Source organism: Triplophysa rosa, linkage group LG6, assembly GCF_024868665.1.
Source record: "Triplophysa rosa linkage group LG6, Trosa_1v2, whole genome shotgun sequence".
Lineage (NCBI taxonomy): Eukaryota > Metazoa > Chordata > Actinopteri > Cypriniformes > Nemacheilidae > Triplophysa > Triplophysa rosa.
The window spans coordinates 3658380-3730012 of NC_079895.1; the positions used below are offsets into that span (position 1 = coordinate 3658380).

The 71633-nt window shown below is 38.5% G+C and overlaps 5 protein-coding genes across 28 annotated transcripts in view; 1 reads left to right on the forward strand and 4 right to left on the reverse strand.

Moving 5' to 3' along the window:
* Positions 1 to 966: 966 nt before the first annotated feature.
* LOC130555216 (transcription factor 21) lies at positions 967 to 18260 on the reverse strand. 3 transcript variants are annotated; one of them, XM_057335239.1, is made up of 7 exons: positions 18148 to 18260; positions 17884 to 18047; positions 17297 to 17650; positions 16101 to 17212; positions 10784 to 10924; positions 2670 to 3403; positions 967 to 1536 (listed from the first exon to the last, which is right to left on the reverse strand). In XM_057335239.1, exons 6-7 carry the CDS (start codon positions 3253 to 3255, stop codon positions 1499 to 1501), a joined length of 624 nt encoding a protein of 207 aa, XP_057191222.1. In that variant the 5' UTR covers positions 3256 to 3403; positions 10784 to 10924; positions 16101 to 17212; positions 17297 to 17650; positions 17884 to 18047; positions 18148 to 18260; the 3' UTR covers positions 967 to 1498. The 3 variants fall into 3 exon arrangements, with proteins under 3 accessions (XP_057191222.1, XP_057191224.1, XP_057191223.1); XM_057335241.1 differs by lacking the exons at positions 16101 to 17212; positions 17297 to 17650; positions 17884 to 18047; positions 18148 to 18260 and adding an exon at positions 11905 to 12846; XM_057335240.1 differs by lacking the exons at positions 16101 to 17212; positions 17297 to 17650; positions 17884 to 18047; positions 18148 to 18260 and having other exon boundaries at positions 10784 to 11100.
* Positions 18261 to 26172: 7912 nt separating this feature from the next.
* Positions 26173 to 32684, reverse strand: asb1 (ankyrin repeat and SOCS box containing 1). The gene is made up of 5 exons (XM_057335982.1): positions 32443 to 32684; positions 31763 to 31904; positions 30433 to 30735; positions 29855 to 30237; positions 26173 to 29556 (listed from the first exon to the last, which is right to left on the reverse strand). The coding sequence occupies exons 1-5, from the start codon at positions 32543 to 32545 to the stop codon at positions 29426 to 29428; spliced, it is 1062 nt and encodes a 353-aa protein (XP_057191965.1). The 5' UTR covers positions 32546 to 32684; the 3' UTR covers positions 26173 to 29425.
* Positions 32685 to 34844: 2160 nt separating this feature from the next.
* On the reverse strand, positions 34845 to 51527 carry traf3ip1 (TNF receptor-associated factor 3 interacting protein 1). 5 transcript variants are annotated; one of them, XM_057336327.1, is made up of 17 exons: positions 51274 to 51527; positions 50084 to 50152; positions 48375 to 48536; positions 47682 to 47810; positions 46797 to 47180; positions 46173 to 46253; positions 45979 to 45999; positions 44783 to 44806; positions 44541 to 44616; positions 44418 to 44438; positions 43953 to 44028; positions 43439 to 43525; positions 43168 to 43300; positions 43040 to 43076; positions 42534 to 42601; positions 36376 to 36599; positions 34845 to 36291 (listed from the first exon to the last, which is right to left on the reverse strand). In XM_057336327.1, the coding sequence occupies exons 1-17, from the start codon at positions 51394 to 51396 to the stop codon at positions 36126 to 36128; spliced, it is 1881 nt and encodes a 626-aa protein (XP_057192310.1). In that variant the 5' UTR covers positions 51397 to 51527; the 3' UTR covers positions 34845 to 36125. The 5 variants fall into 5 exon arrangements, with proteins under 5 accessions (XP_057192310.1, XP_057192309.1, XP_057192311.1 ...); XM_057336326.1 differs by having other exon boundaries at positions 43439 to 43528; XM_057336328.1 differs by lacking the exon at positions 45979 to 45999 and having other exon boundaries at positions 43439 to 43528.
* Positions 51528 to 52378: 851 nt separating this feature from the next.
* Positions 52379 to 55056, forward strand: agr1 (anterior gradient 1). Its single transcript, XM_057336332.1, has 8 exons — positions 52379 to 52477; positions 53153 to 53275; positions 53415 to 53478; positions 53559 to 53611; positions 53882 to 53958; positions 54072 to 54135; positions 54426 to 54509; positions 54737 to 55056. Exons 2-8 carry the CDS (start codon positions 53176 to 53178, stop codon positions 54802 to 54804), a joined length of 510 nt encoding a protein of 169 aa, XP_057192315.1. The 5' UTR covers positions 52379 to 52477; positions 53153 to 53175; the 3' UTR covers positions 54805 to 55056.
* Positions 55057 to 63803: 8747 nt separating this feature from the next.
* Positions 63804 to 71633, reverse strand: part of adarb1b (adenosine deaminase RNA specific B1b) — a 199845-nt gene continuing 192015 nt past the window's right edge. For all 18 annotated transcript variants that reach the window (XM_057335688.1, XM_057335684.1, XM_057335677.1 and 15 more), the window contains 3 exons: positions 69614 to 69795; positions 67452 to 67630; positions 63804 to 67180 (listed from right to left, as the gene is read on the reverse strand). In XM_057335688.1, the coding sequence (XP_057191671.1) occupies positions 67004 to 67180; positions 67452 to 67630; positions 69614 to 69795 (538 nt within the window). In that variant the 3' untranslated portion in view covers positions 63804 to 67003. The remainder of the gene's footprint in view (positions 67181 to 67451; positions 67631 to 69613; positions 69796 to 71633) is intronic.

A 71633-nucleotide genomic window follows, 5' to 3' on the forward strand; every position in this document is an offset into this window, starting at 1 on the left:
TGCGTACGCACACTCCACGATCAAATCTGTGCGTACGCACGTTTTATAAACGAAGCCCTTGAACTCAACATTGGTCTGACAGCAAGGAGCATTAAAACACAGGTCTTCTGGGGCACACAACATTTCATAAAAAGGGAAACTCTGACTGTATGCGCTGTAATTGAAGCCGCTGGTATTGCGTTGTGTTATGGAGATGGATGGCCGGAGCTCATACAGGGAGTCGTCACACACACCTGTTGCATCCTCCAGAGATGAAGCTCGGGCTCTGGTATGAACATCGCCCTGGATGAAGTCAGCCAAATGCATAAATGAAGTCAGTACCAATCTCCAAAGACTCTTACTGCAACACTCATGCTTTAAAAATGTATTGAACTTAAGGCTGTGAAGTCAAATAGTGACGTAGCTCTGGCTGTATAAAGTGGTATAGAGGATTTGTGTTATATCAGAATTCAGTTTATAAATTACAACTGCACAGGACCACCCCTTAGCAACTGTAACCAGCTGGTCAGATTGTCCATAAGTGTATTGGGGCTGAAATCTGTCAGATAGATTATGATTATAATTAGCATTGCCATAGCACACAATGTTCTACTTTAATTATATCCACCGGGAGACATTAGCAGTCGATAAATTGCACTCGCACATGACAGAGAGACTTATTTCACACACCTTACCTGAAAAGTAACTGCGTTCTGGATAGGTTACCCCTGCTAGATTTTTCTCATACTTAAAGAATCTGTTGTGCTCGTCTTGCATGCGTTCTCTTGCTTCTACAGCTTGAATATCCAACCCGGTCTCATGAATTGCATATAAATAACACGCTGTTGCATTATCGTGAAATGCGTATACGCCAAAGTTCGATTTTGCTTGCATATGATACGCCAATGTTCGCAAAGAGAAATGTACACACGCTTGCATTTGAACATGAAAATGTAGCCCTTGAACAATATACACTTTAAAACACGTTTTATTTTATTTCTTTCAAAACAGTAAAAAGGTCAGGAGTAATCTTTTTAAAATATGCATTAAATAAGCATACACTTCGATCACGCATACAACGTAAAAACAAATAAATTAAATGAGTTAGTCAAAGTTATACCTAAGTTTAACAGCGACATAAATAAAGGTTAAGTAAAACTTGAATGCGCGCCTGCCAGGCACTTTGCCAGTCTCCACCCTTTCGATTTGCTCTCAAGAGCGAAACACATGGAAAAAATCCGAGCTTTTGCCATTCTCTCATGGCGCACACAGGGACAAGTGCATGTCATTGTCCTGATGAGGCTTCATTCACCACACACAACAAGCGTCTGGATGAGCAAAAGACGGCCTGATTCTACAAGCCACAACAAATTAGAATATAAAAAGTGTCATGAGTGCCAGGAGAGCAAGACACGGTGAGAAGTCTGCAGATGCTGAAGAGCCGTGTGCCATGGTACCATTGAAGAGGAGCGTGAGAAAGACGAGAGCGCAGCATCTCTCCTCCAGCTTCAGAGCGCAGTTAATCCCACTTTATCCAAGAGAGCCGAGCTGTCAGATCTGGAGTTATACGACACAAAAGCAGAGCAAACATGAGTCTTTAGATACATTTTAATGACCGTTTAAGAAGTCGCTGGTTTAAGGCTAATAAAGGCACACTTATTCATTAAAACACTCCCCCTTGAGAAGAGGGAATCCTGGGACGTGGTTAACTTAAGTACAGCTCCCTTTCACCTCGGTGAAAATACTTGTGTCTTACAAAACGAAGTGTTTGAAAACGCGATCGGACAGCTGGGAAAAACCTGCACAGTAAATGTAAACAATAGGAACTGTTTATGTAAAACAACGCCTGTTTGAGCGACACAAGCCTTGTTGAGAATGTATTTGCTAGGTCCTCCTAATAACAACTCGTTTACCTCATATACCCCACAAACGATGCGAAGAAACTGTTTTACGCCACATTTTATTGTCCATTCCTGAACCTAAAAACCATGACTGAAATATTTTTACAAGTAAAATAATTTTCTGTCATGTATTTAAAAGGTGTGGTTACATTTACATTTTTTTAAATAAAGAAAATGGATCGAATGATGTATCGAATAAAGTGATTAAATATATATTGCATTATTCGGTTATACGATTTTTTAAAATCATTTTTGTCATTTAACGGAGGCTCTTTGCGAATGTCATTCCCAAGGTGTATCTCGATGAAATACACAAATAATTATGTTAATTCAATTCAGTTTTATTGATATAGCGCTTTTCACAAAGTTTCATTGTTTCAAAGCTTTACATCAAGAAAGACAAAAATAAACTAAAGTTAGTATTAATATTAAAATAACAAGGGTCCATATTAAAATTCAAATCAATCATTTATTTAGGTCTAAAAGTAAAATTGAGTTTTTCCAAATTCTAAAACAGTTAGAATCGTATTGCGACACTGGCCGTTGTACAAAAGGTCATATTTTCTTGCTATCACTGGAGCACAAGATGTTCATTCCTAAATTAATGTTGAGATAACATCAATCCTGCCAACTTCTTGTAGGCCACCACGGGTGCATGCTGTCATTAAAAGGGCATACTTTAAATTCTCACATTTGATCTTAAATTGTACTGATTTAACTAGTATGCATTATCACTTGTAACGAAAAAGTGTGTGTAAAGTGTACAGATATGACCGACTGTTATCTTACCACTTGTATTCCAGATTGCATTGGTGTGATTCTTATATCCATTTTTCATACATTCATCGACGTATGATTTGGGGTCACAGCCCGACATGAGGATTTCTCTGAGCAGGGCGATGTAAGCGATGGCCAGTCTTAACGTGTCTATTTTAGAGAGCCGTTTCTCGTAAGGAAACGTGGGCACGTGGCAGCGCAGTTCCTCAAATCCCGAGTTGATGCTGAGCATCCTCTTTCTCTCCCGGATGTTGGCGGCGTATCGCTGCACCTTGTACGGGTGATGAGACGTCAAGCGACGATGCTGCTGTCTGCGCTTGTTGATCTCGTGGGGCTCGTCCACCAAGGAGCTGTCCACTTCAGCACCGGCCTCCAACTGCGGCGACTGCGAGTCCAAATCCGCGAAGGTCAGCTGCGCCTCGGGGAACTCAGACTGACACCCGAAAGAGGACCAGGGCGACAACTGGCCGGTCATGGCGCCGCAGTCAAAAAGCAGCGTGTCCAGCTGGGTCTGGAATTGGAAGTTGGGGTCCATTTGGCCCCAGAAGGCAAAGTCTGTGGCAGCATCTTGGTCGAAATCAACAAACAGGTCCTCCATGTTAAGAAGTCACTAGAGCAATGAGCGTGTATAGAAGTTAGAGGACTCGGCTGTAACTGTCCGTAAAACTGGTCAGCCTTATATTTCTTTGCTTTGGAGTGCGTCCGGGGATTAAATAGCTCCGGGTCTCGCCGCAGGGTGCTTGTTTCTATTCAACAGGTTTGAAAAGGAGCTCATTAGGACGCGTGCCTCCTCCTAATGATTCTCTCATTGTCATTTGAAAAGCACTAAACAACATCAGTTGATGCTCAGAAAACGTGTCCAATCATAAAGTTATCTTAAGCCGTTTCCTATTCAGTTCAAGCAGCCTACTAATATTTACTGCTCTAACACTCAAGTATTTGCTTGCATTACATTGTGAGTTTAGGAACATATGGGTGGTCAAAGTTTAACCACCTGTCTCCCTCTTGGTCTTGCACAACACTAACGCATGAATTATCAAATCACGAAAAAAAACAATATCTTTGTTTTTCTAGAACTAAAGTTGTTTGAGAGCTGCCTGTGCGCCGCAAGTACTTCAGTCAGACATGTTGAATTTAGCCTATTTTCTCAGGGTCAAAGTTCAATGTGTCAAACCCATGATGATTTGGACATATATGTCAACCGCAGAATGTTAAAATTATTGCATGAAATGCATCGCGGGGCAATTACCCGATTTTTTACTCTTTTATTTTTTGTTGTTTGTTTTCACACGTTCACAGGTAATGCCACCTACATATCAATTATTATTATTATTTTATTAAAGCAAACCACTTTATTCTCTTTACTTTTTTTTAATTGAGCAAGCCCTATAGCTTATTAAAGGTAGGCTTTTATCTATTTAAAAATGGGACATATTTTCTTTTCTGTTTTTAATTTAAGTGCAAATCATATAACAAATATTTCGAACAAAAACGTAACACTTAAATTATTTTTAAAAGCAACAACAAATGCATTATTATTATTATTATTATTAACTGTATTTAACTTGTCTGTAATTGACATTGACCCTTCAGCATTCAGGAAAAATGACGGTGACCAGGTAGAAAGGTAGAAAGCCTTTTGAAAATCAAATTTCAATAATTACATATATTTATCATTTTCGTTTTATCTCATAAATAATTGAAAAGGCATACACATATTTTTCCTTATAGAAAAATTCATTATTTTTCATTATACAAAGCCTATAGTTTTCAGTATCTGTTTATCTTTTGAAAAGAAACGGTCCGTAATAGGCTACAGTCTTATAAAACATTGGATCAAATATTGGATGTAAAGTGGCTAGTGAAGAATGGCTAGTGAAGAATGGCTAGTGAAGAAAGGCTTGTCAGAACCTTCTGCTCTGCAGACAGCACACAGCCTTACGCTAAAGAATACTGCTGTCAAATGCAGAGACCCTGCACATCAGAACAATACACTCAACTACTTATTTATACTTGGAAAGACCATAGAGACCTTTAGAGAGCCTGTAAATCTACAAGCATTCGCACAAAATTGAAAATCTGTACTGATTTAATATACAGGATGATTAAGAGTCAGAGCACTTCCGCCAGGACTGGACGGAGAACCAAATGCACGAAACCATCTGCTTACCATTAGTTTCTGTTTTTTGAAGTCGTCTCATCGTTTTTTTCTTCTCAGTATATATATATATATATTATTTTAAATTAAATGCATAATCTGAAATGTTATTACTTTGTATTTTAAATTCACAACGAAAAGCGTAACTCACGATCAATCAAGCTACACATAAAACGACATAATCATCACGGTGCATATAACTGTCAAATATTATAAAACGAGTTTACTATAAAGTCTTGCATAAAAATATGAAATCCGTTAGGCGCACAACAACTAAAAGGCCTATTAAAGATCACTGAAAAGACAACTTTAAAAAATAGACACCACCATATAACGCTACAATGTTTCTACAGCTCATTTGGTATAAAGCATTGTGTGGAAAGCCAAGCGCAAAATTTAGCTTCGATTCCCAGGAAACACACATTTGATGGAACAATGAGCTTGAATGTACTGATATTCAAAAGCGTCTGACAGATGCATAAATGTATTTCACGAGTCCAGTCTACAACGGTAAACAAAAAGATTGTCTGGAACCCGAGACTCGACTGGAACGCGAAGACCCCCATCCCTATCCGGACTACAGGACTGGATAAAATGAGCCAAGGGTAAAGGTGCAGGGAAAGGTGTCCATCAAATCTATATGCACTGTAGTAAATGTTATTTTACTACATATACATATGCTATAGGCCTATTGAGTATGATTAGTTATTGTATTTGGGAACATTTATTGTTTAGAAATTATTATAAAGCGGCAACGTTACAGGCAACAAAAACAATAAAATAGATTAAAATACATGCACATATTGTAGATAAACTTAAAACCAAAACCCTTGCATCTTTTTTGAAACTGTCATTTTAGAGGCCCATCAAATCAGTATGCCCTACTTGTGCCATTGAATCCCATCAATTTTATTTTTGTATGTATAGTGAAAATATGCCATGATACATTAAGAATGCAGTCAGAGGTTGTGTTTGCGTTATTGTGTTTCATTACTTTACTCTTGTGTTGAAATAATGGTGTTCCACTGCAGTACCCCAAAAGGCAATCCTTTAAATCTGATAACACCGCTTCAATCACATGTCAGACATGCTCTGCTGTGTTTAAAGGGCATTATATAGTGATGTCTGGTGATCGTTCCACGCTGTTTACCTCTACACAATTTACTACAATTAGTTTTATCAAACCGGGTGGTTTAATGCGTTTGAACTCCGCTCAAGGGATAACCAAGGCCACAGTCAGCTTGGACTAGTGCAATGTTTTTGTTTAATCTTTACATTTACAGTTTTTGCATAGCTTGGCAAAGGTTGCAACATTATGCTATTCATAGCATGCTTTGTAAATATTTGAGATACAGTCATTTTAAAATCTCAGTTATCTCTCTTGCTAATAAGCCATACTGTTTGGATATTGCAGCAAATTAGACAGACCATTACAAGTTATTCTGAATTTGTCTACAAAGTTCTCTGGTCTGGTGAACATGTATGCCAGAGGTTTATAGAGTGGTGTTGTGCAAGAGTAAAATGCAAATGATTCTGTTATTTCAATCACTGTTGATTGTGGTGGGCGTACAGCGTCACGTCACGCCGGTCATCATTGTGTCCTTCCAAAATGGATTGTTGGGTTCCACATAGAATGACATCAATGTGTTGGTAATGCTCACAGATTCAACATGACTGCTCCAGGACATTACAGAATTGTGCCTAAACAGCCAGGAAGAAAGGAAACTGAAGGAAATTGTGCAGATTGAATTTGTGAAGGCATCCTTGAAGTCAGTTTGTGCATTTTAAACATAAGGCCTTAAGAATAAAATAGTTTTTAAATGAACAGTTAACCCAAAAATGAACAATGTTCCTTTAAGAGCATATGAAAATAAATTCAGTCTAGTGAGTTCAAACTCTATGGGACGGTTTCCCGGACAGGGTTTAAGCCTAGTCCAAGACTAACTTCAATGTTAGAGGTGTCTTAATCGAAAACAACTTGCACTGACAAATCTTGAAATATATAAATGTGATTGTTTTGTCTCAAAATGCTCACCAGTAATGTTTTTTTGTAAAGTATGTTTTTAAAAACTAATTAAATATCCTAATTTAACCAAGGCCTAGTCCTGGTTTAAGATAATCCCTGTCCGGGAAACCACCCCTTTGTGTTTTCATTTAGTACTGTTTGCTTTTTAAATTGCATTTGTTAGAGAATCCGGTATAAGAATTTAATTCATTCTGTCTCATCGTCTCGGATCGCATTAGCAATGTTAACTAGTTGATTGTCCAAGTCATTTGTTTGTGCTACATGTGTGTGTTTGGACGGCTGGATCAGTGCCTCGTTCTGCGCAAATAAACAAAATGTCTAAACAATCAGAGCACCCAACACCCCCCCCCCACATTCCAGGTGCGCATTTCAGTCTGTAATTGGGTTCAGAGTGAGAGAAGAAACCAGAAGTGTGTAGAGCGAGCCTTCATATCCAAAGCATCAAGGGAGGCCTGTGGGACTTTTGGTAAATGCACAAAAACCTAACTAAGAAACTGCTTTGATGTAACAGTCAGAAATTTAAAAATTTTCAATACATACAGTAATGAATGCAATTCATAGACATCAAAAACGATCTGTAAATAAAATAATTTTAGACAGACATAGTGCTCTAGCGTCAAAAACAGAAACAGGTGTCCATCAACACAACCACTTCTTTCACTGTAGACAGAGCCAGAGATTATTTTTGGAGCAATGTACTGTTGCACTGCATGCATCCAGCATACATTCACACAATTCTCTCCGTCTCGTCTTTTTTTTGTTAAATGCCTGTAAATCAGAAATGAATTGGACACCAATGATAAAACAATAATACCAATGTGGGAGAAACCTGTACAACTATCTTCTGGAAACACGAAAGAAGATATTTTGAGAAATATAAACAAAAATATTGTTTAGTTACCAGCATTCTTTAAAATATCTTCTTTGGTGTTCTGCAGAAGAATAGTCATACAGGTTTGCAATAACATGAGGGTGAATAAATGATGCAAAGATTTCCACTTTTAGGTGAGCTATACCTATTATTGTAACGTGGTAAAGGGAATAGACATTCATTTTCATGCCTGTGACTCCAAAACTTCTCTCATTAAAACTATGGGACTCTTTTCCGGCCTTTTCCCTCACTCAGCTCTGTCTGGAAAAAGCATCAGGCTCATAAAATGTTCTTGGATAAACAGTCCTCCTGTGCGCTGGACAAGGACAGCAGAGATGGCAAAGCGTCTGTCACCGCCTTAACAATCCACATTTCAATCTGACAACCTTTCGGGTATTCACTTTTTTCCAAAACCTAGCGAGTTGCCTGCGTAGACAGCATTTAAAGTCATCACATTAACCCTAAACTCGTTTTTATAGTATTCTCTACCTAAATTTACTTCCTTTTAAATGTATTCATTTGAATTTTATCCAAAGAGACGACAAATAAGTAAACATCATAAGCCAATTCCTCTCCGTGTCTCTTTATCTCTCGCCCCTCTCTCTAATTGTTCCAGCAGATCTCCAATTCTTGCAAGCCGAGCTGCTGAATGTCCTCACGGTTCAGGGGGTCAAAGCTCTCTGTTTCTTGAGTATGTGTCACTGAAGAAAGAAACTGATGAGATATTGAGCTCTGTGACCCTGTGCTAAAGAGCTGAGATGCTGTTGACAGTTCATATGTGAATGGTTAGATACCTCTATTTTTATCACTCAAAAGGATAAAGACCAAAGGGGTTCTGGCCACAGGTGCAGCCAATGCTCTGGTTGGATCTCCAGCAGTCCTGGGGTCTCAGAGGTCACCGGATTTAATAATAAAGGGAACGTGTTGTGGCTATAAAGACTGTGCTGAGTTTTTGTTTCTGATTTAAAAAAGGCTGTCTGTGGTGCCATTTGCAGCTTTCTGGGAAGACAAAGAAAAAGTGAAAAGCGAGCGAACATAAGTGAGAAACGAAAATGTATGTTTTTTGCCAACTATAGCGCAAACGTAAGTGCATTGCATTATGTATTGCACTTTGGTACGTTTCAAAAAGCAATGACATGTGAAATCAAATTTATGTATCAGTTCTTAGAATTTATCCAAGTGGACAAATGATGCTTGGCAGGCGTGTAAAAGCCACAAAAGATGACAGCAAAATAATTCTACCTCATTCCCAGAGCCTTATTGACCGATTCACTAGAAGTAACATTAATAAGATGACTAAGACCACGAAGAACTGCTTATTTGATCCCAAACACAGTGATTAAATGACTCATTTCAGTGTTTAAAATGTTTGCTTCTTTCTCAAGAATAATCTTTGAATGAGTAAAACCCTGAATGAGTCATTCAGCTACGTATGGTAAATCATGGCTTGAAAGCGGCCATTATTATTATCTGTTATTTGTTTTAAGTATTAAAACATAAGCAAAAGTTTGGGGCACTAAAACATACTGTTTCCTTCAAAATATTGATAAATGATACACCATAAAATGTAGGTCTGTTGGGCATTTATTTAGACAATGCACTTTTTTATTTGTATGTTTATTTGCAATTTATTTGTTTCATTTTATATATAAATTAAAAGTTTATAAAATAGTCATATAAAACTATGCAAGATAAAGTGACTTTAGGCAAGATCATTCAATGAGTAATAAAACAAATCAAACCCCCGGGGTTAACTTTAAAAACTCTAAAGTTAGAGTTATGTACCTATCAGTTGAGATTTACAAAATCGTTTTGGATGAGTTTTCTAAAGTCAAAAGAGGACATGGGATCATTCATTTAAAAGCCTTCTCATGATGTATTCCAATACACAGATGCCAACTATTGCATTTAGAAATAGCATGTCTTAAATTAGTTTGCTGAATGTAAGGTCAGCCTTTATTTTTAGATATTTTTAGTCACCTACTCCCTACTTAATGAAAAAAGAACAAGAACCATAGCATTTAAACAAACAAATACATTGTAAGAACACACCTGTTGTTGCACATTTTTTTCTATAGGCCTAGAAACAATGTCCTTAAACCATATCTATACTGAAGACGATTCCTAAAGCATTTCGTGAATGGTAATGAACAATTCAGCTCAAAGGAAAAGAAGCCACTCTATTTAATGTGCGCCAAGCTGACATCTGAGAGCAATTTGGAGGTCTGCATGGTTTCAGTGGAAAGGATAACTGGAGGAAGTGGCAGATCTTAGAGTGGGGTCTAGAGCACACAAGGAACCATGCCAACGTGTTTACACTCGCATGCCTAAGATATGGCATTTGCATCAAGGGTACAGTAAAGCAAAAACTAACAAACATCAGCGACTTGGAGTGTAAGCTTCAGTTAGTTGCGGTCAAAACAAATTGCACACAGGGGGAAAATGGGTTTAGCTGTGCAACTTTTAAGTTAAAGGATGATATGACAGGGTTAAAACGAATAATATAGTTTGTTTTAGATGTAATGAAATGTGTCTACACGATTTAAGGTTCAAAAACGCTGTATTTTCCACATACCGTGCATGTTTGTATCTCCTCTTTGCACCGCATCTCTGAAACACGCAGATTTTTAACAAAGCTCATCGCTCTGAAAGCGAGGTGAGCTATGATTGGCCAGTTAACCAGTGCGTAGTGATTGGTCGAATACTGCAAGCGTGTGACGGAAATGTAACGCCTCTTACCATATTTGGAACATCGGGTTCCAAAGCAATTGTACTGACAGGTAAACCCATCTTACATTTGGGCGGTCTTAGTCAAATCATACCACGAACTGACGTAGATTTGTGGGGGTGTGGTTACACGAGGTGTTTCAGACAGGTCTGGGTGAGCATTCGCTTTTAGATAGAAAGCATCTGTTGTTCCGATACTTTCATTTTTGCAATTTTACGTGTCTAATACATGCATGGGCAACTTATAACACCCCAAAGACACAGAAAAACACGTATTCGCGCCATATGACCCCTTTAAAGGAAAAGTTCATCTCAAAATCAAAATTGTGTTATTTTTTACTCACCCACATGACGTTTTAAGACCTCCCAGCGTCTTCGGAACACAAATAAATATATTTAGGTGACATCCGAGAGATTTCCAGGCCTCCTCATAGACATCATGGTTATACTTGTTGTCAAGGTCCAGAAAGACACCTTTAAGTTTTCTTTTGGGCAAAAAGAAATGAGATTTAAAACTAATATGTCTAACTATAATTTAAACAGTGTCATCTCAACTAAAATTATAAGGCAAACATTTTGAGCAAAAGAGGTTTTCATGTCATGCATGCATATTGTATTTGCACACTGCAATTTGTACATTCAAATTGGCTTTACAAGTCATTTAAACTTACTATATTTAATTTTCAAGAGTGGTGAGTTGCTGTAACAAAAACAATATTATAAAAAAGACGAAATAGCTTAACTTATTTAGAGTTTAAGTTATGTAAAAATGTTATATAATAAGTTGAAATTACTTGTAAAGCCTGTTTGAGGGTACTTAAAAAATTATACTTTTTTTTACAGTGCATGTACAAAACATATCAAATATGCAATTATTATTTAAATACCACACAGCTAATGCCACTCTACCCAAAACAATATACTATATAAATTAAACTAAATAAAATACATCATCATCATATACTCATTAAAAATGGCGTATGTGCCCTCAATGGTAAACCAGACTAAATTTGCCTTGTCATATGCATCCTTGTTAAGGTAGTAATTTTGCTTCAAATGTGGCAGTCACCACACAGACATTTTTTTTCTGCTAGACCAAAACTAAGATAAGTCTCTAAAAGAAGCTAAACAACCATAATTACTCATCACTGCAACCCTCAAAGTCCAGACAAAGGTCATGTTTATTGTGGTAACGCTTTCATTTAACTTTGTGAGGGGTTGTTGTGTGACCAAATACAAGCATGACAAAAAAAAGCTTCCCTAAATTTCGTTTCAAGGCAAATTGGCGCTGCGTCAGTAATGTTATGTTCGAACTTCAGGTAACTTTCTGCCCTCACCAATATGGCGACATTATTGACAGATGCGCCACGCATGTTAGCAGCTGCTAACTCAGAGTTGCACAGAATACTTTTTAGAATTTAACATATTTAATTCAATTTTACACATAAAACAAACAAAACAATACATGTCACTGTGTTCTTCCGTCTGAGGCTGATCATTAGCGACACAGTAGGCCTCTCTCTCTGAAGTGAGTCTCGCAGTCTGTGCCGAAAGGTGTTTCTTTTCCTGCTGCGTTTCAACTGTTGCCAACATTCTCAAGCTTTTATCCCAAGAGGTCAATTGAACGGGAACAAGTCAAACCAATAGATTATCAGAAACAGACCGCTAAAACTAAACATTAATCAAAAAGAGTGAGTCATCCCGTTTCATATGACGCTTCGGGTGCGAGCGCGTCCTCGACCTGCCGCGTGCTGTCGGAAGCGCGATTCCGGAGGATCTGCAGGTCTGGATCTTCAGGATTTGAATCGCGAAAAAAGCCATTTCCGTTCTGTCAAACAACATGAAGTCACCAGACAATCCTGCCAGCACACACCAAGACTGTTTGTACATCTGTGGGTGATTTTGCGTTGCATTACATTTTATATAGCCTAGTGTCGTCTTAGAAGTGTTCCTGCTCGAGCATTGTGTTAAATACTGATTACTAAATAAATAAAAATGTACAGCTTATGCACTGTAAATCACTTTGGATGAAGAATTTGGCAAATGCAAAAATGTAAATGTAAAAGCTGCATTCATTTCAGAGGAGATTGTAGGTTTGTGTGTTGGTGCGTGATGAGGTTTCATAATAAAATGCTCATCCTGTGCTGGCTGTAGACTCATCAGAGTCATGAGTTTTTCCACTGCATGACAAGCTCTGCTGACTGGTCGATGAAGAATGCATGTGGGTAACCTGCCATTTACTTTAATGGTCACAGTTATGTCAAGTCTATAATAATTACATTTTAAGAAAAGAGAAAGAAACAAACTCTTCAAAAGAAGCCACAGGAGCAAAGACTGTTGCCGAAATGACACTTTGAAAGTATTTGCAGTTAAATTACTTTAGAAGTGAGGACATACATGGACACAATAGACAAAAAACAATAACAAATGGACATTGATTTAAAATAATATTGCACTTTGCATCCTTACAAATTTTCTAAAATGTTCCCAGTACAAAATTGAAAATGATGAACTGCACTTTTGGGTATGATATGGATATTTTGAGTGGTGTAAGTTGATATGAATAATTTATAAAAAATACAAGATTTATATTAAATGTAGTAACTTCAACAGTTTTTAGGGCAGGGTTAAAAGAAAGCCTTCCTAAAGGAGCTTACGGAGAGATCTTGGCATCACACCGGCAGAGCATGCAGCAATGCCGCTTGGCAATGTATTGCTCTTTCGGGGGCTATGAAAAATAATTTCCTCCTGAAAGAGCAGAACGAGGGAAGACTCCTTGAACTGGACAGGGGGAATATGAGCCATGCTGAAAGAATGCACGCATGACTGTGACCGCCAAAATAAAATGTCAAAGACAGACAGCTATACTGCACGTGCATGCCATGAAATGTTTACTCAACCTTGATTAGAATAGGAATGCATTCCTCCACACCAACCGGAACAGAGATTCTGTGTTTTTTGAATGTCAAAGCATTAAAATGTCTGAACTATTGCATTATATATATAGGCTACTACAAATGGAAGAAAATGGATGTGAATGTTATAGGCAGATTTTGGGTCCTTCCTTACTTAGCATATGACTAGTTTTGTGTGCACTGTTATTTATATGTGTTTTGTGGTTTCTCTTATTAACTTTGGTGTCATGAACCTACCTAATAGCAGTGTGCATGTACACCTATGAGTCATAATAATAAAAGTAATATTTTGAAGTACACTATAATGCATACTATTAATAAATGTAATAAACACAACATCTTTAGGTTGTTTTTTTCTGGAGTCTTTTTGTTCAATAACTTCACTTTGGTTTTCCGTTTTGTATTAGAACATACAACTGTCACCCAAGACTAACAGTTTTTGATATGAAACATAAATTTCATACTATTATCTCTCTCTCTCTCTCTCTCTCTCTCTCTCTCTCTACACACACCACCTGAAATTGTAGTTTTAGATTCTTCTGGGAGCTTGGCTGCCCTCATCCATATACAGGAGAACATTAAAAGCATTGACCTCTGTCTGCCTTCCCCTTCCCCTAAACCTTTAGCAAACGTAACTCTCTCATCTCCTGGGCTGGTTTGAGGGCTATATTTCTAACCGAAATGATCTTGAATGGAAATATGTCTGTCTTCAGTAACAAACCTGCCTCTGACGGTAAGTGACTTTGACAGAGCAGAACTAAATGCCATGGCTGAGTTTACCAGTTATATTTTGTAATCTTGGAAAAAATATTCCACACTTTCAAAAAGAACTCATCATGCTCCCGGAAGGACAATGGTGTATCACCAGAGCATGACTTTGGGAAAAACCCACAGCAGAAAGTGGGATAGCAGATCTGAGATCAGATCAACATTGCGACCTGTTTAACCGACGAGGTGGGTTTGAGGCATCAGGACCCTGACCTGGTAGAAACCAACGCTCATTCTCAGAACCAGTATAACCACGCAACATTCCCAGACGCTCAAAGCCCTCATAATGTCACAGACTTCAAAGACGACTTAAAAGGTGTAGATATCTTTTCGACTGCAGGTCTTGCCAGGCTATTGAGAAAACAAGGCAATCTGGTTCATATTATTCGATAAGCATCCCATTTTCATAGGTATTTTAATAGCGGAGAACTATTTCTTTTCAAGGTTTGGATGTTAACTCCATACGGACCTAAAGGGGCCCCAGGCACAGTTTCCAAGGGGTCAGTGTAACTTTTATTATGTAACGACACCAAACCAGCAGGAAGTGTGATTGATGCTTCATGCCGCTGTGATGGCAAGATCAACTTATTCCATTTGATAACACTGCTGGTGTTCATTTCATCAGGGTTTCTTAAACCTCACACAACTTTCATAAATTCCCAACATCATTTAAAGCAACACTATGTAATTTTTCGACCTTAAAATAATGTCTCTAAAATGATTTCAGTGGCAGAACAACTCTTATCCGGACGAATTATACTGCCGTTGCTACCCGAGCAGCCTCCTAGTGACTAAAACCACACGTTTGTAAGTTTGGTGTTCAGGTCGGTACACCACCCGCCCATCCCCTGCCTGCGGAAGTGTGCGACCTGCTTTACGGCATACGTCACATATTTTACTCGTAGCCTGGGTAGAGTTAGCCAACAGCTAACTATAAGACAAAACGATCTAATATGCATGTCTCAAAACCAACGCCATGGCAGAGCCAGCAAAGAAACCAAAGAGGGTTTTGTCGGAGGAAGCGAAGAAAGCGAGAGAGTGATCGGAGCTTATTAGTTATTGGGCTGTGCTCAGGTTGTTTATTGTTAGTGCGCCAACGTTACTGGTTCACAATTTATAACCGTAAGGTAGCCGAGAGATAATGTAATGTTGCCGGTCTCAATAGCTAACGTAGAATGATGGTGCCTCCTCACGAATTTAGTGTAATGATTTTAAACGATGACTACCAAACCACAATAAATGTTTTATGATCAAAAGTTGCTGATTCCTTAGTTCATGCACGTAGATTATCGGTATCTATAGTTACCATGCTAGGCACTATTCCCATAGCGAGTTGAGTGTAAGTTAGCGATTGCACCTATTAAACAAAGCACAACGCCTTTTTCCATTTAAATTTATTGTCTTAAGTTGCAACACAGCAGTTGTGTGTGTGGTCTGTTCAAATAAAAATATGACAGCACTTGACAACAATTGCATTACAAATAAGGTCCATTTAAAAACGCAACGTTTGAAACTATTATTGGCCGACATCTGTTTAACTTTAAGTAACTGCCATATTGACATCTAAATCAAAACTCTTTCATGTTCACATAAATACACAATCAGATCTCTTCGAAAACTATACTTCAAAAACAGCTAAAAATGATATTGCCAGCACAGCATAATGATTTAAGAATCAATAATCACATGTCAAACATGTAAATCATTATTTATAATCATTAACATAAAACACGCTTTTCTGTCCATTTTTACTGGCCTTCTCTAACTGTGACACGCCTGGCTTTTCACTTTTACTTAGACACACAAAGCATCTTTCCTGTACACTGTGGCAACAGGTCAAAGTATCGCACACAGATCTGTCGTTCTCTGAAAGACACCACAAACCAAACATGTACCAGAGGGTTTTTGAGCCAAATCATAAGGCTTTGGATCATTTACAGACAACAGAGTTTGTTTGGCGGATGAGTTATTGACTTACCCCACGGGTACGGCCTTTGTGGTAACTGCGAAGACTTCAACGTTCTGGTCCGTGGAAACTGTCGCACACTGACTCCTTTGTATTTAGGAAAGATTCAAGAGCTTGGGAAATTAACTTGTGTGAGTTCTCAAGCAAGTTCTCAGACAAGCAAGACGACTTTGGGATATGTATTTCCCATTAGGCTTGTGTTTGTGTTAAACTGAGGATTTGATGATATATCGGCTTTTTAGGAGAACCTTAAGTTATTATGCGGTCTACATACAGAGACAAAAATAATCTAGATCTAATGCCAAATAAATATAGAGCAGTGTTCAATAAAAAAAAAGTATTCATTACTATTTTACATATCGCTGAAACCTTGTATCTCCATACTTGGGGATTTTTATTTTTTGTTATTTATTAGTCACCCTTTATGTTTGTCACTGGGTTTTGCAAACATCTAACCAATAAAAAGCATTAAACAGTGCTCGCCAACTTAACTTAATCATTTTCATTTCCTGAAAAACAGCGAATTTGGACATCCGAGGTTTCAGAAGGACAGCGATGATATGATTCATACAGTGCGAATTCGTCACAAATTCATGAAAAATAGTCTTGAATTGCCTAGCTTTGCTCATTGATTATTTGATCTGTTTGATCTTTACTTAGGCTTTGTTCTCCTTCGCAAAGAAAGCCTATTGTGAAACCCCGTCGATTGAATTTTAAACGACAGCATTTGCAAATCAACGAGCCCAGATGCATCACGCTGCAAATATGCGCTGCGTGCAAAGTGCAGCTCCGCTCCAGATTTACCCAGAATCCTCTGACTTCGCCCTGGTGCATGTCTCAGACAGCCAGGCAAAAAAAGACCCCACCCCTAAGTACGACGTATATCAGCTTGTGGCGGGATTCTGTCTGCTCAGCTGTGAGGCTAAATGAAGCCGCTTATGTCAGTCCCACGTGATCTCGTGCAGATGAGGAGAACACAGCTGCATGGAGGAATATCTCCACAACGCTCGCTCGGCCTCTGCGCACCAAATGTTCTGAAACCTCGAGAGTAATACCAGCTTCCTGGTGGCCTGCGCTTTGGTTTGATAAAAGTCTGTGCCAACATCTGCCTTCGAGACTTCCATCTATACATACACAAACACACACATGCGTAAACGCCCCCAATAAGCTGGATAAGAGTAATGAAAGCAGCACCAACACGCACTCACTCTGAAGGAAAATGCGTGGAAGCGCGAGGAGAGGCCTGCCAACAGCATCGCTCCATCAATCCAGCGCAGGCACGCGCTTGCCAGTGATCCGTTCCATGAGATATGTAGTCGGGATGTGGGATTTCTTTTCATTTTTTTCCTCTTTCTTATGAAAGACTCTTTAGCCAGAAGGAACGGATTTGCAGGCCTGCTTTGATCCCTCCTTCATGATTCCTTTATTTGCTTTAGCCACATCCCCTCTCTAAGCCGCACTTGGCGGAATGTGTTTTGAATTAGAGTTGGGGGGGACGGGCCGTGCGACATTCTCGCTCAGGCAATGCGGCGGACCGGGACGCAACCGATCACCGTGGTAGACTGATAAACGAACAAAGATAGAGACAAAGGTAATTGATTTAATCTGATGCTTTGACAGAGCTTACATACTGTACACATGTGAAAACTATACGTACTTTCAGCTCACACTGTAGATACTAATATATTCTTTTTGAGCAGGTGCATCTTAGCATACGATACAAAAATGACACAAAATAAGTATCAGAACAAAACAACACACCTGTACACACGTTTAATAATATTTTGATAGTTACTTGAGTTACTGTGTTCTGGTGATCATGGCTCTGTCTTCTGTAGGCTTCCATGAAGCTGTCATTCAATTCATGTCCCCGTTTGACACGTGAGGCCTATTTGTGCTCCGTCCCATCCGAGGAAGAGGTCTACCATCGTTCACAGCGAAGCGTGTATGCACTTGATACTGTAAACACAATCATTTCTCAACGGAAGTGACCCTCTGGTGGATACAGTACAGGCCTGAGAAGTAAATAAACATGCATGTATACAAAGAGTAAATAAACCTTAGTGAGAAAAGCACTGGCTGCCATCCATGCCGTTCGCGAAGGGTAAACCGAAGCACATCAACTTGAAGTTGGGACGGAGCCAAGGCCTCGGTCACTTGTCTTCGGTTTCCTCCACGTACACCAGGAGAGCAATGATGTTAGTAAAGAAACGCCACGTGACGGTGCTTTTATCATGACCCGCTGAGTCTTCTGGCTTTGATCAAGCTGTGCTTTATGATCCTGTCAAACACAAGTGTATGCCACATTCTCCAGTGACTAAAAATGCAAGAGTGATCTTGGCTCTTGTGCTGTAGGCAAAGCAAATAAATGCCGCTGGCAGGGTGTAAATAAAAGCTTAAGTAGGTTCTAGGCGGAGTGTCTGAAACGTTCTGTGCTCAGAGGAACACAAACAGTGGAAACAGTTAAACAAATCTTAAAGTGTGGCAGGTGCACATGATGTCGTCCTATTTATTTATAATCTTTCACGTCAACACATACAATCTGTATTTAAAAAACGTTTGCACGAACATATTGAACAACAAAGCCTCATTGAACGGTTCTTGATAGAAATGTAATACTACACTAAACTAAAGTGACAGTTCACCTAAAAATCATTATTTATTTACCCTCATGCCACTTAAAACTTGTATGAACGCTAAACATTTTTAAGAACATTGGTAACCAAAAAACATTGACTCCCGTTGACTTTCAACGAACATCACATTTCTCAAAATATCTTCCATCAAAAGACTAAAAAGGTATTGAATGTAAAATTTGTAAAAAAAAAAAGTTAAAACAGTGACCATTTAAATATTTTTTATTCGTTTTTCCCTTCCCATCATTCAACAAAAGCTGCCTCTTTACAAAGTCTGATTTACACTATGACAGATTCATAAATCTATAAAGAAAATCCTAAATGTGTGCTCTCACTGAGCGTGTGTGTGTGTGTGTGTGTGTGTGTACTTGTCTGTGTACGTACGTGTGTGTGTGTTGTGTGTGTGTGCGTGCGCATCCGTGTGTGTCTCTATGTCTATGTGTGTTAGTACGTGTGCATATTGTGTGTGTGGAGTGTTTTGTATGTGGGTATGTCTGTCTTCTGTGTTTTCAACCTTTTCTTGTTTATGCAGGTACAACTTTAATTATTTTGCTTATAGTCAATATGTCTCATGTACAGCTGCTTTGTAACAATGAAAATTGTAAAAGCGCTTTATAAATAAAGTTGAGTTGAGAGTTGAGTTGAAAAGCACCACACAAACCTTTAAGGTCAAAATGAAATTTTCATTAAAAATCAATTTAATGTTTTACTTTATTTTCCCTTTTCCAAATTCAGGATCAGCCAATTTGTATATATATTTTTTTCATTAAATATATTCTGCTTTATCATCTTAAGTTGTTTTTGGGGTTCTAAAAGTAACTGTATGTCTTCATACACATCAAGCTGTTTTCTGTGAAATGATCAAGGAAGATCCGATTTCTCGTGATATTCCGCCACAGTACAGATGATGCATGAACTTGTCTATATAAATCAGATTCAGGTTTACTTCTCTGTATTAGCTCACAGGCACAGCGCTGTCTGTTTAGCCTTCAAATACACCCGCACTGAACTAATGACTGTTGGAAATGATCTGTTAAAGTACTTGAGCTCCTCAAAGCAGGTGCACTGCACTGCCGAAGAGCAATGAGACAGGCTGATTACTGCTGTCTGCCATCAGGATGCTCTCTCATCCGAGAGAGAGAGAGAGAGAGAGAGAGAGAGATGGTGTAAAACCAGACCTGAGTCTACATGTGGTACGCATTTGACACTATAAACACACACACAAGCTCTCTGGCAAAACTCCCACTCATCAAACACCAATAGAAGAATAACATTACGGAGTGCCCTGTTGCATGCGAAGCACCCCCGCTATTACCCACCGACTTCCTTTTATCACAGAAACATGCCGGCCAGTCAGGGAGGATGTGGAAGTGAACTGCCATAAATAAAAAGACATCAGGAGTTGAGATGTTTATACGCGGCACTCGGGTAGTTTAGTTGGACCAGGATGCGGCCCGCTCTTCGCTAAACTGTCAGGTCGGACAAAAACAAAAAACACACACATGCAAGCTCGAATAAGTCGATTAAACAAATGCAAACTGAGCCTGTCCTGTTTATCGCAAACGTTAACAGTGGCTCTGATCCAAAAACTAGCGAGCAGACTAAGTAGGTGACATTTTGAGGGATCACAAGGAGTTCCAATTTTTAGGATAATTACTGCTGATTCGTGGCACTTTTTTGTGCCAAAATATGTAGTTTGTATCTCACGTTCTTTGTGGGAAGGCAAAAAAAATCTATAAAAAAATGTTCCAGGCATGCCAGACTATTGCTATAATAAAATTATACTAAGAGGTTACAAAAATATACAATTTGTATACTATACTCATTTCAAATAAAACTATAAATTATACTTTAATATTTACATAATATAATAAAACATATTTAAAATAAAATATTAAACATATTTTAATGAATAATCAATAATAAATTAAAATAATTTAATAAATAGCCCATTACTTATTAATGTAGAGGGTTACAAGTCAGGTCTTTTAAGGTCCCAATTTATTTAGAATTCTGCCTATGTAGGGAGTAGACATAAAGGCACCTTACTGGGTTTTGCAACATAGAGTCAGTGTTTTCATGATGGCAAAGAGACCCTCGACTGGCGTCTTGGCATAGAAATAAGCTCGGAGAAGCAACAGGCACTCCCATTAAAAACCACTCAAAATGTTGCTTACGACATCCTCAAGTGTTTAACGCTGCATCACGCATGGACATCAACTGACAAACAACTCTTAATTCACCATTTTAACAATTTTCACCATTTTGTGTTTTGCTCACAGAAAGACTCTCCGCTGTCATTATACCGCAATAAAAAAGTTCTGCAAACACTCAAAATTGCATCAAGTCAAGCTCGAGCGCATACAACTTAATATGGGACTATCTGAACTCGTCCATGATCATCAGCTTGATTTAGTGATGAGCGAAAAGTCAGATGCCGTTCGGCCATCGTGCGAATGAGATCACAGGCCTGGGGAACACACGCGGTCCGGCCGGTGACCAGCTGTTTCTCGAGTTCAGTTCCTGCTGAAGCCTGTAATGCAGCGAGCAGACGGGCTGAAAGAAAAACAAGCAAACAAACATATCTGACGTTGCATCCTCTCGAGGGGTAATCAGGGGAAAATCTGTCAATCAACTCGCATTTGTAGACATCCTCCCAACACGCCGGCCATCGCTTGCCCTGAAAGACATGCAATTACAAACTCACGGTCTGAAAACTCTAATGTTACTTTGGAGACTAAAGACGCTATATACAGTATGCTGCCAAAAACTGTTCTGTGCCTCAGTGGAAGTGAAAGAGATTCGGTCCGTTTGTACTGCAAGTCGTGCACAAGGTCGTTTTCTTGATGAGATGACCACATTGACACCTGCTTGTTTATTTAGCAGAATTCTATATGCTCATTGCCAATAAAGCTCGCGCCAGAAAATGACAAGCAAAGAGAGGTCGGTAAACTAGCGTTACTGCCCTCTTGATGAGTAAATTACAGAGGATGTGGATAGTAATGAGCGCATGAGCTCTTGACAAGTGGGAAGCGCACATCAGGATGAAACACTGGAGGTTTGCAGCAAGCGAGTCATAAAAAAGGGTCGTTTGCATCTCCATATGCAGTTGCCTGAAGCATTTAGTGGGATACACATCTACAACCAATCAGAGGACGACCGCTGTTCATTAATCATATGTCATACAGCGTCTAAAGCCACTTCAGGCTTTTCTAAAGCCAAAAATGCTGAGACACAACATAGGCTGATGAAGAAGTCAATGCCTGTTTGGATTGTAAGGGCCCGTGTAGCATGTGTCGATCTAGAGCTTGATATTGGCTGAAAAATAAATGGGATCATTTCTCTGGGAAGCACTCATGTGGAATGGTCTTGGAACGCCGGGCCGTCTCAGCGGAGAGTCGCTGTGAAGGGTGACATCTGAGATTATAAATCAACAAGCCCCGCCGTGACTTCACAAACCGTCTGAAACCGCAAGAGCAATATACTTCATGAAGGAATTCACAGAGGACTGGATCCTAACTCCACTGTCACGCGACGCTGATGGGATCCTACACAGCAAATCTGATTTCCCTACACCTCAGATTACCCAGAAATCATTGCACTAAATAAACATTCCATGTGGAAGAAGCACTGGGATTCGTGCATGTGATATGTTCAGCTGTCACAGGGTCTGCACTTTGGATTTTTGTATACATGTATCCACAAAATGGGAAAGCACACATACAGTTTTGTCTCCTATCATTAAAGACATAATAAGAATAATCTAAGAGCAATAAAAGTCACAATTGCTATAAAACAGATATAAAGTTATGTTTCAAACTGATTCAACTTACATACTGTACTTTCTTTCTGTGGTTTCTCTTACCATATACTTAAAAATACCTAATGAACAACATGTTTGGGTCAAAACGGGACAAATCACTGGATTAAATCAACCAGAAAAGATTTATCTTTGACCCAACTATGAGTTGAAAACAAGAGTGAATTAAGTGTTAATTTAAAGTTTTGTTTGTTACAATATCCTTTGATTTGTGTTAAAAAAACACTTCCCTAAAATCTTAAAAGTTACACCAAAACTAAAACAAAAGCATCAATACTCTGACTGTAAAAAAGTGAAAGGTGCATTTCTACCATCTGCGGTCCTTGCCATCACATTTGGGTGCTCAGCCGGATCTCACCGGAAACAAAATAAAAAAGTAATGAAGCCCCACCTTCTACCCCGCCCCAAACCTCACATCACACTAAAAGACAAGAATGAGATCGTACGTATTAAAATGTATTAAGAATTGTGGGAAAAATGTATGATTATTAGAAAAAGCAACAATGAAGCTCCACCCATAACCCCGCCCCTAAATCTAACATCACTCGGGCAAAAGCAGATTGCACTAAAACGCACAAATGAGATATCAATTCATACAAATTAGCTACAATGTAAAATATTTATAAAACGTCCTGAAATTTTGTGGAGTGTCTCTCCTACTTATGCCTGAAAAAAAGCTGACAAAAAGTGCATGATCCAGACAAAAATATATGAGGGTAAGATTCACAGATCTACCCGAGATAAATATTTAAGGAATGTCTATACAGAAAAAAATACAGAAAACAATATTTTCAAAAATGTGACGTAAAAGCACAAAGGGTATACTGTATCAAGATGGCTAAAGGAGGCACCCAGCGTTACCTCTACTTAAGACAACACCAGATTGAGGAGAACGTCCCTCGATGCAGCAGAAACACCAGGGGCTTTGGTGGGAGGGAACCGCGACAGGGCTGATCCTCCGAACGTCTTTTCTTTTCCTGCTCATTTCAGATCTGGGAATCTCGTGTGTGCCTTCTTATCACGGGAGAAAATGGCTGATTTGATGTGGCGTTGAGCCGTGGGCTTGGATCTTTTCCCACCCTCTGTCAGAAAGGTCATACTAGAAGGAAGAGCCAGGGGAATCGTTTCAGGGCCGCAATCCAGATGAGACACCCCACATCCTCCCTGTGTGCCGTTCACAGTTGATCCGAATCGCAGAAAGTGACACCCACAAAGCTTTTCTAAGCCTGTGGATGTGTTTGGTGTTACATAATAGCATGATTTAGAAATCTAAAACCGTTTGCATGTGCATTCGGCAACATACAGTACGACGATGCGATTCCGTGATACAGCACGCACACGACATTACGACATTCACAGGCCTCCGGGAAGACCCGTCTCCCCAGACACAGGATTTTAATGCATGCAGATTTAAGTGCGGGATTCCGGGCTTCAGGAAAACACATTTTACTGCATTCCCACAGCGGTCGTGGAATTGTTTCTTCCCTCTCCTTTTCAGGGTTCCTGCTGATGGTGTCGTCTGATGGCGGTTTGTCAGCCGGGTGACAATTCCAGCTTAATTTGGAGAGGAAGCCCGTATGCCCACAAACACGTCCGCTGATAACTTCGTTCCCTAGCCAAGAGAGAACGGTTTAACTCAGCTGTGGAGCTGCTCCCCAGAGCCAGAACTTCACTGGAGTCATTAAGCATGGCTAGTTCGCCTTAATGAATACTATCAATTACAAATCCTCTGTACTTACAGAGCTGGAAAAACTCAAAAGGACAAAAACAAACAAACTTGAAAACATTCGCTGGTATGTACATATCTAAAATGATCTAGTGTTGCTTCAAATTAACGTTTAGTCATAAAACAACAATCCTGATCTAATGTACACAATCTCTAAATCAGAGGTTAATGAACACAAACACACCGCTACAAGACTGCTGGCCCGCAACGTCTTTTTAATTTTTTTTTATTTACAGTAGTGAGCAAAAGTGATTTAAAGATGTAGTTTAGGATTTTTAATGCATGTTGCGCAGTTGTGCTTGTTGTGTAAACTAAAGCTTAATTTAAGAATAAGAATTTAAGGAGACTTGGCAAAAAAAACAACACATGAGCAAATGAGAATGGAGAATGACTGCTGTAGTCAAAAACAAAATAACATATAATTAAAAAAATATGAATAACTGATCAAATTATTGTAATGTATGCTTTTTGTTTTGCATTTTGAGTATTTGAATAAAACCCATATTCCCAAGTGCAAACACCCTTTCTGGACATCACTTTTGCCCACAACGCTGTTAAAAAAAGGTGCTACAAAAGGTTCTTCGATGCCATAGAAAAACCTTTTGGTTCCACAAAGAACCTTTAACATCTGAAGAACCTTTGCGAAAAAAGATTCTTCAGATTATAAAAAGGTAAGAAAGAGATGGTTCTTTGTGGAACCAAAAATGGTTCTTCTATGGCATCGCAGTGAAGAACCTTTTAAGCACCTTTATTTTTAAGAGTACTGTTTGCATTCTTTGTGAATGTATACCTTTAAAAATCTGAAGACGTTCACGAGTCAACAGCAGAGATTCTTGAACATTCACTATAGTGATTCTAACATCCGGTGTTCGCCGCACTTCACAACTGCCGGTGCTTCTGTCAAATTAAGGGCCATTAAGCAATTTTGGTTTCCTAATTAAAACCCCAAACACTCATTTATTGGTACATTTTTTCCATTCAATATTTCCTGCCCTAAACTCGACACGCAAACTAGAACGGCACCGGAAATACTCCAGTAATTGATTGCGCATGTGAATGACACAAAAATGAAAAATTACCAACACTTATTTAATTGTAACTCCACCAAACTTTCCCGTTCTATTGACCCGACGCAAAAACTAACAAAAACACTGTTTTACTTGGACTGTATATCAATAGAGTTTCATTTCTTGACGTCTAGTGTGTTTTTCTGGCAGGGACAGCAGAGCTTAAATACTACCTGATCTAAATCACATGCGATCTACAAATTATCTTCCAAAAAAAAAGAGTTTTCATCTCTTTTTTCTTACTTTCCTTTTTGTCAAATACCAGCGGTACGAGAGGAAATTAATAAAAAACCGGGCCAGTTGGTATGAGGTCACTGTTCCAAAAAATGTGCTACAATTAAACGGCAACATATAATGAGTTTGCAAGTGCAAATGACTCAGACAGGAGAGATACGAGATTAAACCGAACCAAACAACATGCAGCTGGCAGTTATTCAATTTGAACAAAAGGGAAATAAGTGATTTTATACCCGACACAAGCGCACATGCACTTTTATAAGCCCACATAAACTGCTAAGATGTAGTTAATTGCGTTTCCGTTAAAACCAAAATTAAATACATGAGGAAATTGTCTTTGGTTGGAAACTTAAGATCCTTTTTCTAATATGTTTATGAGACAAAATGCAATTTGTGGCATCATAAAACTACAGAAACTAGTAATCTACAGCTGATGGAAAAACAAGTAACAGATGCCAAACAAGTAAATAAAACACAACCTCACTTTTGCACATTCACCAATATACAACAAAAGACACCTGTATATGACACATATATACTGGAATTTGAATGCACCGGTGTATAAAACTCTGAAACACCAGCGCCTCAATATGCAGAAAATATTTAATAGTCAGAAGAGAAACTTACATTTGCAAATGGAAACAAAGTTTAGTGGTGTTGATGAAAACTGCGAATAGATACACAAAAGACCTCCGAATTATTATTTTTCTTCAAATTTTCCTTTTGGCTTCTGTTGAGAGAAGGGATGAGAAGAAGCTTCACATGAAGACAGTGCCATCTAGAGCAAACAACACACACACGCCTACTAAACAGACAAACTGACTGCAAAGATCATTTTTGGGACATTTTTACAATTTTTCAAAATAATTTTTTTTTACAAAAAGTTTTCAATAGTGAACCATCAAAAATGCAATGCATTCAGTAAAAAAACTATGACATTAATATTTCAGATAAAATGATCATTGACAGTAGCTGGTTGCTACAGTCGAGTGATGTTTTTATCCTTACAACTTAAACCAATGAGGCAATAATTTAAAGTCCCGCCCCTGATTTGGGAGATGGCCAATCACATTAAACATTAAAATGAGCCTAACAGCAAAAACACACGGAGAGGTAAATATTACAAGGAACTCAAAAACAAAAGCGCACATATAAATGTGTAATCCCATATGTCCCCCATAGGGAAGATATATTGTAGTTCTCTGTGAGTCCACTGGTAATTTGTTGGCAGATTACAACCTTTCCCATGCTTTGCTTTTACCACAGTTTGTGGTTTGAATGTCACAGCACACTTAAGTTATTGTTTGACAAGAAAACCAGCATTTATAACCAATGAAGCCTGGGAATCTACTGTATGCTAGAGCGGATCTGTGCTTATCGGGAGTCATTATATGATGGCGAGATATGATAGCACAACACGATATCTACTGAGGGCCCTGAGAAACTTGTGGGCAGTGCTTGTGTGAATACAGGAAAAGTACAAATCACTTATTCACACGTATGTTTATATATATATATATATATATAATATTTGAATGCTGAGAGGAAAATGATAATAATAGGCCCTTTACTAACAAATAGTAACCAATAACTGACAACAGTGAGATCTGGTCTGAAAGATCCATTTTTTCCATTGTAGTTTTCAGAATTGAAATAAAACAATTCAGAGACAATTTGAGGCCATTTTTAGCAGTATATTCACATGAGAATATACAGACAAATCAAAAAGCATCGATAGCATTGTAATTCAAATCAAATTCAATAATGACTTCAAGGCTGTAACAACAGGCTAAATGAAAAAGAAGACTGACTGTTTGATTGTTCAGTGTCTGATAAAAGCTTTTATTATCAACATTAACAGTGTTGGATAGTACTTTAGTATTTTTACTTTCAGGCTTTACTTTGGAAAACATTTGCTTCACTACATTAAAGCATATATCACACGTTTTACTCCACTATATTTCATAAATAAATATTGCTGTTTGTTTACCTTTTAATACTGAAGTATATTAAAATCTAGTACACTCTTTTTCAAAGTATTGTTACTTTTTAAAGTGGGAAAGTACTAGATTTTAAAAATGTGCTTAAAGGCATAGTTCACCCGAAAATGAAAATTTTCATTTACTCACCCTCACATTGTTCCTAACCTGCATAAATTTCTTTGTTCTGTTGAACCCAAAGCAAGATATTTGGAAGAATGTTACCAATTTTCAGTTCTAGGACATTCACTAACATAGTAGAACCATTTTCTTTTTCTGTTGAACACAAAATGAGATATTTTGGAGAATTTAGGAAAGCAAACAGTTCTGGGCCCCTTTGAATACCCTTTTCATTTTTCCTACTATGGTAGTCAATGATGTCCCAGAACTGAAAATTGCTGACATTCTACCAAATATCTTCCTTTGTGTTCAGCAGGACGACGTCATTTATTAGACCTGATGACAGAATTTAGATGTTGGGTGAACTATCCCTTTAAGTACTGAATTAAAGGTAAAAACATGCTAAAACTTTTTCCAAAGTGAAAACATTCTCAAAGTACAGATACTTGAAAACTGTACTTGAATAAAAGTAAAACTACTTCACTACTATACATCTCTGAAACACAACACCACACATCGCCGAGATGTTTCTCCTAGAGCGTTCAAAGTGTTTGTCTATAGGCTACCATACACATAGGTGTGAATTAATGTCAGGTTCATCAATGATAATTTATAGCTTTAAATATAAGCTTGTTTTTAAGCATATTCAAATATTCATATTCATAAAGCAATATGACACATGAGGTGTTTTCAAGCACAACACAAAGCAGAGTATCTACAATCCTTACTGTGCTTTTAAAAGACTCTAATAAATAGTTCAATAAATAGTGATGAATATTAAGAGTAACAACAAGAATAAACAATTCCTCTGAAGGTCATAAAGATCATTAGTACTGAAGGCTGTTGAAGAAAATAAAAAAGGGATTTTAAAGTGCATGAAGCAACAACGGCACAGCAAAGCTAACAGCAAACATTTTTGATCTCCAGAAATTCAGAAAAAGTTTCTGAAAAATAAAACGTTAAGGCCCTAAAGAAATACAAAATGTTGTGGTTATTACCAGTGTTGGGTAAGTTACTCTCAAAACGTAATTAATTACTAGTTACTAATTACATATTCAATAGTGTAATTAGATTACAGTACAAATTAATCTCTCCAAAAAGTATTTAGTTACTTATTACTAATTACTTTCTATATCCTATATCAACCTTGATTAGTTAAGTGATTCAAGGATAGACATGAAAGGGCTCTTTTAATTCATTCAAATAAACAATATTAAACTACATAAAGTACTCTTATTAACTGACCAAAGTATTACAAATGTGAGAATTATACATTAAAGCACAGATTTTAAAGTTAGACTTTGAATTTTGATGTGAATTCCACTATTGACACATATATTACACAAAGTATTTAGTTTAATTACATCAAAAGTAACTGTAATTAAATTACAGAAAAAAATAAGAGTAATCCCTTACTTTACTTTATCAAGGGAAAAGTAATTAAATTACAGTAACTAATTACTAAGTAACTAGTTACACCCAACACTGGTTATTACATGTTTGTTAATTTAACTATGCTTTCTGCAACCTGTAAGAGTGCAGTACTCTCTGAGCTCAACACTTTTTATCAAGTTTAAATCCATCCCACTGAATTCTGCAGATTTTCCTCCAGAGTAAGAGAATAAAGTCTACAGTTTCCAGGCCTGCCCATCACCTCCAGTTACCTGTTATATGACGGTCTGTCAGTGCCGGAGAGGGAGCGACAACAGTCACACCTGTGAGCTATTTACTGAATGGAGCAGCCAAACCTCCTCAGTCCTTGTGGAGCAGAAAGTTCTTGATGGTGACAGGCAGCGGAAGGGATGAGATAAGTGAAAAGCCATGTTTGCCCATGACCTTCCGGATTTCAATGCGACAAATGTGCGTCAACTTTCTAGGGCGTCCTGTGTCAGAAAGTGATGTTAGCGAATAAAATAATGCTATGTAGAGAAAGTTCTTTGATCATTTACCTACATTCATGTCTTTCCAAACCTGTATGACTTTCTTTCTTATGCAGAATACAACAAGAAAGTTGGTAAACAAACAACGTTGGACCCCACTGACTTTCATTGTATGGACACAAGGTCCTTAAAATATCTTCATTTGTCTTCCAAAGAAGAAAGAGACAGATACAGGTTTTGAATGACGTGACGGTGAGTAAATGACGGAAATGACCATACCAACAATAAAAACATCCCTTACTTCTAGCCTCCTGGAAGATGCGAAGGGCTTCTGCATTGACCCTTACGCGACCCATAGCGTCGGGATCGAGCTCCTCCCAGGGGACCAGCCACGGGTCAGCTCCGTGATCCAGCAGCAAGCGTACGAAGGCAGGTTCACAGCCGTGTCTCAGAACTGCATCCAGCAGACACGAGGCCAGGCCCCTGGTCAGCGCCTCAGTGCTCACGGGGCCGGTGTAGTTGTAGTCTGGGTTGGCCCCGGCCTGAAGAAGCATCCGGAAACAGTGGAGGTGGTGATACGCGGCGCTGATGTACAGCGGACAGACCACCAGAGTAGACAGAATGCGGGCACTGAACAGGGGTCTGGGGCCCAGCTGGTGGTCAACGTCGACGTCAGCGTTGAACCTGCGAGAGTTCCGGGGCACATAGCAGCAAGTGAACCGCAGTGCTTTCCAAGCAAACGCAAAAACAGTGGTGGGAACATTTCTCACACCACCAGCGTTCATTTTAGTTTTGGTGCTAAGAATGCAATTGAATTGCTATCGAATGCTATTTACTGTTGTAATTATTTCGGAAGATTTATTTATTACAAGTTCCCACCTGATCAGCTCTTGTAAGATGTCCACTCGGCCCACTCGTGCCGCGTGGTATAGAGGGGTGCTTCGGTGATGTCTGCTGCCATTCGGATCAGCGCCGGCTTCCAAAAGGGTCCTCACACAGTCCAAATGGCCATTAACCACAGCCACGTACAGCGCGGTCTGTCCCTTCACGTCCACCAGTTCCACTTCGGCTCCCTGAGAGATTAAGAAATCCACACACTCGCTGTGGCCGGCTGTGGCCGCGATCCGCAGGGGCGTGCAGGGTAGCCACCCACAGCACCAAACCGACTTCTCATTGATTCGCCTAAAACACAAATGAACGACACTCCTTTACAACTTCAAGCCAATGCGTTTCAAATGAGGGGATCCAAAAATGCAGGGCTGTCAAATGAGAGAAAATATGATTTAGCTTATGTCTACCATAATCTTTTTTTTGGTCTGGCTTAATAAACTAAATAATAATCATTTAAGAAGAATTTTGAGATTCTGTTTATTACTTAAAATAATTATTTTACTGTATTGAATTGCCACTTTCCAGTGTAAAACCTGGGTCTTGAAGCAAAAGCACTGTAAAAAATCCAAATAGCAAAATGTTCTCCCTACAAAGATAAATAAGTAACTTGGAGTCAAATTATTGTTTTGCATATACTAAACAAAATTAGCCTAAACATGTTTCTAACAAAAGATTATTTTGTTGACCAGACTTAGATTCTCAAGTTTTGGGCCAAAATGCCTCAGAAAGTTTGCCCAACTTACAAAACAGAGTATTCTGAACAAACAATATCGCAAGAGTTTGAAAGCTCCCAAGATGCATTTCAGCATGTTCAATTCTGTGTTTCTTATTTGTTTTGTATTTTAGTTCTTGCTGGCTTAATAAATGCTTTAATATCGTTGTTACTGTAAATTATCTGTTGTGTTTAGAGTTTTTTTAATGAATAATGATTTTTGATTGTTACCATGGTTGAGGTTTGTGTGTTCAATGTTGAAGTGTAAGTGCATGACACAACAGTACAACCAGTTTACATGCACTCAACACAAACTGTTACAGTTATTTGATCAAAGCTTGAGGGAGAAAACATGTACAATTATAGTAAAAGACAAATAAATTGGTTTATTTTTAAATAACCAATCTCTATTTATGTTCAGCCAACAAAAAATATTTTGTTCTCTTGTTCATTAGGTAAACTTGACTGTATGTTGTGACAACTAATGACAACAACATTTTTAAGTTGGGTGGACTTCAGTTTGTTGAGTTAACTCAAAAACGTGCTTGAGATAGGTCGCCTTATTATTTTAATATTTCTACAGTCACTTAGAGGATGATGTATCACCGTTTAAAGTCGTCCTCGTGCAGGAGGGTCCTGATAGTTTCTAAATCCCCCACGTAGGCAGCATTATGCAGACGCATATCCTCACACTGTTCCAAAGGCTTATCGCAGAACTGCTCCTGGAGCCATTCCTTCAGGTTACGGCCTGAGAGCGAGAGACAGACCATCAGATCACTTACATAATCAATAGATGAGATCAGATTGATGCATGATCTGCACTAAAATGTTGCGTCTCTTTTCTACTATTGATATTCCATATTGGGTGAACTGCAAAAATGATCTCTTAGAACATCCGCGCATGACAAATAACCACAAAAACAACATAATTAAAATAAACAAAGAGCAAGCAGTATAGGCCTACAGTATGACCACATACAAAAATGCATGCAATGAATGCTGGGAGCTCACAAATACGACACAGATCAGGAATCAGCAACATTGCTTTTACTTTTGGGCAGGTTTGTTGAGACACAGGCAATATTGTTGGTAGTAGAAGTTTATTTTTAAAATTGATTTACAGTAATTCCACGTATCAGTGTATATCTGTATACAGTATTCTATGTGACTCAATGCCATGAACACTTGATTAAAACGAACTTACTTTTAAAAATGCAGAATAATAGCTTTTATATTTAATGTAATATATATTTGTAATATATATTCTGAGGTGTACGATGACATACCAGCTGCAGTGGTGTTTGGGAGATGTGACACAGTAACCAGTGGACAGCTCATGCTGGGAGGATCATCAACATCCCCTTCAACAACATCTCCACCATCAGCCATTACTCTGCTTCTCAAACAAAAGATGCTCACAGCGACATAAAACACAATAAAACACACAAACTACCGCTAATGTCTGCACAGAACGATGATATTCTTAACAACAGCATGGACTTGCGAGCTGCGGTTCTGGTTGGGCTTCTCTGATTGGCTTATTTTGCACTTCCTGGTTGAGGCTCGTCTCGTCTTAAAGGGAAAACAGCATTAATACTGAAAGATGACAGATTTGTCATTTTAACAGTTTAATATTAATAATGCAAAAGGTAATAGATAGATATAATCTATATATTTTATAATCTATTGTATATCTGTATTGTTTGAATTTTTATTTGGATCTAATTTCAATTTTTTATGTATTTATTTTTGTATACGTAAAGGAACAGTTCACCCAAAAATAGAAATATTGTCTCCATTTACTCACCCTCAAGTTGGTCTAAATCTGTATACATTTCTTTCTTCAGATGAACACAGAGAAAGATATTTGGAAGATTGCTGGAAACCAAACAGTTCTTGGCCACCAATGACTACCACAGTAGGAATAAAATGCTTTCTAAATTTTTGTTCTGTTAAACACAAAAGATGTTTTGAAAAATGTAAGAAAGCAAACATTTCTGGGGCACTTTTGACTACCATTGTAATTTTTCACTTTTGAAAAATTTAATATAGACGTCTACGTCCGTTTGAAGCTAAAAAGTGTTGAATTGTCATGAAAACAAAAATACAAAATATTTGAGGGGCCTCATTTTTAAAAGCAAAATGAACCGTTTTATTTATTTTGTGGTGAAAAATGACCCTGACACATTCCTGACGGGGTAAGATTTTGTTTTAAGATTCAATAATCTTGCTCTTTTAATCAGACACGAGACAGGCAGGGCAAGGGCTCAGTCCAGCGCAATGTGAACTTTGTGGTTAAAGCCGAAGCTCGATTCTCTTTAACTGTGGTAGGTGACTTTGGTTCTGTCATTGTTGAAAGTTTCTTTCGAAGAGCCGCAGACACATGCCTTATTGCTGCCTGACGACAGCTGAACCATGCACACTGGACTTTGGGCTCATATGAAAATAAACAGAGTGCCTGACAGCTCCATGTGTCTCTGGAGAGAACCGGACTATATGGAACTAGAATGTACAACTTTCTAAACACCGGTTATTCTGCACAGGAGACATCAGTCAGATCAGTCGGCAAAACCCATACGGCTGATTTTCTTAACTTTTTTGGTATGGTTGTACTGTACTATAACTTTGGTCTTAGGTCTGCTAAGTCTTTTGACCCTCGATTTTTAACTTAGAACGTATGTGTGTGTGAGAGAGATTATATTGTTTTAATGAGCGTCTGGCTCATTTTCTTCTCTGGTCCTGGTGTTTGTCACTACTGATCCAACTGAGAGTCCTCAATAATAAAGCATACAACGAAAAGATTTTATTTCAAAGGCTCTGTAATGCATTAAAACTGAAGGTCCACCTGTTCACTGGCTAGAGGAACATAGTGATTTCTGACAGTCCCAAGGACCCTCGGGTTAGTGTTTTCTCCAGAGCCCACAGCAGGAGAACACATGGACACAAGAGCCGCAGGGCACGCGGCCTGTTCACTTTGACCTAATCCAAACGTACGCTTAAGAGATCTCAGGAGTCTCTCAGGCAGGTGCCCAAGTTTTCAAGGGGTTCCAAATCCCTTAAAATCTTTAACAGCCTGCTCAACTTTTGCTCAACAGACGTTCAAGAGCTCCTACAGTACTCGCATATGAATTAGTGCTGCAGCTGTTTCAAAGCTTGCCAGATTACGACTCAAACTGATGTGCTGATACAAGCTTTTAAAAATGTTACTCGGTGTGTTTGCCATGTCCCACTCGGTCACAAAAACACACAGAAAGTTCTGGCAGGCCTCATGTCAACTAATCAAAATCATTAAAGGGACAAATAAAAATGATGTCTTCATTTACTCACCCTCAGGTTGTTCCAAATCTATAAATGTCTTTGTTCTCATGAACATTGAACATGAAGATATTTGGAAGAATGCTTGTAACCAAACAGTTCTTGGCCCCCATAGACTACCACATGAGGAGAAATTGCTTTATAAATTTCTTTGTTCTGCTGAACACAAAATAATATATTTTAAAGAATGTAGGAAAGCAAAAAGTTCTGGAGGCCAAAAACTGTTTGGTTACAAGCATTCTTCCAGATTCAGATTTGGAACAACACGAGGGTAAGTAAATGAAGACAGATCTTTTGGGGCTAAACTGTCCCTTTAAGGTTCATATTTATCATAGCATACTACCATACTAAATCAGCACACATCGTTAAACGACACGTTTAACAGAAATGTACCTGTTTATTACACTTCACTACAAAATTAATATTCATTTGTGAACTATAATACAAACATATACACAAGCATGTACATCAGAAAGTATGGGTGTGGTAAAACTGTTAACAGGCTCTTTTAAAAAATCAATGGAAAAGACATTTCGAAGAAGTAGATTTACTTAAAAATGTTGCGTCATGGTGTACGGCTAATAATACTGATGTCATCGTCATTTAATATAATCTGTATATTAAAGTCTGCTTCTACAAATCACTAGATGTTATTGCTGTGTGGATTTTAAATGGTCCTAAAACCATCTAACGTCACCACAGTATAATGTAACAAGATAAACATGAATTTCTGAAACGTTGTGCTTGATCATTTAGCTGATCAACTTTGGACAGATTGGACCCTTTATTGCTTCATCTTACAGTTTGCCCACATTTTTTAAGCTAAACAAAATAGACTTTTTTACAAATGTTATAATTGCTTTATGGATCTCAGTTCGAAGTGTAAAACAAGCAAATGGCAAAATGACCATCACTTACAGTAATGACAATATATGATGCTGTAAAAGGTCTAGAAAGCGTTTCATTTAGCACGTGTGCATTGTCCAGAATGAAACAGCAGTACTTCTTCAACATTGACATAATTTGATTTGATCAAGTTACATTTGTTGATGCGTGTTAAATTTAGTTAAAATACATCTCATCTCTTCTTTGATCGCTACTTTTTTTCCAATGTGTACAGGTAAATATTTAACATTAAAGTCTCATTTAACAAAGTGCAGATGTGCTTGTGTGGTGTCTCCATATTTTGGCAATTATGTATGTTCATCTGCCCTGTTCTATTGCTTACCAAATGCTTTACACCAGAAACATGCTGACATATTGCCAACGTTCATTTTGGAGACAAAACCTGGATGAAATAAACATGAAAATGAAAAAAAATAAACCAGCTGTTTTCCTAAGTGAACATGAAGACAAATTACAAGCCCCGTTACAAAATACAGGACACGTCAATATGGTGACCACACAGATTTATCTCTAAAGCGGGAAGTGCAAATCTACTGCAGAGGTTTGGGTTTGTTCTCAGAGAACCGGACGAGAATCCCAGTTAACCATCACTAACAGATACGGGGTCTTGCAGAAGGCACCTTTCATGGAACGGGTTTGAAAACGGTGACACATGACCGCACCTTTTGAAAATTCTCCAGTGCCTGCATCAAGTCATCTCAGGAGATCTTCTCAGTGCTTTGGATTTCATTTGGGGTGCTGATTATATTCACGTCTGCGAGGAAAAGCTTATGTTGGAGACCATCTTCTGGATCTTCTCCTCGTTTTTTAGGATGTTGGACTTGACTGAGCAGATCTTGTCTTGCTGGTCCCTGATCAACTGCTCCAGTTCAGTAAGTTCGGCTTTCAGAGGTTCCACAACGCTGTCTGTGATTCTGTGATGCAGATAAAACATTGGGTAAATATTTGGATGCATTGAAGAAAATGTGCGATCACACTTGACTAAATGTCTCATATACCTTTGTTCCTGTAGCAGAGCCTGTGTGTTTTCTTTGCTCTCCTTGTGCCAAGTCTGCAGTTCGTTCTGCATGGAGTCCATGTCCTCTTGGATGTAGTCCATGATCTTACCCAGGGGCAGAGCGCTGCGGCACACCGTCTGAATAGACGACTGCAAGCGCTCGATCTCCTTCGCCACCAGTTCCCGTTCCTTCTTACGAGATGCCTCAGACACCAGCATCCGGTCCTGCAGCAAAGAGGAACCGCAAGGAAACGGTCAGCCATCGAGGGGCTCTAGAAACCGCTGGAGCCTCACACAAGTGTAAAGGTGGCGTCCCACCGGCCGTGTCGAAAGAACTTGCTAAAATCTCACCCTCTTCTGTCTGTGGTTTGTCACGCTGGTGGCTAAATGATATGCAATGGATGCCTTTTATAAAATAAGAAAAGTACCTCACAAACAACTGTAATATACTGAAACATTTGGATCATATGGACCATGTACGATACAATTAATAACAAACTCTTGTACATCCACTTTCATATTTTATTCATAAAAAAACTTTAGGAGGAGCCCAGAAATGCTCAGTTAAACACCAATTAGTCATTTCTGCCCTTCATGACTAAAAATGACACAAATGCTAGTGGGACTCCACCCCAGAACAGAGGATTTCAGATGAATGCTCTAAATGATGTTAAAGGAAATCTATACCAACTAACAGTATAGTTTTTAAAAAACACCAGCATTTAGTGGTTTTCAATGTCAAGGCTCGAAATGTTTAGAATTTCAAGGCAGGAATTATACAAACCTTGCAATGTATATAAAGATCAAAACGAAAGAGACATGGGATCGCGGTTCGTGAAGGCCACCTCTGCGTGCTGTGTGGTTGGGGGGTCCCGCTCTGCTCCAGTCACCCTTCAGTCCGGCACAAGAGGGCCCCCCCTGGCACACGGGCCCACATCTGTTTACTCAGCTGGGGCCACAGGCTGTGTGTGGCACTAGGCCAAACGGGTCTTATTCGTACTCCCTACATCCCCGCTCAGACACACGCTCGCACACCCTCGCGTTAGACGTGACTCTGTTTATTTTAGTAACAGGCTGTGGCAGTGAAGTTATTTTACAACAGTATTCGGTAACACTTACTTCACATTTACCTCTTTTCAAGCTTAACTCCTCAACCAATTCATGTCATTCTGTGCACAAACACCAACACTTCCTTTCTAAGGTAAGAGATGTCAAACCAGAGCAACCAGAACCTTTTTTATTACCTGAAAATAAAATTCCCTCATGATTTAATCATCCTCTTTTCATCCCAGATGTATATGACTCCCTTTCTTCAGTTAAAGTCACTGAACAGGAAGTTGCGATTTTTTACTTCGTATTTTGATGCATTTCCGAGTGAAATGGAACTTCGAACGAGAAAAATAGTGGGCGTGGCTTTCGTCTTTCTTTGCGATGTGATTGGATGTATAAAAACAGCCGTTGCATTTTGAAATGGAACTGGCAGCAGGCTGACAGTTGAAGGGGAGGAGTTAACGGATGCTCCGCCCAAGCCATTTAGCAAGATGGATAGTCACTACAGGACAGTGCATTTTCAGATTTTAACTGAAGATTATGAGGGCACACACATTTTAAAAAGAGAATGACCCACATTGATAAACTATTAACAATAAACGCTGCAATATTTCATGAAAAAATAGGCATTGTCATTTTTAATTTCACTGGGACTTTAAACACAAACAAATTATTTTATATTAAAATGACGCCACGTTATGTTCTTACACGAGACTCACATTACCCAAAGCACATTATCCATCATTAAAATAACCCAAACGACTCAAGATTGTTAATAAATGTCTTAAGGCAAAACAATACATTTGTAAGAAAAAAATATTAGTTGTTATGTCAATAACTTAAAATCTCATTGTCATGCATGTCTCGCGACAAATAACGAATATGACAACTACTCTCCAGATGCACAATCATAATGCCAATAGCATTATGAAAAAATATATTTTTCCAGTGAATTAATCCTTTTAATATTCACAATATTTTTTAAGCCAGTTCAGAACAAATACAAAATGATTGCGATATACACATACTCACATAGAATATTGTCAAATGCTAAAAAAAGGCACTGCATGTATATACGTGTGTGTTCTGTGTGTATGTTATATCTACCAGCCCTAGTTAGATATACAGTAGGTCAAACGCCATAAAGAAGAAAAACGAGAAATCTATAAATATTTTCCTAAAGAGCCAGTCTCTAATCATCTGTGTTTTGAAAGCAAAGTTTATTGTTATAACTTTACCAAGTTCGGTAACTATATTACGAACACATCAAAGGTTAACTATGCCGCTTTGCTCTCAGAATATAACAAAACAGTTGAGAAGAAAGAGTAAATTCATTTTTTTCTCCCTCTCAGTGGTTTACAACTGTGCTCGGATTGAAACGTCTAACAGTTAACTGCAATGTGGGTGGTTTCCTCGGCCCCTTAACACCCCCTCTACACAAACACCGGCCAGCACATTCGGCCCACCGTCCGTGGAGCGCGAAGGCCGGGCCAGATTCGCTCTGTTTGCCGTCCTCCTGCGCCTCAGCCGTTCGTCAAAAACAAAAAAACGACTGCCTTCTGTCTCATAGGACATAAATCGATCGTTTATAGAGGCTCTCATTTTCCTTTCTCTTCAGACGGACCCAAGAAAAATATTTGTTTTGTGCGTGTTTTTCCCATTATCTCAGACGGTGACAGAAACGGGACGTGGTGTGCCCGAGGCAGGTGGCTTTCAGAGACCCTGAGTTCTGAACGCACCGGGCTGGAGTCAGGACCGCAGCCTCTCGCGCCAGGACGCTTCATTACCCCTCAGCTGCCAGCCTAATTTGCTTCATGAAGAAATGCATGAAGAATGTATGATTCATAGAGTGCTGCTGAAGAGAAAGGAAAGAATCTGAACTCTGACAGAGAAAAATCACAGCTCCTGAAGGAAAGCCCTTACGGTCTCCGGCCGGCGATAAACTCGAGAAAAGTTCACTTTGCTGTCGGGACGCAAGGTGACGGTTTTGTGGAGCTGAAACATGAATTCAAATGTGACATTAGATCATTTAGGCTACAAAGAAAAGCTTTTCCTTTTCCTTTCATTAATTCATTGGAAGGACTTTCAGGGTAAGTGTGTCATTTTGGCACCAATTTTGACAGAAAATAAAAATTCAGCCAAAAAGTCATTCCATCGGTCAAGGCCTTTAAACAGATAGCAAATGCCCTTAAGATCTGTCTTTGTGCATTTAGAAAGATCTAACATGGACACAAGAACTGAATCCTTGATAGTAACATCACTGATTCTGATTGTCCATTTAAAGGCACAGTTCACCCCCAAAAAAGTTTCACCCTCATGTCGTTCAAAACATATGACTGCGTGTTCTGTGAAACACAAGTATTGTCCCAGAGGTTTTGTGTCCATACAATGGAAGTCAATGGGGGTCAATGTTGTTTAGTCACCAACGTTCTTCAAAATATCTTCTTTTGTGTTCTGCAGGAGAAAAAGTCATCCAGATTTGGAATGACATGAGGGTGAGTAAATGTTGACAGCATTTTAATTAATGGGTGAACTATCCCTTTCAAGAACAATTCTTCTTTTTTGACTATTTCATTTTGATGTTTGTGATTGGTAATATTGTCAGTGTCCATTATAATAACTGTGTTATTTAAACTACATCGCAACAGAATCAAACACTGATAGTTTAGACAGACATGGAGGGACTGGGGTCGCTGCCCCTGCTGTTTATTTGCTACTGGTATAGAGCTCCATGGTGGGCCTTTGGAGCTCATAACGGGACAAGATTAATTGTTTAGCAATGTTTAAGGGTTTCCTCCATGGGGAAAACGTGGGCCCCGTCCAGCAACATCATAAAAATAGCTAGGATGAAATGAAGTGCAAAAAGGGGGTCATGTACACAGGATGGAAGGGTCAGTTTGGCCCCACAAAGGTCAGCGCTGGGATCTCTGCTCTTTATTTGCGTGCAAATAGAATAGCCACAGAACTAAACAACAACAGTATTGTGTGTGTGACAGTTCGACTTATGAGAACCAGGCAGCGGTTAAGACAGACAGACTAAAACATAACCAATTATGCTATCGTACTTCAGAGACTCAATCAGGTCCGTGCGGTATTTCACTGTAACCCCGAGGTCGTTCCGTAGGGATGTCAATCGTCTCTCTGTGAGGGCATGAAACGTTTGGAGGAATGCAACGAGAGTCATTTCCTTTACATTTCCAACAAAAAGGTAGATGTTTACAAAGACACGGGCCTAAAGGGATGACTATTTATTTTCCTGCCTGTTCTGCAGAGAGCGAGCTGGCGTGGCGTTCACTCAACGGCAATCCATTTGTGTGCCACAGGGTTTATTTATACATCGCAAACCTTCATCAAGGCTAATTTGATGGCAAAAAAGAGGGAAAAGGAAAGAGGAAAAAATGCTTATGAAAACGCAGCTGCTGTCAGGGGCCAGTACTCTCAAAACAAAAAGACGACCTACAAGAAGTATCTTACAATAATATACACGTGATCTGGAGGGTCGCCGCAGAGGTCAGCTGTGAATCGTATGGCAAATTCTTCGGTAAAATGCACAGTGATGGAAAATGGGGCTTCGTAACACACCGCGCCGGCCCATCCCTACAGTAAAATGACAAAATAATGGTCTAATAAATGAAGTTCTGTTGACCCCGCCGAGGTAAATCTTTACTTACGAAGCAGAACAGAAAAGCCATGCTAATAAACCCTGCGGAAAGAGTCATTGCTGTTTCACTCTCGAAATTACCAACAGTCAAAACTTGAAGTTCTGCGGTCGGTCCAAAGAGTAGAAGTCATATAGTTGATGCGGGGATCCTGGAGAGATCTGAGCCTGAAAGCTCATATTTGCGAGGGTGAGTTATTAGCGCTGTAACATTAGACCTGTCAGGACAGGGATAAGGAAGCTCAATATTTACATTTTTAACCCTGGATGTTACACTGTGATTACAGGAGAGCGGACGCTTTATTACGTTGACCTTTGCCCTCTTTCAAGTCAGGAAGGAAGTCATTACAGGTTTTTTTGCACAGCTGACTTGACAGAGGAGGTGCGGTGTGCCAGTGAACATGTCGACCCTTGTTAGCTCTCGCGTGCCATGAACGAAACGCCCATTTCATGCCCCACAATAAAGGATGAGAACTGAAAGAGCTGATGAGCTTGAATGAACTCAATTAGAAGGCCGCTCCACTTAGCTCTCAAGTTCCAGTCTGCGTCTGATGGGGAAATCTAATTTGATTATTTGGGATAGAAAGGAAATCCAGACTGATTGTTTTGAAATCAAGAATATTGGGGGAGAAACACCCGCAGTGGACGCCAGCTGGGAGCAGCTCGCTATTTCGGGCTTGCTGTGTGAGCTTATGCCTAATCTCCAACCGGGTTTGGGAATCGATTATTAAATCGAGATTCACCGTTTTCAAATACAAATAAATTGACAGCACCTAAAACGGCATCTATCAGGGCTACAGCCACCATCAGACAGAGGTCGGCACGCATAACCTGCACAACCCAGCATAACACACCCTTTCTATCTGAATACGGACATGTCACCGGATGGCTTCAAAACTCAAATGACAGTTTAAATACTGAAAATCACTAAATATGCATAATTGCGATATTTATGTAATGTCGATATATCTTGCAGCCCTACTTTAGACGTTAAACTAGTTTAAAAAAACGTTGCTGCTTTTTAATTTGTAACATCCAACAAATATTACAAACAGCCCACGGGGACACAAAAATAAAGATCTAATCGGCCAACACAGTGCATTTGTTTTGCCATAACCGTTTAAGCTCCACTAAGCAGAATAACACTTCTATTGCTCTCAGGGACCGCTATTACATTTCTCCAGTCCATTTGCTAAGCTGCTTTGCACTCAACTGACTTTGCACTGGGTCAACCTTTGGAATAAAAAGCACAGACCACCACATCTCTGAGGTATTGTTTACAACAAAAAATAGTGTTTATACCCTTGATGAAGAGATTTTGAAATGTGTTTACTAGTGTTTTTGGAATCCTGTTGTGAAACAACTTGGAGGGTGAGGGTAGGATGTAACAGTGCTGCCACCTAGTGGTTAGAATTGTAAATCCACAGTCTTATGATGTGATTATGTCATACCTGTTCCTTTGACTTTGGAGATGATTCATAATCTTTCTTGGTCTCCAGGATTTTTTTCACAAGTCCACCTATGAACCAATAAAAGTCATTCATTTCAATGACCAAACACTCCATCAAGCTCTCAAACGCTCTAGAATAGTCACCAGAAATTTGTCATCATTGATTTATAGTCCCGTTGTTCTAAACCGGCAAGACTTTTTTGTATAGCAGTGACACAGTGTATATGACAGTAAATGGGGAAAGATGCTGTCACACTCCATTAAAGAATCATAAAGGTAGTGCATGCGATTCATGTATTATATTTCAAGTATTCTGAAGTCACATGATAGCTTTGTGTGAGGAACAAACTGAAAAATATACTTTTATATACATGATTCTTTCGACAGCATATGTATATGTAAGAACACATCAAATGTTCTGCTAAACTGTTTTGGTCCTTTAAAAGAAAAAAGACGAGTTTGAAAATGTGGATGAAAACACTCCTTTAATGTCAATACATGACTTACCGTGTTTGTCGGCCCCTTTCAGTTCAAGTGAATTATGCTGAAATAAAGAATGGGTCAGTTAGTCTAAAACCGTCCAGTGTTATTCCGAAAACAGTATTAATGTGCAGAAGACAGAGCAGACACACTACCTCCATCTCTGGTACGTCAGGTGGAGGCGGGGCTGCTTCCTCCACCACAAACTGTCCATCTTCATCATCCTCATCTTCAGAAAGCTTCTTCCCATCCATAATGACTGCTGTGTGGGTCTTGCCACTGCCCATCCTGAGAAAAACATTTCTGCTTAAACATTAACAGGTCTCTTACTTCTTCAGTCTACCACAAACACACACTTACCTAAGGTAAAATCACAATTCGCTTTAATATATAGTTAAATAAGGTGGACAAAGCGAAATCTCTCACCTCTCTGCTGGGGTCACATCAGCATGGCTTTCTTGTCGATTCACGCGGGGGGCCGCCGGACGGGCGCTGCTGGGACGCGCATTTCTTCTACTTACAAAAACATTCAAGCAAATAAACAAAACATGAACACACATTCACACGTTTGGTAATGTGACTTTGTGCGTGGGCAGTTTTAAGAAACAGCAAGTTTCTACATGGGTAAACGCTTACAAAAACAGTGTTTGGACAAGCGCAATGGTCGAGCTGACAGTGATATCTTGTGGTTTGATCTTGCGGTGCAGTGAAAGTGGAGGATTTGCATGAGCACGTTTCACTGCCAAGCAATTTCTCAAGGGGGCTTATATGATACACTCCATCCAGCCACAAACACAACACCGCATTATCACATTCTGAAATCGAGCAAAGTTTTGAAAGAAAGCTACTTATGGATCATTACCACTTACGAAGAAAGAAAGAAAGAAAGAAAGAAAGAAAGAAAGAAAGAAAGAAAGAAAGAAAGAAAGAAAGAAAGAACCTGTGGGTTGTATGAGATGGCACGGAATCTGTCGCGTCTCCATTCTCCAATGGGTTCTCTGCTGAAGGTCTGTCCCCTTCAAAAAATTAAATAAGTAATATTAATGTAATATTTTTTATTTAGATCTTTTGAATTAAACAATGAAAACACACTGTAACTTTAGGATCTTATAACATATTGCCCAGTCCATAAAGAACATTTATTAAAACAAAGCTGCAAAAACATTATTCATTTAAACACATGAACGACATCTAAATATCAACAACACCTGTACAGTTAACAAAATAATAAGGATAAAAAAGAATGGACACCTAAAAACTGGAAGAACTACCCAAAGTAAGAAGTGTAGTTTCCAGATAGGTCCCTTAAAAGTCTACATGACTATAATTTTGTACGCTGACTAAAAAGCAACAACTTTGATGAGAACACACCAGTACCAGAGCTCATAAAAGAAATATTACTCACCTCCTTCATTGTCAGACTCATCTGAAAAAAATAGAACACAATCCATATCATTTCAGATACAAATGGGCTTGATTCATTTTCGTGCACTGTATGTCAAAAAGATCTGTAAATCTGTTTCTGTACCTCGAGCGCCTGTTGTGGGCCACCGCCTCTGTCCTTTAGCCGACGAGGGCCTTGGGATCCGGAGAGGACTTTCGGCCTGAGAGTAAAGAGGAAAAAAATGAATTGTTTAATCACTATGAGGTCCTGTGCACTGAAGAGTCCTTTTTAAAACCCTGAGACACAAACATACTGCAGGGCTGTTGCAGACAGACAGAGATGGACTATAAGAAAATGAAACTACAACTGGGACAAACAGACATTACCTGAATTTCAGAGAGATCTGTGGGCTAAATAAAGACAGGAGAGAAGGACGCAATGAAGAGGGCTATTATAAACACTTATAAAGCAACACAAAACACTTTTCTCATCTACGCTTGCTTAAAGGAACCACACCAATAGCCAAACTGCAAAAGCTCACTATTGTCAAAAAGAAAAGAGAGATTTTCTACAGGAGCTGTAAACTCACATAAACACAGTTAACTACAGAAATGACACACAAAACAAGTTAGACAGATTAAAACTGAAGCCACAAATCAACGAAGCCAAAAATCAATATTAGGTCCAAGTTAGCCGGCAAGCCCAAACCTTAAATATTACAATTATGAGATTAACTTGTCTTGTACTGTTTGTGCTATGGACATAAATTACATCTTAAACTGTGACTTAACAAATAATTTTGTTATCAAACTGGCAGAAATACCAGGGATACCTAATATCTAGGAACTAGAATTAAAGGAGTAGTCCATGTGTCATCATTTACACGCGCTCTTGTCATTTCAAACCAGTATGACTTTCTTTCTTCTGCAGAACACAAAAGAAGATATTTTGAAAAATGTTGGTAACAGAACATCACAGCCCCCCCATTCAATTCTATTGTAACCAATGCAAGTGAATGGGGATGCTGTAAACAACATTCTTCAAAATATCTTCTTTTGTGTTCTGCAGAAGAAAGAAAGTCATACAGGATTAAAATGACAAGAGGGTGAGTAAATGATGACAGAATTTTCATTTTGAAGGTGAACTACTCCTTCAAATATTAAAAAATGAAAATGAAATATTTGGTGGAAGGCACTTTTGACGTGAACTAGCAAACACCCATAAAACCCTAGCGACCGCACAGAAGCAGTTAAGAACAATACCCAGGCTACTAACATAGTATTTGCCTGTGTTTTTATTTCAAGTCCTTCTGATTTTCACTTTCACTTCTACAATTTCACTCATACTCAAATATTATGTTGCAGTTGCTTATAATGTCACTGGCCCTATTACTAACCCAACAAAGCTTTTTTACTCCCATTTTGCACCTGACCACTGTTCGTTCTGGACCTTCCTTGCAGCTGAGACAACCTCCACCTCAAAACCATCCTTGCACAACCAGAACGGCTAATATGCACCGCAGCTATTATTCTAAAGCGAAGCAAAGCAGCCTCACAAATTACAGCAGGGGCCAGACTCGTACCTCCAGTTCACCGCCCTCAGCCTCAGGTTTGAAAAACAAAAGACGAGAAGAAAGAACTTTGAGGAATGCCCCGTCAAAGTGTTTTGTTGACAGAAGCATGTGGTTTGAATGCGCTCCACCCATCCATACATACTGCATGTGAAAGGAGTAAACGGACAGGCTGCACGGGGTTGTGGGTGAGAGATCAAACTTACCTCCTCCGGTTGAGCTTCAAGGGTTTTACTGGCTTCTTCTGTGTGAGGCTTTGACTTGCTGGTCTTCTCTGCTGTCCTGATCTACAGAGAAAGTAAAATTATAATCCATACTGTATACTGATGTTACAGAGTGGATCTGGATGACACACGTAGTGCGAAGGTAGAAATAAGTCAGTTTTGATCATGTTTATGTGCTCAAATGTGTTGGCAAGACTATCCGTGGGCAGTGATTTACTGATGAAAGAGATGAATAAACATGGGAAAATACAGAGCAGGACATGTCCCTGACAGGTTAAAACAAGGATCCATAAGGGGTGTTGTTGCTTACCGAACAAGGTCGCATCTTGTCACAGAATTTAACAGGTGTACATACAGTATAGCAACTACTTGACAGGAATTTGAATCGGGCAAATCTAATCAAATTTGATAGCTGGAACTCTGTTTAAACTGTTATTTTTATTGTTTTGTATCTTAATGTTAGGCTATTCTTGCATCAATCAAGTTTCAAATGAAAGAAAAACCTTATAAAATGAAATGCAACCCTTCATTAATAAAGTATTCAAATTTAATAGATCAAAAATAGGCTCATACTTTAGGCATAAAGGGCAAACAGAGATGTCAGACCTTTACATCAGCTCTGCCCTTCTGCTTTTCTTCCGTCTCTCCATTTCGTTCTTTCTCTTTTTCCCTCTCCCGCCGTTTATCACGCTCTCTGTCTTTATGAGATTCCCTTTTCTTGTCCTTTTCTTTCTCTCTCTCTCTGTCCTTCTCCCTGTTGCGTTCTTTCTCCTTCTCCCACTCTTTCTCTCTGGTCTTGTCTTTCTCCCGATCTCGGCTCTTGTCCTTGTCTCGGTCTCTGTCTTTCGTCCGGTCTCTTTCACGTCCCTTGTCTGGCTTCTCTGCCTCCCGCCGTCGCTCTTTGTCGTCCCTTCTGCTCTCTTGATCTTTCGCTTGATCTGGTTGTTTTTGCTCTCTGCTTCCGCTGCTCTCCTTGATCCCCTTCTTCTCCTGGACAAAACAGAGATGACATCATCAACCTTCACTTTCATAACAATAAACACAACAGGCAAGAGACAATGTACAGTCTTCCCGACCATTCTGATGCTTCTGTGTGGATGAGTCACATATCACAATACTGATAAAATCTTAAATGTCCCAAGTTAATACATTGCACAAATTTTAAGACCATTTAAAATGAGTTTACAATTTACTATTTATAGGTACACTTTTAAAAAAAGAAAGAAAGGTTCCTTGTGGCAAAAAAAAGGTTCTTCAAATGATAAAAGGTAAGCAAGAGATGGTGCTTTAAAGAACCTTTGACTGGTTCTTTGTGGAACTAGAAATGGTTCTAGGCATCGCTGTGAATTCTACTGAAATATTTTGCTGTCATTACTGACAAAGGAAGCCCAGGGGTAAGAGCTGAGGATTGAATATTGATTTGAGAGTTGAGACAGAACAGAAAAGTCTGGTTTGACAGCAACTTTCACTGCAGAATGAAGCAGGTCTCACCTCTCGATCTCTGTGGAGTTCCCTGCCCTCTCTGTTCTCTTTGTCCTGGGACCTGGAGGTGCTGGGCTTCCCCTTCAGGTCCAACTTTTCTCCTCCCAACACTCGCTGAACAGCCTCATCGCTGGAGAGCTTAAAAACAGACAATACATTCTGTTTTTGAACAATTTTGCCAATTTTGCATAATGCATCAACATACAGCTATTCTGAATTGTAATGTTGGGATGAACTACTTCTTCAACAACACAACCAACCTCAAATGAAGCTTTCTATATAAAGCTTTTTACAATCTCCCTAAAGCAAAGGTAAAAAGGCCAAATGTTTCCAGACCTTGGGTCATCCATGTAATCTTTGTAGTCCAAAACATTAAACATTTAGTATCACCACTGTAACGTTTTTATGTCTTTTTATGTCTTAAAATATCCCAGCGTGCCACAAAGCCGTCATTCAGCCCAATGTTCACACCTGTAATTGGCCCGGCAAGCATCGCTGGGCTCGCTTGATAATTCCTCTGACGCTTTTCTGTTACTTCTTAACCTTCAGAAAAGCTCAAGGGTGCAATTACAGGAGCATGTGTATAAATTAGCCCTTGCACGGACAGCATTAGTCTTGAGTCATTCGCTGGTTAAATGGCTTTGAGCGAGTCGTACAGGACAGGAGTTCAGTAACCCTGTGCTCTTTAATCGCAGGACTGACCTTGTTGAGACAGCACTTAGCGATGGCTTGCAAGAGTTCGTTGGTCTTCTCTGGTTCATGCCCGGCTATGATTCGAGCAGGCTTAGCGGTCAAGGGCTCTCCGCTGACCAGCATCACCACGTCAATGGCCTTTTGGAGAAAGGCTATTTTTGAGTCTTTATCCTGCAGGACACAAAGAAAGTTTGAAGAGTTGTGCCACGACTAACCACAGCAAAATATACATAACATACGAAATTCTCCATTCAACATTTAATTTACAAAAACATGTTTTTCCCCCCAAAGCAACCTACAGTCCATTCAAAGCATATGATTTACAAGTTTATGTGTCACCTTGTTTTCATGCTACCAGTTCAGCTAGAGTTTATGCCCAATTGCTCTGATTTGTACACAATATAAAACTACGTTCATATATCATCAACAGCAGCTTAATGATGCATCCATTCCATGAAACCTTTTTTGTTTCCGTTTCTGCTTTGCTGCTTTTAATGAAGTCCAACTGTCCATGTTGCCATTTAACGCTTTTTTTTATTCTTGGTGAGGTAATAATGAGCTCCCACAGGCAAAACAACCTGAGTGCCAATGTGAGCTGATGTGACTTTACACACTCAGCAGTGTTTAATATCCATCTACCAGCAACAGAATGTGTAGTTACAAGATGTTTTCATAACTAAGGTTAATCATTGCAAGTGTGACTCAAACAAAAACATGTCGAGGCCATTTAATTTTTCCACATAATTTTTTACATTTTACATCTAGGTGTTTGACATTTTTATATCTCAAAGCTAATTCACATACCCATAAAACAGTAATTGTTATTGTATTACAATACAAATGCAGTTATTCTTCATAATGTATTATAATAAAAATACCGAACGTGAATTGGTTTGCAATACATAAATGAAAAAATGTCAAAGCCGCTGCAAAAAACGGCACAAACACCAAAATATTTTGGCAAACCCAAACAAACTCTCAGTCAAGCATACTGTATGTGGTGAAGCGTTGGTCTCACTGCTTCACACAGGTGTGGGGAGGTCATGTATTATGCATGCTAGAACATCAAAGGCTAAGGTTCTTTGAGACTGGCCAGCATCTGAAGGATGATCAGGTGCATCCTCCTCACTTTACCCACACAGGGCTGTGGTAGTAGTTACCTGCTTCTTTTACAGGGTCAAGATGACACTGATCCGAGGAAAGCACTATAAGCGTTTAACTGGGAGATTTATCACACCCCACCTCTTAGTGAGATGTGGGACATTGGCACGCTAACTGGAGTGTTGAGTTACACTTGTGTGCATATGTTATTAATGTCGGCACAAACACAGGCAAGAATCTTACTAACATGTTAAATATCTCAAGTCACGATAAGGATGGTCAACTACAACATCATTTACCACTGATTCTGAGGCAGTACTATAAAAAACAAATATAGCACTCAGAAAAATGTTATTCTATATTAAAGACAAAACAAAGACATTACTAGTAGGCCTATAAAAGGACTTTTTCTATAAGGACCGATTGTCCCTGACATGCTAAAATTCTTACAACAGTCAAGTGCAATTCAGCAAGTAAAAGTGAGTTATTTACCAAATAATTATCAGTTTTAGATGTACTGTTTATTTAAGAAACAAACTTAATGCATCCTCCCCAATAGGCATCAATATGAAAAAGCCAACAAAATCTTTATGACAAACAGTTTGGAGGAGATTTACCTTCACGTTATCGGACTTCATCTCTGCTTCTCCATAAAGGCCTTTCATAAAGCCTGTGGTACGAATTACCTGAAAGAAATTGGAAAACATGATTTACAGCCAACTAACAGTGTTTTCACAAACACAAATGGTTTGCATTAATGACACAATCAATTCTGAAATCATTTACAATAAAGTAGATTTGACCTGTATTATATATACTGTATAATCTAAGCTAGAAGACCAAAACAGGTAGTTGACAATTCAGTTGTATAGTACAAAAGCCACTACACATAATCAAAAAATGACTTTACTATAAACACTACTGATAATGACTAGTAACTAGACATGTCTATTGAAAAAGCCAGTAAAGAGTGTAAATAAGTGAACTTAAATGTTGGATAAAAAATTGGATAAAAGCGTCTGCTAAATGACTGAATGTAAAATGTAAATGTAAATGTTAAATATCTAGTGGGTCATTAAAGTACATTTATTATTTTACTGTCTTGACCCACAGTATTACATATTCATTTAACGAATTAACCACGCACTCTGAATATAATATTCTGCATGATCCTTACATGGTTTTGTATATTTCACAAATGTCTTGAATATTAGACAGGTGAAAGATTTTGCAACACAATTTTAAAAAACAGCTTTCAGATATTCTTCTGACATACATTTATCCAGTATATGTCGTTCCCATGTTATCCTGGACACCAAGATTGGAAACCCTGAAGTTTGTGTTTGCATAACCATGTGGACAGACCCATGCCTAGTAACCCGGTACTCAACGACTCAACAACAGCTGTGAAATTTAATGTGACTTTAACCCTGTAACACACATGCAGTCTTAAAGATAAAACAATCATACTGTGACACTGTGTTAAAGGTATGAACTATTTTTATTTAGTTTGCAATCCCTAGCCACCACCAATACAGCAACATCAGCTAAACCGACACTCTTTCAAACCTTTCATGTAAAGTCATGTGAAGGCTGATTGCTTCTTAATGTGAGATTGGACACATACAAACTAAAATATTACGAAATGTACTGTTTATTTCATGTCGTGTACGTTCTGAACAAGCTACGTTAGCAAGCTAGCACATTTCGATTTCTAAACCGAACTTTAAGCATCTAAAGCTGCGCATAAAGAAAGCAAGTTAATAAAAACAGCATGTATGCCATAATGACTTGTTTACTAACTCACCTCGCTGAATATATCGTGCAGGTATCGAAACGGAGGTTTACCGAGCAGTTTTTCTGTCAGAGGAGGTTTTTTGATCACTTTTCCCAACGTCTCCTGGGTCTTTTTGGCCACTGAATCGTTCATGGCAACAAACTAAACCAGTATTTAGTGTAAAAGATGTTTCTCGACTCAATAATTCTCGGTTGGTGTTATGCTAGCTGCAGATTTCCGGTCGCTAAACTCTGCTGTTGCCTTGGCGATAGCTTTCTGTCCCACAATCCTCCGCTCCGCTGATTTTGCGCATGCGCGGAGCGCAGGCGGTCGTCAGGGGCTACAAGTTACCGAGGCAACAACTAACAACAGCAGAGCATTTTGTCCAAATTTATGACACGTCTTTCTTTTGTTTCGTAATCTCTGTTTTTGTACCCAGAACAAAACTGGAATAAATTTCATTAATGTTACTTGTCACAAAAACAGGCCTATAAGAAGTCCATTGTAGAAATAACAAAAACATAAAATAGCCTAATTATTAAAAATAGGATACAGGAAATGTACATAGTTAATATACAGTTTATTTTTAATAAGCCTATGTTGTCTAACATAATAATATAAAGGAGAAGAAGAAAATATTTTATATAGACATACAAATAAAAATAGAACTTTTTGCTGCATTTATTGTGTTTATTTCTGCGTATACTGACTGCATTATGTATAGGACATTTTGTACCATTTTTCCTCTGATTTTGTGAAAAACAAAAGCATAAGTCTTCTGGTATTCGCTATATACTAGACAGAGAGATACTGTTAAAACGTGATGATAACACACGGCCGCACCCGACTTACCCTTTAATAAAGAAAATGCAGATACAGATCAGTCTAGACATTAAACATTTAGGTATCCACCTAAAACTGTCACATTTTTGAGCTTGTTGCATGGCTGCATGGATGTGATTTCCAAAATATGGAATAAAACCCTGAAGTACAAAATAGTGTCCTGAATAAAGAGAGAAACCTGCTTACATACATCACAGAAGTCCATTATTTCATGAGCTTCTGTGATTGGCTACAGAAATGAGCTGGAGTGGAATTCTGATTTTCCTGAATGCCAAACCGGTTTGGGGGATTAGAATGAGACTATAAGAGTGCCCGCCACACAGAGAATAGTTTCTGTCAGCGTAGAGGGACAGCACAGCAGGATACACCTGGTTCACCTGTTTCACACCTGGTAGGTTCTTTACTAGCAACTTCTTAATATGATTTGTTGTGCTGTCTCAAAATATATAGTCTTGATTTACTGTCAATATATGATTGTATTTTCTTATCTATCTATTGTATTTTAGTCCAAACTGGCCAGCATTAATAGTTTTTGTTTGTTTAGTTTAGTTTTTGTGTATTCCCTGAGAATCAAACCCAGAACTTTGGCGTGGCTATAGAACCATGAATGTGTGAACCGGCCTCTAGTCAATAAAATCATGACATTTTATCTATAAAGCACAGAAACAAACTGCAAAACAATTGGTACTTTTTTAATATGATGTTTGTAATGTGAATGTTGATCAGGGAAAAAAAATAGGATTAAGTTCAAAGTGTAATCTCGCTCTAAAATTGTCATGGTTGTATGAAATTATATTGTTAGATTGTGGTTCAATATTTGTGTGGTTGAACTGGTATTTAGATTTTGCAAAGTTTAAAAATTGTGAGCTTCCCAAATGAAATACTAATAAAGTCAGTTGACACTTATCACTGAGAACAATAACTCAGAAGCATGTTTGTCCTGTTTAACAACTCCGTTCATCTATTTAAGAGTATGCAATGTTATGTGGACCCACCCACAAAAACCATCTAATATGCAGAGCTTTAGTCACTTTTGCTTACGCTTTTCCTCTGGCTTTTTTCCCAGGGTGCCCAATACATACTGTCATCATGCAGAACTGGCCCGCATATGTATTATTTTTATTTCTGGCCTTCTGTGATGTCTCATCTCAAAGAAAGAAAAAGTCCACCACCCAAACTCTCTCAAGAGGTAATACTGAATTTCATCATTCAAGAATTATTTAAAATTATGCTTAAAATTAAGTACATTAAGTACATTAAAATGATAACATTGTTGTATTATGCCAAAAAAATCATTCACAATACAATGAAGTCTCTTTCTTTTTTAGGCTGGGGCGATGACATCACTTGGGTTCAGACATATGAAGAGGGATTGGACAAAATGGTAGAAAGGTACCTTCTCATTGCACTCCACTCTACCCTGTATATGTTACAGCAGATTATAAATTCACAGTATCTCTGTTTTACCGTAGTAAAAAACCTCTGATGGTCATTCATCATCTGGAAGATTGCCCACACAGTAAAGGTTTGCATTTTTATTGTTCTCCTTTTAAATATTCAACATATTCAACACATCACATTTTTTTGAACTAGTAAGAACATACAAGAACATGTCTTTCTGTCCTTAATGATGTTGTGAACTGAAAAGAGCATACAGATTTGTAACAAGATAAGGGGGAATAAATAATAAATTCATTATTTAAATGACAAAGTACAGGAACGCAGTAAAGTTGATGGAAAAGGCCACTGCATATCCGTTTATGAATCTCTCTGTGCTCTAATCCTTCTCATTTAGCTTTGAAAAAGGCTTTTACAGAACATCAGTCTATTCAACGGATGGCCAAATCAGATTTCGTCATGCTCAACTTAATGGTACCGTACTGTATTATATAGTGTAAAGTCAACAATCATTAGAGTAAAATAAAATAAAAGCAAGAATGTTTTGAGATATAAGATCTTTACCTGTGATTACCTGTGATTTTCAGCATGAGTCCAACGATCCAAACTTGGCTCCTGATGGCTTCTATGTCCCAAGGATCCTGTTTGTTGGTGAGTTTTTCTCTTTAAAACAAAATCTCAGTTTAATGACTAATCCAAATAGAAAATAATCATGGAAAAAATATCTAAATGGTCATAAAAATATGCTTTGCATTCTTATTTTTGTACTTTGGCTTTTATCCAAAGGGACTGTGCATTGTGTTCCCTGGGTATCAAACCTGTGACCTTTGCACTGCTATTACACAATATTCTACCAATTGATTTGGGGTGACCTTTATTTTGTTCTCTATTACCCACAATTCAACAACTGTCCTAACACTTCTCTAAACCCTTCCATCCAGATCCCACGATGACTGTGCGAGCTGACATTGTCGGAAAGTACGCCAACCGAATGTACACTTACGAGCCAGCCGACATGGACTTCTGTGAGTGTCTTCTATCTAATGAGCTCATCTGAGAGCCAGCGGCTCTATGGTTGTCAAGCACCGTTGGTTCAGAGCTTTCTGCGCTTGTTCATTTGTGTATTGAAGATCATCTGTAACCCATTCTATATGTGCAACTCTGCCAAAGCTGATTTTAATGCTTGATTTGAGATAAGCCATTAGTTAAACGTGCATTAATGTCCCCTGTCCACGTCTGTGTTTGATTGTAGTGGCGGAGAACATGATGAAGGCCAAGATACTTCTACAGGAGAGACACGAGGAACATGGTGATCTGTGAAGGCTGCAAAACACGATTCAAAGACGACAGCCTACCCTCATGGCAGAGAGAACAATACTTTGAATGAAACTTGTTAACAGTATGCAGGTGTTCTTTGTGTAACTAGCAATTTTCAAATTAACAAGCAACTTTGAATAAAGTCCTTTGTCAGGTTGAAAAAAGTTGGTTCTGTGTGCAATGACCTTTCAGGAATGCAGGTAACAATGAAGAGGTATGAAGACGTTTTGTGCTGAAGTAAAATATTTACAAGAACATGTTTATTTTTGCCTCTGGTTTTATTTGAACTATTAGGAACATGTATAACAACAGGTAGGCTACCAAGATTAACAGGTGTGAACTAAGTAGTTTCAATTGTACAAGGAAGAATTAAGAGGCATACTTCTGGAAAAAAGGAAGCAAAACATACAAGTATCATCGTGTGAATCATAATGAACGTAAAACTCGAGTTTTGCAATGACACAGAGTATCCACTAGATGGCACAGCACACTGTACAGAGGACACGGTCAGTTAAGATATTGGTTATTGACAAAATGGGCAATAACTAAATACAATAGGCTTTATGTTACTTCCTAATGGCCTGAGTAACATATGCAATATTAATTTAATAATTAAAAGACATTCACATATGAAATTAAAATAAACACCAAATGAACTTGGTTAGAGTAGCCTCAGAAGTTAACAAACATTTGGGCTTTTTTAATCTATTTTGGTATCTGTTTGGTTTCTGTATATTGTCTTTCAGCAATTTTCAAGTATTTTTCCCATTCGTTTATTCCTTTCATGAATTCGACTGAATTTTATAAATCTTGTGAATTAGCCTACGACCCATGAATGATGAAATAATGTCACGCCATAAACAGCAAAACAATCAAAACCCTTAGACAGACAATCATAAATCAGTTCTACAGAAGCACATACCATCACTTGGTATGTGGTCAAGTAAAACAGCTTGTGTGACATGCATCCTATATTATCCTTATATTGTCAAATATTTGTTATTGTCATAAATCGTTTTAATAACTCCAGGTTGGTTGTCCAAACCATTGCAGTCTATCTGTCCGGTTTTCTTCCCAGTTCCCATGCACCTCTGCCTTGCTTTTGATTTCAACATGGCGGCGGCGTGAAATCCGTCTATACCTTATGGACAGTCTGAATGAAAGATTCAAACCTGCAAAAATTACTTTTTCTGCGGAGCAACTGTGATTTTTGCATTTTACGCGCAGATAATACAAAACAGATTGTGATTGGTCTCTTTAAATGTGACCAGGGTTGCCAGGTCCAAGAAATATTTCCTGCCCAATGACCCCTAATAATGCCAATGTTGCAAGCCATTAAACGGATAGACCGGACTGACGAAGTCATTCAGAATTCTCGTCTCTGCACTACTCAATTCATTTCAGGTAAGTTAAGGTTTCAAAATCTGTGGCCCCCTTGGATCCATCTCGGGGCCCCCCCAAGGGCCACGGCCCCCAGTTTGAGAACTACTGCTGTAGCCTACCTGTCAAAAACGCTCGTTCCCCACACTTTTGAGAACGGGCCGGTCCTGGAGTTGCCAGGTATTCATTCTGAGTACGAATAAGAAACTCATCAATTAACATTTATCCTTAGAATATAAATAAACATTTTGGCGGCCGCAGTACATTATGAAAGTAGCCCAAAAACCCGCAACCCGGCTCCTGCATTTTCAAAATAGCCCAATTGTGCGGGAAAACCGCGACCCTGTCAAGTGTGAAAAGTGTATAATGCTGCGTTCAAGACAACGATTTGGTATATTTCCTACCACAAACCCGGAAGTAAAGCCTGGATTTAGTATCATTAAAAGTATTTAGTAACATTAAAACGTGAAAGTTACCTATGATTTAGTAGTATTATTAAGACATAACAAGTTTTTAGTAACGCTGTTCCAGAAATTATTTCTGGGTTAAAGTGGGAAATATCCTAAATCCGAGGTGTTTTAAGAAGTTGGGACATATGCTGACAATTACAAATGCCTTTCACATAAATCTATGGAAAGAAATAAAAAAAGAATTATAAAAATTGTAATTATAAAGAGGTGGGCCTGAAGTTCTAAAATACGTTTGACACAGAATTTAATGAAGCAGCTTCATATAGCTCAGTGCGGACTTGCTGAGTGTGCTAAACGCAGAGGAAGGGACACAACACCTCGAGCTCACTGTGACAGACTCACAGCTTCTGCCCACTGCTGTTTAATCTGGCGGTCAACCTCCCCGGCCCAGGGTCACAGGGAGTAATGGAGCGGAGCCGCACGGCCGTTCCTCTCCCGACAGAGTGAATTAATGCTGTACGCCTGGTTACGGCTCTGACTGACAGTCGCACTCTGGTTACAGAGGTGCAGGGAACAGTCTTATTAATGCCACAGATGAGCACACCCTTACCAATAAGCCTGTCAGCTCCGAGGCACTGTCAATATTCTCTAAACACACACACACAGCAGGCCCTTCACAAAAGACAACAAGGATGAGTCCCAATACACGTCTACCCACAGAAAATAAATGCATTAGTTAATAAATGTGTTTTGGTGTTCAATTTTTGAAGAAGCCCCCTCTTGGCCAGCATGAGAAAGCATGAAGCTATATCATGCACACGAATAGAGGAACGTCAATATCCCGGGGCTGCATGCTTTTTTATGAAGGATATTTGAAAATCATTTAATACTCACAAAGAACGCCTTCTGGATGATGAAATATTTAGAGCGGAGCATAACCACAAGCATTTACGTTCATTAAAATATGTCCATAACGTTTTTCCTGACTTAAGATTAGAATACATTCTATTAGTTCCAACATCAAACACACAAAAGAAATGGAGAATGGCCTTTAGTTGACATCAGGGTCATGAAACATGCTTTTGTTTGTTGGTTGCAGGTGGTATTGGAGAGAGATTTATTTTGGACACGATTGTGGGAACTCCTCATATATGAATCCTGTGTAAAGCTTTAAGAGAATTGACTTACAGTACAAATGGATGTAGAAATGAAAGAGATTTAACCAAGGTGACACAAATTGTCAGACATGTTCAGCAATGTATTTCATTTCCTAAATATCAAAGGAAATCTGATCCATGTTTGGGGTTTGGATTGATCATCGCTGCGACAGGCACCGTCACAAAACACGCAAGATTTAAGAGGCACAAACCAAAAACATCTCAAAGAATATCATATCAACAAATTATTTTTTAGATTCTCTGACAGCTCTCAAACAAATACAGTATTTCATGTAACTAAGCAAAAGCAAGAACTCTGCTGTCTCCGGTGGCAAACTTAATTTTATGGCGAGACACTTGTATTTCAAACTGTACTATTTGTTATTCTTCATAAATCTATTGTATTGGGCACATGCACAAGCACACGGAGTTCTGCTGTTACTCAAGGACAAGTGTGGGCCTGTCACATTAAATCTATACAATTCTAAAAAGCAATTTAAAATCTCAGAAGCGAAGGGTTTTGAGAGCTCTGCAGTTACTTGAGGTTCCCTTTATTATAATTTAGGCAGAATTTCCAGATCGCAAGAAGTCTCTTTGTATTATTGTATTAATTTAATACGGTTGAGAATTGCAATTAAAATAGAGTTACGCATAAGCTGCAATGTTGAAATTTAAATGTAAACATTTTTAACAGCCGAATCCCTTACAGAAAAGACACACGAAATTCACATGTGCAAAAAACATGTGATCACATGTGAAATGTGTGTTTTGGAACATTTTGGTGTGAATTCCATGTGAATTCCCACGTGAAACCCATGGGATAACATGTAAAAACCCATGGGATAACATATGCGACATGTCTCCACATGTGATCGCATGTTCTTCACGTCACCACATGTTGCACATGTCATCCCATGGGTTTTTACATGTTATCCCATGGGTTTCACGTGGGAATTCACATGGAATTCACACCAAAATGTTCCAAAAACACACATTTCACATGTGATCACACGTGTTTTTTGCACGTTAAACACATGTTGTATACATGTGATCACATGCGAAAAACATGTAAAAAACATGTGAAATTCATGTGTCTTTTCTGTAAGGGAATTCTGCAAGTGTTCTGTAAGGTTTTGACTCACTAAAATAAGACAAGGACAAAGACCCATTTGCTGCCATTCCAGCACCGCACAGACAATTTAGATATTCAAATATGCCCTGGCTTTGTGGAAACAGTTTGCAATGAAAAGATGAATAGGTAATGTGACATTAATCTCTCCCTCTCTGCATTCGTCCCATAGCACACCTTTACCAGAGATCCGGCTGGTCTGAGTGGTCTCTGATGTCTCTTTGATTCAAGCGTGTGCCCTGGAAAAAAGAGGGCATCCGTGCCATTGAAACAGGAAGGTCAAAATGCTAATTCGCCCCGATTCTTCCTCCACGTTTGGCTCACCCATCAATAGAGACCAGGCTGATGTTTTTAATTATTCTGTCAGCTTCAAAGAATTCCTCGTCCGAAGGTCTGAGCTCTCCGATAACTGTTATCCATTTCTGTGATGGCGTGTCTCTCTCTCTCTCTTTCTCTGTCTGCCAGACTCTCGGCCATACCTCAAGAGTAATTACAATAGATCAATATGCTTAAGGTTGGCAGGAGGAACAGGGCCAATTAACTCTCCAGACATTAGCTAAATAGTTCTGCGAAGTGAATGGGCGTGTAGTGTTTTATTTGACATCAGGAAACAATGTAATAGCAGACTGCGCTCAATCTAGCGGACACAAACACTAACATATCTTTATTCTGAGGTAAGTGCTCTTTCCAAAGCAATGACACGAAAAAACAAACACGCCTGACAGTCCAACAATGCAAGAAGGAAGACTGGGAAAAGCTTTCCAAAAGATCAGAATTTGCATGTAAAAGTAGTAACACATGTTCACATTTTCAGAAATAAAACATTAAAAACGGTACACAATACAGTAATAATGAGGTTGATGTGAATGGTTGCCAGGTTGAGGGGGTTTTAGTGCATCCTAAATCATAAGAGTCCAAATCCTCGGTGGTGGTCCCTATTCCAATGTAGATCAATGGAATCTTATCTGACTTGACAAAATTTGTTAGAAAAATTCACGACAATCGTGTTCGTAACACAAATGTTACACATAGGATACCACTTCAGGTAACATCTAAAACCTAAAAAAATCAAAAAAATAATTTGTAACAATATTACGAGGTGAAATTATTTTATTAATGAATTTGTACATCGCAAATCTTATTTACTACGACTTGATTAGGGGACGGGCTTCAGTACTGTTTTTTTTCTAATAATCGTACTTGGTTGTAGGACTCATCGTACCAATTCGTACGAATTAGCCACCTCGCAAATTAGTCACGAATTCCCCAAACAGACTTTGACTCTGGATTTAGGAAAACATGGTGCCATCCTTCCACCCCTAAGAATAAAGCAAAAGTTAAGTTTAACCAACAACTCAAATGGAGTAGCTACAGATGCAGGGTTGAAAGTAAATTGTAGTGAGCTGGAGGCAGATGTGTGTAATGTCCTGGGGTTTGAGGCCATCACATAGCGCGCCGCTCCTCTCCTCTTTTCTGCTCTCTGTGACAGCAGGTGTGGCGTCAGCGCGCGCGAGGAGACAAGGTCACAGGGATTCCGGGCTAATAAATGGTGTTGAGATGGAGCGGCCGGTGGAGAGAGAGGCCGCCGAGCGATTCGCCACATACATCAACTCCACTGAGCAGAAAATTGAAATGGAAATCTGGGCCTTGAATGAGTGCAGATCCCATTGTCCCAAGGAACGCAATCTGATGATGTACGATATCTTTTAAGGCGGCTGGTCTTCGCTCGCCGCTTCATTTTGAACCCAAACTGGACAGGTGTGCCCATGTGAAAGTTTGCAGGTGTGTCTGATTAAGAATCCCATGAGTATGATGACTTTTCACAGTGGCGAGATCAGCTCAGTATGGACTCATAAAGAGCAGACTGCAAGAAACACGATTGCTGTATATATGCGGAGAAAGGCATGTATAGCCTACGCTTGAGGCGCAAAAGCAATAAGAAAGGCAATACATAAACCCGTACAAATATCTTATGGACTGAAACTAAAACTAGGCCTATACATTTCAACAAGAGATTAAACATTTTAGTTCAACACTGAGAATCGGAGTAAATATACACTGGGAAAGTGGGAAAAAAAAACATGTTAAAATGCTTTTAAATCGCACTTAAAAAAATGTATAACGTAGAAAATCAACGTAGAGAGAAATTGAGAGAATTTGTATAAATTCTAAGAAATCAATTAAAATATTAAAAGTTATTTCTATTTTTAATGACAGTGGGTGAGAATGAACCACCATTTATATGACCAAAAACAGTGTCACAACCTATAAAAAATATGATATAGTAAAAATTCAGCACCCATTTAAAAGTTTGCCACAAGGGCCACAGGGATTATAAGATATGAATAGATTGTACTGAGGTAAATAAACAAAGGTACAGTATTTAGTTTCAGAAAACATTTGTAATAATACATAAGAATAGTAATTAAATAAAATTATTCAATTTCGCTACATTTTTACGTTGTGATGTTAGAGAAGACTAAGATGTGTTTTTTTTAAATTACCATTTTTAAAGCGGTGTTCCTCTGGACTGTAGAGAAACCTTTGATGCAGGGCTGAAAACAGATAAAATGAGTGTAGTCGGTGAAGGTGTTTGGAGGAGAAAAGTCCATCTGTTGGAGAACACTGTGTCTGAACCGGCAGCTTCGGCTCCATTAAGCTGATCACTGAGGAATATCAGAGAGCCAGCACTGGGACAAGCCCGCAAATGGCCAAAACAACTTCATTAGGTACAACAAACTCTGGGGTCCTATTAAAGAGCTGGGCTGGCTACTCTAAAATCAAGATGTTCTTTTTTCACTGAAAACATTTTTAAAATCAGTGTTATTCAATATTCACATGTTTTTGTGCAAAAAGTGTTTGCAGAGGACAATGACAATGCTTTATGAACCTCATGAAAATGTGGTCAGGTTACAATTTTTGTATTGCTTGTTTTTGTTTTACATAATGCATTCAGGACCATATTTTGAATCAGTATTCTGGAAACCCAGTAAGCCTTTTACTATCTTTAACAAAATAACAATGAACAATACAACTACAGCATTTATCAGTATGTTAATTTCAACATTTACTTATACATTTTTGAAATCAATGTTGTATCCGTTAACATGATTATTAATGCAAAATGAACAAACGTAAATAAGCAATTGTATTTACAGTATAGTAAACAGATTAATAAATGCAGTAAAATATATTGTACTAAGATCATGTTAGATAATGCATTAACCGAAGCTATTAAAAACAACCTTCTTGTTATTTCTTAATTGTAATGATCATGAAGCCATTTCTCAGTTTCATAAAATATAATTTCTTGATTTTGGGGTGAATCACCTAGACATTCACTCTTTATTGGGGACCCTGAAACATTCTGTATGTCTGTGAGCTAAAGCAAGTGCCGTGGGCGTCCTGAATCACTATACTACCTGATATACATCATAAGCACATCCCAGCAGACAGAGTATCTGAGTCTTCATGTACCAGTGGCTATTGATTCATTATTAATAGAAGCACTATGTACTTTGGTATGACAATTTCGGTAGACGTACAGCATTTATCAGAGGAGAGCGATTCGAGGGAAATTACATAATAAATTTAATGTCAAGTTAGTCCACCAGCGGAGGAGATACTGTACATTCACCTGCAGGGATGAAAATCATAGATTGATAAAAATTAGGAGAAAGTTTTACAACATGTCGTCGTCGTCGTCCTGAAAATACCTCGAGAAACTTTCCAGGTGCTTCAGGAGAGGTTTTCTTTGTCTTGACAGGTGCTCTGCCTGCAGCTGCCGGGACAGCAGAATTTCTGACAGCAAACAGTCTTGTGTACGTCAGCACCTACACAAGACTGTGTCGTCTCTCTGGATGGATCATAGGAATTACACGGGAGTCTGTTGTTATTTTACAGTGTACTAGGACATTTCAGTAACACATTGGTTTCTACACATGGAGACTTTCCAGAGCAACGATATATTTCATATAAACAGATGTTCCATCACCTAACCCTGACCCTCACACAAATCTTTGTGTAATAAACCGGAGTATAAATTTTCATTTTACATTTCTGCATTTTGGCAGATGCTTTTATCCAAGGTATACATTTTTTTTCCATGCAGCAGGTGTGTTCCCAAGTTTTTTTTAAATATATTTCGTAGTTATTACAAAATTAAGAGACCATTTCAAATTTTCATGTAATCTGCATTTCTGCATTGTGGTCATTCCAGTTCAGCGACTGTTGAATTTTAATCAAATCAAACCTCAGGACAGGAGTGACATGAAGTCATCCAACAGCAAATGTGCAAGACGTATGAAAATTGTGATAAAAAATTACATAAAAATAGTTTTTGAATATTTCCTAAATACATGTACAAATATTACTGTATTGCTTAAGTGAACATGAACTTCTTTTCATTGCAGTATTTGAAGTCTAAAACACACAGAGCATCTGTTTTTCTGTTACTTTGACCTGTTTCTCCAGCTTTCATTTTCTGCAAATAGATACAATATATTTATTTAAAATTTGGGAGAATTGTTTTTCGTTTTTCACAGAATGAAACAAAAATGATCATTTTACCTAAACACATACCTATAAATAGTAAATTCAGAAATGGTCTCTTAATTTTTTCCTACGGCTGTATTTCTGATTCCATTGTGCATATTATGCTGCCCATTTTCAATAAAAATTTCTCTAAAGCACTTTTCAATGTGCATCACTGCAAAGCAGCTGTACATTTTGACACAGAAAACAGAAAAGTTAAATAATAATATATAGTAAAGAAACTAATGTAGGCAGTACACAATGCAGTACGAATCACAAAAATATATATATTTTTATATAGAATTTAACTTGTAGTCGTAAAGTACAAGTACAGTACATACATACATACACACACACACACACACACACAAACACAGCCATAGAGTCATGAAAAAACAACACCAATATACAAATGTAAACTAAGATCTTTTTTATTTGTTTTAATTTTTTCCTTCTGTATAGATCTATTTTTGTTCCTGTTTTCTACATACAAGTCCATTTTTAAAGGATGTCGTCATGCTGGGTGCAGCTTCAGTGAAGTAGCTCATGCAGGTGACCCATGTGGATATTACGAAGGACAGGCAAGAACTGGTGCGGACCAAGATTGAGCTGTGTCGGGTCGGCACGCCGCCAGACTCCACTGTACAGTCACCAAATCACAAGACGTTTAGAAACGGACCGGCCAGGACCAGAGGAGACGAAAGTCGGGAATTTTCGCTAACACACGGCTCAGTTTCCGCAACAGAAAACAAACAAAAACAGAATAAAGGTTCCATCTCAGATGGGACCGAGTACATTGTGACATCATCGCTGGCATTCTGTGCCATCTAAACATCTTTCGTAACAGTAGAAGCAGACGGAAGTAAACGTCTGACAGCTGTGAGTCGAAGAGGAAAAAATAGGACGATGCAAAAAAGAAAGAACGACCAAAAATCCCACAAGTCTGCTGTCCTTGAGAAGTCACACACAGAAAAAGGTACTTTTTGCTGAGCCACATTCATGCAGAACTGACTGTGCTCATTAATTTCAGGGCAGTAATCTTTTCCATTAGAGCAAAGGGAGTCAAACCCTACCGTCATTAATCATTACAGTACCATACTGTACATTCCCTGTACGCTTATAGGGGCCCTTCAGAAATACATTAGCGCCCATTCTACAAGGCCACAAGAGCCCTTTTTCCTGCCTTGGTATTTTTTTCTGCACTGAAAAAGACCTTGAACAAAATGCATGTTGTGTTTTAACTTAAGAATGAAACTGTAATACATATGCAAGGAGTCGACTGCGTCAGTATCCGAGGGGGTCGCAATATATTTACAGCAGTACGTCCACGTTTCACAAGAATGCTGAGAATTACGAGCATGTCCGAAAGCCGGTCCTGACTCAACCAACACAAACGTACACAATAAAAAAACATCAGTGAATGAAAGAACACCACTCGAGGCAAAACCGTAAAATGCTGAACAATCGTTGCGACTTTTTCAACTTTAAAAAAGAGTCTCCGTTTGTTTGGATGCTCGAAAGAAAAGTAACATGGACATCTTTGGTGAACATTCCACGGCAATCTCAAAGTCTTTTTGCCTCCACGTCTCTGCAGAACGCCAACTTGGCTCAGCAGCAGGTGCACAGACGAACACACTCGAACAAACACACACACACATACTGCTGGTTTCTTTTAAAAGGTTTAAAATCAACAATTCTGCGAAAGAAACCTGATGTCATCGTGGGGTGTGAAAAGGGAGCACCTTTGACCTATTGATACGCAAAGGCATCATTAACTGTTTTTAGGGTTTTAGGTTATAGTTCACTCCAAAAAAGTCACAATTTCAGACATGCGTGCTATTTTTGGGTGAACTATTACTTAAATACACATTTTTCATCTGTTTTCTGTCAAATCATGATCAAAACAGGTTAGCGTTACTATTGTCTTAAATCCAATTCGGAACATACAGTACTGTATAATACTTCTGGAATGTGAATCCCACCAATTATCCCACCAATTATCAACTTTATGAAAATGATACAGAGAAGAATGTCAGATCTGCAAACAGATCTGCTTTCACGCTTTCTGTAACCTTAACAGGCAAACATGCTGCACCGGATAAGTCATAAATCAAAGAGAGTCTGAGCTATCGGCTCAGTCCCGTACAGCAGAAGTCTCCAAAGGGGAAACCTCATCTTCAAGGACTTTAGTCTTACAGAAGCAGTCTTTGTAGAGGAATGCAGGTCTATGAGGAAAAAAACACGAGGTCTCCGTTCAAACCCGTTTCTCTTCTGCATGCTGAGACGGCTTGCGTCAATAATAAACGTGCATCACTTTTCAGACCATTCCGCCATCTTGAAAACCTTGTATGTATGCCCTGATCTCAGACCTGCGGTGACTAAACGCACAATAAATGTTACAGGAATAGTTCATTATTGACTTACAATAATGCATCTAAATTAACGTGTTTTGTATTTTTCATAGCCTGACAGCCAAATGCTGTCTAAAGTTTCTTCAAAAATGGTTGTTTGCTGTTACACTTTATAATAACAGCATTTAGTTTTGGAACAATGCAGAGGTGATTAAAGGAATAGTTCACCCAAAAAATGCTCCCGGTTGACTTGACCATAGTCGTTTTTATTCTTACTATGGAAAGTCAATGGGTACCATTTTTTGTGTGTGCTATTCCTTTAAATAATGATTTTTGTGTGAACTATTCCTGTAACATAAATGTAAGTCGCATCACACCAGCAGATCCATCAAACCTGCCGTCGGATTTGAACAGCTTATAGTCAATACAGTGTGAAAACAAAATTAAGAAGGGGCTTTTAAAACGGTCCATTTAATTGGCTAGTAATTGTTTTTGCCCAGATAAAGAGCTTTTCTTTCAGCGAGGTCGGAATCCGAGCGATAAACACATACATGCATTTAAAAACGTTTAATAACATCAATGCACTTTGGTTGCATCAATACCAACACCATCTTCCACTTCTGATTCAAAATAAAACTAGGTAGAAATACAATTTCAAGAAATTAAAGTTTCCCGACAAGGTCAAATTGAACTCTATTTCGACTAGAAAGACGGCGTACGCTAAAACTACAGTAAAGTTTTGACTTGTATGTCTATCTAAAGGGACCATGCTATGTAATTATGATTCTTAGATCTGGAATAAAAAATAAAATGTTTTGCATATTAAGGAGAACCATGCTCGAAAAGGTGAGCCAGCATTAGAATAGGCTGGACCAGAAAACCTTCAAAACCGTTTGTGCACAGCTAAAGCCATGTGACATGCGCATTTATGGCATCATGGTTTTTCTCAACCCTCTCACACGAAACAAAAAACAAATTAAAATCAATAAGAATGTTTTTCCAGTTAAAATCGACACGACTTTCCGTCATCTGCAGGCTAATGCCACTAAACAAACACGAATTTAAAAGACAATGTGCTTCTGCAATACAAATAAAATGGCATGAGTTCACACGAAGAGCAAAATGCCAGACGCTAAAGGGTTCTTGGTTTGTCCGAGAACAAACGCCATCACGCATACCCACACTCGCACATCAAGTGAAGTATTAACAGCTGGTTGTTGTCACGTCTTTTGTTTGTTCCCTTCAAGAGTTCAGAGAGAACTGGTCCTGTTCGATGGGTTTTTTTACCCAAGCACCCAGACCCGCTTTGTGAAAGGCTTTGATGAGCGTTTGCTTCGCTGTGTGGTACTCCACGGCCGCTTGTTTGGCTTCGTGGTACGAGCTGGGCTTGGCCACTTTGATGCGCAGGGTCGACGAGAGCTGCGGAGAGATGAGACAATAATCACGCTTAGCTGAAATCATATTCAAAGTCGTTTTTGAAGACTTGATGCATCAAACTCAGTAAACAAATCTTGAGTTGGTCTTCTAGCTTGACCTGCTAAAAAACGCCCCAAATCCCAATATAAAATAAACCAGCCCACCCACCTCAGGCTATTTCAAACGGTTTTATTTTTGAGCAGGGCAAATGGCAGGCAAGGAGATATCTCATTCAACTCTGGAAAATATTGAGAAAGTTCAATATAAACTTTACCTTGGAGTGCAGTCGCACCCAGCGGCTGTACAGGGCGTGCTTACACAGACGAGAAGGTCTGCCCATGTCATCCTTGCCCGTGGTGGCGTTAATGACTTCTAGAGCCTGGTCTCCTACAGTCCAGTTCACACTAAAATTGGGAGCTTTACCCGGCTGCCTCGCCTCAGCGTTACTGATGCCTGCAAACACACAAACCACAGCGGAAAGCTTCAGTCAAAAATGCACACGTCTTAATTTCAATGCTTTGCTATATGAGAGGGGACTGATTCATGGAAATCACATGATTTAGCAAAGGTATTTCTGCACAAATGAAGATAAAAACTATTCGAAAAGGTTCAATATGGCCATTTGATCATATGTGACTTTTTATTCACTGGATTTATTAAACTTGAGAGTTTTGCAACCAATGCATTTCTGAGCAAATTTTCTGAGAAAGTTTTGCTTTTTTAAAGCACTCACAAAAAAGCAAAACCTGGGCCAAGGAAATGTTTCATAGCACAGCAAAGTGTTTTTTTTGCAAACCTTTTTTAATATCGGATAATATGATCTGTACATAACTCCTATGTAAATTTCTCATTTCCATTTTTCTGAACAATGACAATTTTCTATTGTGTTGTGTGTATTGTACATCATTTATTTAATTAATATCGATTAATATTGTCTTCTGTACATAATTCCTATGTAAATTTCTCACTTCCTTCGTTCATGTCATTTTTTTTTAACAATGACAATAAATATTCTATTCTATTCTTATAATAGAATATTCCATTTTTATGCTATAAAAATGCTATAATATTTCACATTTTTACTAGAATCTCCTATGACTTGTTTCCTGAAAATCATCATTTGAATTCTCTAATATATCTATAACAGCTTTTTAGTGTCAGAAACTGCTTAAAAAAACTCAATATTTGTTCAATTACATCAATTACAGACATCCAAAAGAATTCACAAAACCCATATTATCGTGGCATCTACTAAATAAAAACAATGCTATCAGGCAAATTCATTTTGTTTATTTACTGTTTTATCTTTTTTACATAAATAATAAATCATATTTAAAATAGAAGGGTAGGAATGTAGGGAAAAGGTTTGTAACCATTGTAGCTCTTAAGGCAAAATGTTAAACTGATGCAATACCACCACCTTATAGTCAACCAGATTCTAAAATGGATTATTGATGATATTATCATATGTGTTGTATTGAACCGATATCGATAATCAGGGTTATTAATATCACAACTATTGATTTGTGACACCCTTATGATTCTTAATGACAGTTCTGTTGGCCGTATAAGTCTAATATTCTGTGCAGTATAAATGTCTCATTCTTCCACACTTCCTTGTGGACACGAAGACTTAATAATGAGTCTGAAAGAGGAGTTCAGATCATTTATACATTGCAGAAGAGCTCTTCTGTGAGTTAATCTGGTATTCTGAAGCATCGGTAGAGTACCAGGCTGCATTATGCTTCAACCTCCCACAACACATCATCAAATGGAGATTTTCAGCAGTAAGCTGTTAAAAAGAGCAGATTCTCCAAGGAATCTGATGCAACCTCGTGTAATTCTGTGCAGTGTATTTCACACGAGGCAGGACAAGGGCTCTCAAAGTTAAACGACTGGATAACAAAGGGATAGATGCTCAATTGACAGAACTAACTTCATTTTTGAGTAGCATGACCGTATAGCAAATAAGATGATTTTTGTTTGTTTGTTTGTGAGGGTGATCTCTTAATACATTCAAAACCTTAATATTCTTTATTATCAAACAGTTATGTGATAAAAAACATTGTCCTCTGAAGCTGTAGTTTAATGCAGTATGTTAGTATGTCTTAGTAGTTTGGAGTGTAGCTTACTAAGCCAAATGAATAACAAACAGTTTGTCCATATCATTGCAGAGGAAGCTACTAATGCCAGGCTATAAAAAGATATCATTTTCCACAGAGCAAATGAGAGAAATGAGCCGGGCATCTGGGATTCAGGTACCGGATAAACACGCCACCCGTGCGAGACTGAAATTGAGAAAATTCCCATAATTCATCACCAGTGCAGGGAATTGAAGGTGAGAGAGGAAAACTGCCCATCCAGCAAATGATAATATAATTGGACATCAGTGGCACTTGTGAAAGATTTGGGAATGGGTGGTTGATGCTCTCTCACCGCTGAGCAGGGGCCGGTTGAGCGAGAATTGCTGGGGCAGGTCTTCAATGTCAGCGATCCGCTGGTACATGGCTCGGGAGAGATGATCAGCGTGATACAGGCTGCCCAGAATGATGCTGGAGAAGTAGAGGGGCTCGGTGAAGTAGCTCATGAGAGAGCCCTGGATGCCCACCACATTCCATCTGCAGAAAGACACAACAGAGCTGTAAGTCTCAACAATAGTAGCGTTTCATTTTTAAGATATTCCTATTTTTTTTACTTTTTGTATTCACACACAAATACATGGTTTGTTGCATTATAGTGTGCACTTTGCATTGATTTCTCTCTGTGACCCACGTCTAGATTCTGACCCACCAGCAGACACTACATCGGTTATACCGTCTGTGTAATGAATTATTTATTCATCTATACCTGAAGCCCTTTCTGAACTCTTGACATAATGATGCATGCTTTCCCATCCTGATTTCACATGTTTTATCTAAAACGTTTCGAAAATTACTACGAAAATGTGTGTGTACAAGGCAATCAGGAAAGCACATGAAATGAGTTACACGATCGGTGAGATCCCCAGGCTGTGCATGTGAGAAAAGCAATCTGGCCGGCAGCCCGTATGTGAATGATTTCCAAACGCCAAAGATATAAAAAAACTCAACAATAGCGGATGAATTCTTTCATTAGTGCGGTTCTTTCATAGCTTCTCATGTGTCTTCACATCTCACAGTCGGAGTCTCACATCTCTGCAGAACACAATCAAAAGGCCTAATCAAGCCCAAATCTGCTGGCCAAAACACCTGCTGTAGAAACCACACTCAAGTGATTGAAGCGTTCATCCTCAGCCTGACCAATCAGCTGCCTCCAACACCCAACCAACTTTTACTAATGGTAATACAACTAGTTTTCAGAATCCATACATGGGTTTTTAGTTTAAAACAACCAGTCATGGGAAGCTTAATTTGCCATATTTTGTATTATTGATGGCTGTTTTAGAGTTCTAGATATCAAAGCTGCAATCTGTAACCTCTTGCAGCTTTGATATACACCTCTCTCGCCATCTCTATTATTGAAACATTTATTATTAGATGAATATTTTATTATTAGAAGCTAACGGTTGTGAATCATGGTAAGGTAAAAAGAAAAAACACATAGGGCAGTGAAACGATTAATCGCAATTAATCGCATGCAGAATAAAAGTTTGTGTTTACATAATATACTGTACGTCTGTGCATATAAATTTTGCATTTATAAACACATACACATACATGTATACATATTAAGGAAATATTTATCTATATTTACCAATAATATATATATTTTTTTATATTTATATTTTCTAAAATATATGCATGTTTTAATAAATACAAAATTAATATGCACAGTACACAGACATATACTGTGTGTAAACAAACTTTTATTCTGGACGTGATGAATCGCGATTAATCGTAAACTTTTAAACTTTTTATTATTTTTAACACAAATGAATTAATATTTATTGTGTATTGTAATATTAATATTATTATGAAATGATATGATGATTAATGATTAATGAATAATAATAAAACAAAAACCATTGTTATTATTATCGTTAACATAATTTATTAATTTTACAATATTTATATTTTTGTTACAAATAATAAAAAGTCAAATCCTAAAGACACAATGGGTTTTTATTTTGTTATATAGATTTCGTTCATTGTAAATTCAATTCAATCCTAATTAAGAAAAGCAGGAAAAAATTTGAAATTCAACAAAGGTCAAATCATCACATTAGACTTCAACTAAATACATGTATTAATAATATATAGCAACTGAAAACTGACATTTTCTGCTATTTCAGTTAAATAAACTGTATTTTTGGAGCTACTCCCATGAATATGGATTGACACGATTCACAGGGATATCCACCACCTCCTGTGTATCGCAGATAAAGACTTAAATCTTGTCACCCAGAGCAGGTACTGCATCTCCTAAACCAGGGTCAGTTTTCATCAACACACCAGTCATTGATCTCTGTTAATGGGCA

What these genes read in the sequence shown, in the direction of transcription:
- LOC130555216 (XM_057335239.1), bottom strand. Translation starts at nt 3,255, where the DNA reads ATGGAGGACCTGTTTGTTGATTTCGACCAAGATGCTGCCACAGACTTT. An exon ending in TGCAATCTGGAATACAAGTG is followed by an intron (nt 1,537 to 2,669) that starts GTAAGATAACAG and finishes GTATAACTCCAG; the next exon opens with ATCTGACAGCTCGGCTCTCT.
- asb1 (XM_057335982.1), bottom strand. Translation starts at nt 32,545, where the DNA reads ATGGCTGATGGTGGAGATGTTGTTGAAGGGGATGTTGATGATCCTCCC. An exon ending in CCCAAACACCACTGCAGCTG is followed by an intron (nt 31,905 to 32,442) that starts GTATGTCATCGT and finishes TCTCGCTCTCAG; the next exon opens with GCCGTAACCTGAAGGAATGG. An exon ending in CACGAGGACGACTTTAAACG is followed by an intron (nt 30,736 to 31,762) that starts GTGATACATCAT and finishes TTTGTGTTTTAG; the next exon opens with GCGAATCAATGAGAAGTCGG.
- traf3ip1 (XM_057336326.1), bottom strand. Translation starts at nt 51,396, where the DNA reads ATGAACGATTCAGTGGCCAAAAAGACCCAGGAGACGTTGGGAAAAGTG. An exon ending in CTGAGGGCGGTGAACTGGAG is followed by an intron (nt 44,807 to 45,978) that starts GTACGAGTCTGG and finishes GTCTTTATTTAG; the next exon opens with CCCACAGATCTCTCTGAAAT. An exon ending in GCTCTGCTACAGGAACAAAG is followed by an intron (nt 36,292 to 36,375) that starts GTATATGAGACA and finishes TCTGCATCACAG; the next exon opens with AATCACAGACAGCGTTGTGG.
- agr1 (XM_057336332.1), top strand. Translation starts at nt 53,176, where the DNA reads ATGCAGAACTGGCCCGCATATGTATTATTTTTATTTCTGGCCTTCTGT. An exon ending in TTGGACAAAATGGTAGAAAG is followed by an intron (nt 53,479 to 53,558) that starts GTACCTTCTCAT and finishes GTTTTACCGTAG; the next exon opens with TAAAAAACCTCTGATGGTCA. An exon ending in AGATTGCCCACACAGTAAAG is followed by an intron (nt 53,612 to 53,881) that starts GTTTGCATTTTT and finishes CTTCTCATTTAG; the next exon opens with CTTTGAAAAAGGCTTTTACA.